Source organism: Salmo salar, chromosome ssa05 (assembly GCF_905237065.1).
Source record: "Salmo salar chromosome ssa05, Ssal_v3.1, whole genome shotgun sequence".
Lineage (NCBI taxonomy): Eukaryota > Metazoa > Chordata > Actinopteri > Salmoniformes > Salmonidae > Salmo > Salmo salar.
In genome coordinates, this window is record NC_059446.1 from 49703527 (window position 1) to 49775615 (window position 72089).

The window sequence follows — 72089 nt, forward strand, 5'->3', positions numbered from 1 at the left end:
AAAATAGAGCTCTTAGGCCATGCAGATGAAGGATATCAAGGATCTGGAAGGATTCTGTATGGAGGAATGAGCTAAGATCCCTCCCAATATGTTCTCCAACTCATAAAACATTTTAGAAAAAGGCTCAGTGCAGTTATCCTTGCAATGTGAGGTAATAGACTGCAAGGTGAGGTATTATCATAGACTGTTCTCTCTGCTATCGCACGGCAAGCGGTACTGGAGTGCTGTTAAGGACCAAAAGGCGCTTCTACCCCCAAGCCATAAGACTTCTGAACAACTAAACACATCAAATGGCCACCCGGACTATTTACATTTACCCCCTCTCCCCTTTGTTTTTACACTGCTGCTACTCGCTGTTTATTATCTAAGCATATACACTTTACAAATTACCTCGACTAACTTGTACCCCCGCACATTGACTCGGTACCGGTAGACCCCGTATATATCCTTGTTATTGTTAAGTACATTTATTGTGTTACTTTTTGATTGATTTGATTTTTTAAACTTTTATTTAGTAACTATTTTAAACTCTATTTCTTGAACTGAATTGTTGGTTAAGGGCTTGTAAGTAAGCATTTCACAGTAAGGTCTACACCTGTTTTATTCGACGCGTGTGACAAATACAATTTGATTGATTGGATTTTTATTAACAAGGGTGTGCAACGCGCCCCTGGGCGTACTTGGAGGAGCAGGTGTAATTACGTGGGAGATAATGTGAGGAGTTGAGTGGGGGGAGGGGGTGGAGAGAAGTGAGACTGATGAAGAGAGGGAGTGTTCTGACCACTGGATAGACAGTGCCCCTTTTGTGCTTGTTAAAACAAGTCTCCAAACAGCTCCAACAAGTCCCTCATCACACCTGCTTGATTTATGTTGTTGAGGCCAGGCCAGAAAGGCAGGAGTCTATCACACAGAGAGAGAACTGTCTCTGTTTTTTTATTACCACACACCAGCCTGTTGACAGAATCCAATTCACATTCAGAAAAAGCAGGACTGATGTTGTTTGTCACAGACTAGAAGCCTTGTTACAGATACACTGAATGTGAATGGGAGTGTGACAGTGAGACGTTCTCCTTCTTCTTTTGCTTCTCCTATTGTCATCCTCCTGCCCAATATGTACCCTCCTGATTTCCATCTCTCTTCGTCTCCACTTTCTACTAATACAATTGTTGAAATGACATGGAAAAAACATTGATTCCAACCTGTTTTTGCCAAGTGGGTATTGTAAGCTCAGAAAAATAGGTAAATTCTATTATTTTATACTAATGCAATTGCTCAGTGAAAGAGATTTTGTTTAACAAGTAATCATTTATTTTCTCAAAATGTAGGGGTCAAAACTATTGACACCCTTGTTTTCAATACCGTTTAATAAAAATATGTTGAGTGCTGTTGCTCGCAGAACGTCCTTGAGTTGCGTGAGTGAGGGCTGAGATGGTCACCGTGGAAACGTGAGATAGTGTGTAATTGGGCAGCATGCACCTGTATCTCCTCCCGGGACAGAAGGACAGAACATTCCCCTGTTGGGAGGAGAAGGTGTGGCTACTGTACGTCCACTGGGATGCATCCACTGTTGCCTGCGGTAGGCTACTCGCCAGTCTCCACATACACATATGCACGTGTGCCCGCGCACACGCACACACACACATGCACACAGAGCTCTCTGCTATTAAAAAGACCCCCAGGCCAGCTGCCTTTGGCAGGAGTTGGTTTAGCAGACTCAAAACCAACAATGGAACAAGTGAAATCCTCATCAATTGAGAGGTCAGACTACAATATTTTGGGTAACATATAACTGAAATATGTTGACGTAATATTATACTAATTCTGATTGTTAACACAGACCAGTCCATCTCCATTAATAAAATACAGCGCCTTCAGAACATATTCACACCCCCCTAGACTTTTTCCACATTTTGTTGTGTTACAAGGTGAGATTAAAATGAATTTAATTGTATTTTTTTGTCAGCAATCTACACAAAATATCCTGTAACGTCAAATTGGAAGAAAAATTCTAACATTTGTCAAAAACAATATGAAAAATAAAATACTAATATATCTTGATTACATAACTATTCAACTATTTTTATTACCATGGCCTCATGGTGAAATCCCTGAGCGGTTTCCTTCCTCTCTGGCAACTGAGTTATGAAGGACGCCTGTATCTTTGTAGTGACTGGGTGTATTGATTCTACCAATAGGTGCCCTTCTTTGTGAAGCTTCGGAAAACCTACCTTGGTCATTGTGGTTGAATCTGTGTTTGAAATTCACTACTCGGCTGAGGGACCTTACAAGTATCTGTATGGGATGAGAGTCATTCACTAATCATGTTAAACACTATTATTGCACACAGAGTGAATCCCCCTCCCCTACCTTTATAATACCCGTTACCGTAGTCCGAAACCCTAAGCCCATCACACCCTCCCCTACCTTTATAATACCCCTGTTACCAAAGCCGGGCGCCGAAGACGTGGATGTTGATTAAGGCAGCCCCCCGCACCTCTCTGATTCAGAGAGGGGTTAAATGCGGAAGATACATTTCAGTTGAATACATTCAGTTGGACAACTGACTAGGTATCCCCCCTTTCCCTTTCCATGCAACTTATTATATTTTTTACTTATTTACTTATTTAGGCTTGCCATGACAAAGGGGTTGAATACATATTGACTCAAGCTATTAAAGATACATTTTTTATTAATTTGTAAACATTTCAAAACACATAATTCCACTTTGACATTGTGCATAGGCCAATGACAGTAAATCTCATTGGAATAAAACAATAAAAAGTGTGTGGAGAGGTTGGTTTTGCCGGTTTACGCTCTCTAGATCAGGGCTCTCCAAACCTGTTCCTGGAGAGCTACCATCCTGTAGGTTGGACACCCCATCCTAGAGCAGGGTTGGACACCCCTACTCTAGATTTTCGTACTGCATGTGCTTCGTTGCTATCTTGCCATGGCTTTGTCAGGGTAGATTGTAAGTTAAACTTGTGTAAATCAGTCATGGTCAAAAGATAGACTAATAGAGGAAATAACAGTACAGGTAGATGGCAATAAAACTACTGTAGACAAAAAACAAAAAACATTGGAGGAACTTATTCAAGAACAATCAAGTGTAATTTATTACAAAAATAAAGTGAATTGGATGGAAAATGGTGAAAAATGCACAGAATGTTTCTTGAATCTTCAACATAGAAATGCTACCAAAAATAATTTACAAAAACTCATTACAAACGAAGGAGTCATCCATGATTCATAAAATTATATTTTGAAAGAGGAAGCAAAATATTTTAAGCATATGTTTACTTTTCAATCTCCTCCATCTCCACTGAAAAATGTTAACTGTAAGAACTTCTTTCCTAATAATAATAATAATCTAAAATTAACAATTGTACAGAAAGACTTGTGTGAAGGACATCTTAGAAAGGAGGAACTTCTTGAGGCAATTAAATCCTTTCAGTCTGGAAAAACACCAGGGCTTGTTGGTATACCAGTAGAGGTGTATCAGACCTTTTTTTAATGTACTCAAAGATCCATTATTAGCATGTTTTAACTACTGCTATAAAAATGGTAGACTATTGTGTACTCAGCAAGGTCTGATTTCATTACTACTGAAACAGGATCCAGGTGGTAAGTATAAAGATCCAGTCCATTTTAAAAAACTGGAGGCCTCTTACACTGCAATGTTGTGATGTGAAAATCCTGGCAAAGAAAATAATTAAAAAAGGTTTTACCAGATAATATAAAACAATTAATTGAAACAGTAGCACATTATGAAACATCAAAGATGCAGGACCAGGCCTGGTCTTCATAGCAGATTTTGATGAATCTCTATTTTAATTTTGGTGAATCTCTTATACAATGGGTTAAATTATGTATGGCAACCCCAGGTGTAAAATATTAAATAATTGTTACATCTCAGAAAGTATTGAGCTGTCAAGAGGAGTAAAACAAGGCTGTCCATTGTCTCCATATCTATTTATTATGGCCATTGAAATGCTAGCTATTAAAATTAGATCCAACAAGAACATCAAGGGGTTAAAAACAAAAGTGTCAGTGTATGCCGATGACTCAAGTTTCTTCTTAAGTCCGCAATCTGGATCCCTGCACAGTCTCAGTGATGATCTAGATCACTTTTCTAGTCACTCTGGACTAAAACCGAATTCCGATAAGTGTTGGATCGTTAAAAGACACAACGTTTACACTACAGTACCTTGTAGTTTACCAATAAAATGGTCTGATGGTGAAGTAGTCATAGCTGGTATTCATATCTAAAAAATATATAAATGCACTTAACACAACCAATTTCAATAGAAAGTTAGTTAAAATAGACAAGTTTCTGCAACCATGGAGAGGTAAATACCTGTCTATTTATGGAAAAAATACATTTATTAACTCTTTGGTCCTATCACAGTTTACTTACTTCCAATGAGAGCACCTCAGCTGTTCCGGACGACTGTGTGATCAAACTCTCCGTAGCCGATGTGAGTAAAACCTTTAAACAGGTGAACATTCACAAGGACGCAAGGCCAGACGGATTACCAGGATGTGCACTCCGAGCATGAGCTGACCAATTGGCATTTTCAACCTGTCCCTGACCAAGTTTGTAATACCTACATGTTTCATGCAGACCACCATAGTCCATGTGCCCAAGAACACCAAGGTAACCTGCCTAAATGACTACCAACCCATAGCACTCACGTCTGTAGCCATGAAGTGCTTTGAAAGGCTGGTCATGGCTCACATCAAGAACATCCTCCCAGATACCCTAGACTCACTCCAATTCGAATACCGCCCCAACAGATCCACAGATGACACAATCTCAATCGCACTCCACACTGCCCTTTCCCACCTGGACAAAAGGAACACATATGTGAGAATGCTGTTCATTGACTACAGCTCAACACCATAGTGCCCACGAAGCTCAACACTAAGACCCTGGGACTAAACAACTGGATCCTGGACTTCCTGATGGGCCACCCTCAGGTAGTAATGCTAGGCAACAGCACGTTGATCAGCCATGCTGATCCTCAACACTGGGGCCCCTCAGGGGTGTGTACTTAGTCCCCTCTTGTACTCCCTGTTCACCCCCGACTGTGTGGCCAAACACGACTCCAACACCATCATTAAGTTATACCAGGCGTCAGCGCAAGGCCCTAAAAATTGCCAGCCTCCAGCCACCCTAGTCATAGACTGTTCTACGCCCAAGCCATAATTTCTCCTGAACAGCTAATCAAATGGCTACCCGGACTATTTGCATTGACCCCCTGTATATAGCCTCATTACTGTTATATATATATATATATATAAAAACTCTTCAGTTTATTTAGTAAATACTTTCTTAACACTTGTTTTTTCTTAGCTGCATTGTTGGTTAAGGGCTTGTAAGTAAGCATTTCACTGTAAGGTCTACACCGGTTGTATTAGGTGAATTAATAATGGCGCCACCTACTCCAGATGACTCCTTTTTTTTATCATATGAGCAAAAAAGATTCACTTTATTTGGAACACTAAGCCAGACAAAATTAAAATACATAAAATATATTTAAACCCGAACTGGTTCTCTATTAAGAAGGCTTATAATTTGTTCAAAAATTGCCTTTTTGCCTTTATACAGACTGCAACTTCTCATTACTGATTCATTTAAAATGAAACTTTGTTCAAAGTATTGCCCTTTCTTAAACAAGCCATACAAAGCTGGTTACAATTTCAATTTTATCCCCCAGAAAAAATATATTACAACAAATATTAGAGTTATGTGAAACTCAAATATACTGATTTATAAAAACACATTGCTTATGGATTAAAAATGCTTTATTAACTATATTTTGAATAGGAATGGTGGACTTAATAGGCAGCTTTCGAAAATATATGGGAAGTTTGCTCAATCCAAAGTTAATCAACTGATTGCAGAATTACCGCAGAAATGGAGGATGCAAGTGGAAGGGGGAGAAGGTAGGAAACGTGTTTGTCTGCCATATATTAAAGATACAAATAGTCTGAAAAAGGTCGGCATAAATAGAAAAATATACCAGTTTCATTTGAGGGAAAAAATGTTGACAGCTGCGCCAAATAGCTGGGAATAGATTTTCAATGTACCGATTCCATGGCACATGGGATATGAACCAATACAAAAAACAATACTTGATTCCACGGTTCGAGTTTTTCCAATTTGAATTATTATACAAAATTCTTGCATTCTGTTTTTGGAAAGAATTTTGTATAATAATTCAAATTGGAAAAACTCGAACTGTTGAATCAAGTATTGTTTTTTGTATTGGTTCATATCCCATGTGCCATGGAATCGGTACATCGGGCACCCAAAAATCTCAGCTCTGCATATTTTGCTGTGACGAGACATGTAGCTTCTGGTCACAGGTTCAGAAATGACAAAAAAATCACAACATTAATTAACCCTACAAATAGCATTGTTGGGCGATTTGGAAAGTCATAGTCAATCAATCAATAATATACTAATACTTGTCGGAAAGGTTTTCATCTTTAGCTCAAAATCGGTGCATACCATGCGATTAGAAATATTCTAAATGAATGTAAAACATCACATTATAGCTGAAAAATATGACACGAGGGTGGTCTATGGTGATAGGTGGAATGCAGGGCCCGTCTTTTCCGTTCTGCCGCTCTAGGGGAAACTAAAAAAAGTGAGCAAAATGACATTGAAAATGTTTTTAAAAATATATATATTTTCCAGACGTTGAAGTTAGGTTCAATTTAAATACTGAATTAAATGTGAAAATATAATTTTCCATATGTTTAAAATGTTCTGGATGTTGAACAATACATATTTTCCAGACGATGAAATCAGGTTAATTTTCAGTTCTGAATGAAAGTTGAAAATAGGCTACTTATTTTCCGTATGTTGAAAATATGTATTTTCTAGATCTATTTTATGGATGTTAAAATCAGGCACATTTTGGGTTCTGAATGAAAGTTGAAAATAAGTAATTTATAGACGTCTATGTTTGGGCCAAATCAAGGCTGGTCCAGACCAGACCAAAGACCAATGCATGTCGATGTGGAAATTAAGTCCGGACTCACCAAAAAAATACGTCCAAATGTTTTTATGAATGCCCATCTATGTGGTAAGTCTACAGGATAAAAAAAAAAGATGTCCAAAAGACGTCTGCTCTTGCTTATTGGGGTATGTTGGCCAGCAATGGAATTGTATGAATGCCCATCCATGTTGTAGGCCCACCGTTCGTAAAATTGGCTGATGCATTGGCTTTATTAGTCCTGATTCATGTGACTAATCAATTTGGCTATTTAAGCTCTGAAAATCAGCTACCCAACTTTCAAGCAGTTATCGTGAGCCTATTTGCAATGTCTTTACACAGCGGGAAATGCAGAAGTATTTTCTTTTTCGCCATGATCAGCTTGTCAAAAAATGATGGATACAAACTTGAAATCACTGATCATTACAATGGATTGAAACTCCTGGACAACAGTTGTGATTGTCCATTCCATATTGTCCATTTTACTTTGACCTGTCCTGTTTTTAGGACATGTTTTGTTGATGTGATAGTACATTTTTTATTTGATTGAGCGCCATTTAGGTTAGGCTATTTGATCAGAGAAACCTGCATAATGTAGTGTCCGTTTCATTGCATTGTCATACAATTTATCTCCAGCCTGTAGACTACAGAAAAGGCCATATACTCTTTCTACCATATCCTATATCTGCTACATGATTTATGTTAGATCATTTTTTTTGACGCAACGTTGGTGGAGTGCGGCAGCATGCGTCTCTCCAACAGCACCCTGGTGAGGCGCGCTGGGAACGGACAAGCAAAATATTTTGCGCCTCTGCCTTTGACAAAGTGGGCACTGCTTGTCACAGAGGCATCAACGCTCACCTAAAAAGCCAAAATGGCACTGGTTAAGAGAAATTGTCATTGTTTATGGGCAGAATTATGTGTTGTTGGAGGTGAGTCTTGGTCAATTTACATCAAATTCCACCCTTGTCAATCCTGCCGAATGAGCGGGCTGGCCATGATGGGATGGGCTGAGAGTAGCTGAGGGGTGGGATTACGGAGATCGTAATGCTATTACTGAAAACACTACATATATTGCAGAGTTGCAAAGAAAATGCCATATCTCAGACTGGCCAATAAAAAGAAAAGATTAAGATGGGCAAAACAACACAGACACTGGACAGAGGAATTGTGCCTAGGCCAGCATCCCAGAGTCACCTCTTTACTGTTGAGACTGGTGTTAGCTAACACACCGTGCCATTGGAACACAGGAGTGATGGTTGCTGAGAATGGGCCTCTGTACGCCTATGTAGGTATTCCATTAAATATCAGCCGTTCCAGCTACAATAGTAATTTACAACATTAACAATGTCTACACTGTATTTCTGATCAATTTGATGTTATTTTAATGGACAAAAAAAAGTAATTTCCATTCAAAAACATGGACATTTCTAAGTGACCCCCAAACTTTTGAAAGGTAGTGTGTATATAAAATAAATAGCAATGGTGGTTGGCTGGAAAGGAACTAAGATGAATGATGACAAAAACAATGAATTCCTGAAATGGATAGCCTAGCCTCTACTTCTGATACCTTATTGGCTTATTTAAAAGCAAACAATGCCTTGGGAAGATTGATTGCAGACGTAATACGTAATAGGCCTATATATTTTAAACTCATCTCCATAGTCAATCCGGGGTTAAAATGCATCTACTGGGTAATGGTTTTAATGCGGGATGAAGAAACATGGTTAACCCCCACACACAGCATTAAATTTGGACACAAAATCTCTGTATGATCACAAACCTGGGAAATACAAAAACAGTTTACACAAGAGCCACATATTCAAACACATTGCCTGAAAAGCACACATAACTAGTAACTGGGGGAGGTCTGGCCATTGTTATGGTAAGAGGATATGTACAGTAGCTCAGGGCTATGTAAAGGTAGTTAGTTGTGCACAGAGACTTAGTGTGTTTCTGTTTTGTGCTTGTTAGCTCATACTACCTCTCGGGTGGTCTTCTATGTGCATGGTGAGGTAACGGCCAGGAATGTTTTACTCACACATTCACCAACTGTGCAGTTACTTTACCATCCAAATTGTATGTCTACTATACCTGACCACTTTTACTGTGAAATTGATATTTACTAATCCATACTGACACCAGAAAGAAACAGATCACAGTGTTTAGTTAGCAGGAAAGGAAACAATGCATGAAAATAAGATACTTTAATGCCACACCCCTAAAACACTGCAGCTTAAAGCAGAGTTTGAGCTCATTTCCATACCATACTGCCTGTAGAGTGCCCTCCTGGTAAGAACCTTGGGTACTGTGTAGCTTCCTTAGCATTTGTCAGGAAACACAGCACTTATCTTTCCCCTTTTGCAGCTGTTTGCACTCACAACGCTGGAATGCTTTGAATGAGTGCCATTCCTGTAACTGGTGTAGTTGAATCAAAGAGCTTGTTCACTGACCATACGTCAAAATATTATTTTGGATGGTTCGCAGCTATGCAATCATTTGACTATCGCGCCAGGGATTTCTACCCGAATCCCTGCAGGGATTAAATTGGACAGAAACATTCCTTCACATCTAGATTCCCAAATAGAGTGACAGATGAATTAATCATTGGAAAGTATTTCAAAATCAATTAATCTTCCAGGTCATTCTGCCACCGTCGAAAGTCCCAGTTAGCCTTTTCTCACCTCCTTAAGAGTAAAATTTGGCCACTCAATAATGCTTCTGCCTGTAATGTCTCATCTGCACGAGCTGACAGAGCTTGTTAATGTATAGAGGTGACATGTAAAGTCTTGCCTGTGTGGTATGGTTGGTGCTGACTGTAGCATGATGACCTCTGTCTGCATGTGTTTGAATCTGCAATGAGTGGGCACTTCTCCATTTCATGACCCTGAATCTCTGCTGCCCAAAATACCTCCACATTCCTGTCTCTGGAGTTTAAAGGACCTCAGTCGAGAAAGGAAAACAGCAACGCCATACAATTTATTCAGCTGTACATCATGAAAAATGTTGATAATGTCCACCTAACAAGTGCAATACTAATGAGAAATTAGCAAGTGCTTTAATAATCACATATTAAAAAGGAATAAAGACATCTAAACAAGCATAGCAACACTGTGCAGTGGGAGGAAAGTGGAAACAAAAACGTGATTAAAATATAACCAGCAGAAAGGATATAGATGTGTGTATATAGCCTAGTTAATACCAGTCAAAATAAGTCTGTTAGTTGGAGTTTTACGTACCATAATTTTTTGCTCAAGGAAGGGAACATTTTATAATACAGAGAGCCCGCTCACAAACCCCGTCTGAGTCATGATTCTCAATCCATGGAACGTTGAACTGCATGAAAAGGAGTAAAAACAAATAATCAGACACTGCGTTGCAGGGGCCAAGGGCATGCGTGATGGCAGATTGTGGGTCGTCATGACTGATGTAGAAGTCTGGACAGTACCATGGAGGGGGTTGCAGGCAGGCTGAAGCACCCCGGAACTAAAGAGTTGCTCATGTATATCTTGCTCTTGACAAGTCATAATGCCTCAGTCACTGTGGGGCCCTGGCTTACATAGCAGTCCACTTAAATGTCTAAGTTGAGGCTGGCCAACCTGGGGTCCGAGTTGATCTCATACCTGTAATGGTATCCCTCCATGTGGTCCCTGCATGCATCCCGAATATTGTATATCCACCGCTTGATCCCCTTCCTGTTGAGGTAGAGGACCAGCAGAAAGATCACTCCAATCAAGGCCAGCACCATGCCCAGAAAGACATACGAGGTCTCCAGCACACCTTTCATTTCACCTGAAAAGGTACACTCCAACTCTTTTATCTGGAGCAACGGTAACTGCCGCAGAACCTCCGGGTCAGAACAGGTCATATTCTGCTTGTCTGTGACCTGCTCAGAGCTCTTCAGCCAGGCCACAAGGTCCTCAATATTGCAGTCACAGAGCCAAGGGTTTCCTGCCAGATGCACCTGAAGCCCAGGCTTGAGGCTTAAGTCCATCAGTGTAGTGTTGGGTAGTTCCCTCAGGGCATTGTTCCTCAAGTCTAACTCACGGAGCCGAGGAACACTCAGCATCCCTTTCTGGATGAAAATTAGGGAGTTGTTTTGTAGGTTGAGGATGGTGAGGTTGGAGAGCCGGGAGAACATGTCCTCAGGGAGGACCACCAGGTCATTGTTGGACAGGTCTAAGCGGGTAAGTTGAAGGGCTCCGCCACTCCGTAGCAGACTGAAGAGCTCATCCATGGAAGTACGGTTGTAAAAAGCCCTGCTGAGGTTAAGGTCCAGCAGTTTGTTGTAATCAGGGAAGGCTTGAGCACTAAAATGCAGAATCCTGTTGTTACTCAAGTCTAGCAGCCTGAGATTTGGCAAGTTGTTGAATACATTGTGGTCCACCAGCTCCACCTGGTTTCCTGTGAGATACAAGTCTGTTAACTGCTCAAGAGGCACAGGGAAAGACACAGCTGTGAGATGGGAAATGTTGTTCCCAGTAATGAACAGGGTTTTAGTGTTTGCTGGCAATGGCTGTGGAACCGCGAATAAACCCTGGTTCAAACATTTGACCGTGGATGTGAAACAGACGCATTTGTCAGGACAGGCTGAATTTGAAACAAGGACAGCAAAGAAAAACCACAAACGAAGCAGAGTCGTATTCTCTCGGGTTTCTTCAAGTTTACAACATAACAATGAGCTCACAAAACGCATTTTCTCACCCGTGGTTCCAATGAATCTGATATATGAAACGAAGCACAACGCGTAGAACGTGTACAAATGTTTTTTTTCCCCCCGAATCAATCCAACTTCAAGTTCCTGTCCTCCACATGCAAAATGCTACTTTTCAACCTTTTTCCTGAAGGAAATATCTTCACTTCCGATTTAAACTGGGTGGCAACGATTACATTCATTAGCTAAACAGCATTCTCGCATACATTTACGAAGAGAAAAGTTTTTGTTGCCAACCAGTCTCTCATCATGCTCCTCGTGTTTGTGGGGCTTTCAAATCCGGTTGATGTTCGTTTTATCGCACAGTTCTCACTAAAATGTATTCGCACACGCTCGAGTCAGCCTTTGACGTGAAGTGCGTAAACAGCCATTAGATTTCGAGGAGTCCAATAAAACAAAGAAAACACCATATAATGTTCGAACAAAAGTATATGAGCACACTTGGTCCAACGATGCTTCCCTCGAATCAACAGAATAGACCCTTCTGCAAGTGGGGTATGCGAAAAATTAATCCGCGACGGCCAAACCACTGCAAGGCTTAGGCTATACCATGTTCCATTACAATGGGTGAGCAATGAAACTTTTGTAACTTAATGTTGGCATTCAGCAAATTCAATATTTGTTATATATCCTTATTATTGCTCACATTTCTTGTTTCCTTTATTTATTTAAATGTATATACAATCACAATATTTGCAGTCTCTATTGGGCATTTCCCTAATGGTCAAGAAAATGCTATGGGTGTGCACCAAAAAAAACACCGCTTCATAGCAGAAGTAGCCTAGTTTGATCTAATGAAAGGTTTTCGATCCAAAATCAAACACATCATCAACTATACTCAATTATTGGAAACTGTAAACAAGTATTGCATATGATTTAATATCATTAGTTACATCTCAGATACATTGTAGATATCTGGGCCACTCAGCCAATGTGCTGGAGAGCTAAGGGAATGCAATTTTAAACCTCAGAACACAAGAACCCATTAGTCTCAGACTTTATGATTCAATTGAATGATTATTGTCAAGTGAAAATCCATCACTTTGGTTGTGTAATGCACTTCCTCACTTAATGTAGGCTATTATGTGCTTTTAGAGGGGAATGACAATCAAAAGATAGTGCATAATGTGGGTGGTTTAATGTACTATAGCCTACTGGGCTGCACTTTTTTGAATAGCCAGCAGTAAAATGTGAGCATAGCCAGCAGTGGGAAGTAGGGGTTCTGAGGATGCTGCAGATAAATAAAAAATATATAATAATAAATAAAATATGACTATTTTTTTGGTTCCACAAAATTAGTGAACTAGATCCCCCTCACCCGACAGCACCCCCAACCCAGAACATCTTCTCGCGGCCATGTGTCATTTTAGACAGTTATCATTAATTTATATTAGTTAACAGCCAATATATAATCCTAATTGATTGATGAGGAGCACAAAGGGTCCAGGGCATAACACTGATGAAGTTCTGGGGTGGAGAGAAACCAAGCACTGCTGTGTGTGTGTGTGTGTGTGTGTGTGTGTGTGTGTGTGTGTGTGTGTGTGTGATTGAGAGCGAGATAGTACATAGGTTTACACAGTAAAATTCATGCTCTTATACATGTAGTTACATTTACGTCATTTAGCAGACACTCTTATCCAGAGCGACTTACTGGAGCAATATGGGTTAAGTGCCTTGCTCAAGGGCACATCAACACATTTTTCACCTTGTCGGCTCAGGGATTCAAACCAGTGACCTTTTGGTTACTGGCCCAACGCTCTTAACCGTTAGGCTACCTGCACTGTAATTACTCTAGTAACAACATTCTATTAAAATGTTAATTGATAAAAACCTATTAACATAACTTTTATTGATCAAATGTAATGTTTTTGTAATTACATAAGATAAACTTATCCCCTTGTAAAATAGTTGAACTGCTGCTCACCAGATCTTCCTGTACCAAAAGTTAAGAACTTAATCTGGTCTAAATAAAGGAGAGCAGCATAAAAATAGTTTATTTCCAAAATGGTATATCCACCAATTTTTCACGTTTTTTTTTTTCATCAGAAATATATGTTTATGGGTACCTTTGTGTGTGTGTAAAATATTACTGTTCTCAGATTTTTAATTCGTAGATTTTAGATGTGTATTAAAATGTTATTTTTCTTCTGCAAAACGCTATATATATATATATATATATATATATATATATCCCATTGTTTAGCTGGAATAGAAGTATCCTGTATATTTAACATATAAATTCTACCCATAATAAATCCAGCCTCATGCTATAGCGTTTAGTTGGTCTCGTCCCAAATAGCACCCTATTCCCTGTATTGTACACTACTTTTGACCAGAGCCCAGATCTCATATGACGGTTAAATATAGGCCTATTTTCTTAATATTTAAGTCACAAATACATTTGTACAGTTCTTTATTAAAATGTAATTATGTGTCACATTTAACTGTGTAAAACTTTGTAGTGCAACTTTGTTTCTCAGAGTGAGGCAAACATAACACTACATCAAATCATATCAAATCATATGTATTTATATAGCCCTTCTTACATCAGCTGATATCTCAAAGTGCTGTACAGAAACCCAGCCTAAAACCCCAAACAGCAAGCAATGCAGGTGTAGAAGCACGGTGGCTAGGAAAAACTCCCTAGAAAGGCCAAAACCTAGGAAGAAACCTTGAGAGGAACCAGGCTATGAGGGGTGGCCAGTCCTCTTCTGGCTGTGCCGGGTGGAGATTATAACAGAACATGGCCAAGATGTTCAAATGTTCATAAATGACCAGCATGGTCAAATAATAATAATCATAGTAGTTGTCGAGTGTGCAACAAGTCAGCAACTCATGAGTAAATGTCAGTTGGCTTTTTCATAGCCGATCTTTGAGAGTACCTCTACCGCTCCTGCTGTCTCTAGAGAGTTGAAAACAGCAGGTCTGGGACAGGTAGCACGTCCGGTGAACAGGTCAGGGTTCCATAGCCGCAGGCAGAACAGTTGAAACTGGAGCAGCAGCACGGCCAGGTGGACTGGGGACAGCAAGGAGTCATCATGCCAGGTAGTCCTGAGGCATGGTCCTAGGGCTCAGGTCCTCTGAGAGAGAGAAAGAAAGAGAGAAAGAGAGAATTTAGAGAGAGCATATTTAAATTCACACAGGACACCGGATAAGACGAGAAATACTCCAGATGTAACAGACTGACCCTAGCCCCCCCGACACATAAACTACTGCAGCATAAATACTGGAGGCTGAGACAGGAGGGGTCAGGAGACACTGTGGCCCCGTCCGATGATACCCCCGGATACCCAGATTCGTCCGTCAGACTGCCAGGTGGTGAAGCGTGATTCGGGTATGGCTGAAATAGCAACGGGTATGGCTGAAATAGCCAAATCCACTAATTTGAAGGGTTGTCCACATACTTTTGGGCATGTATTGTATCTCGTTTTGCAACAAAATGTTTGTCTCCATGAAATAAAATCTAGTGATAGGTTTCAAACAAATACATGCCTGTCATTAAAACAACCCCATGCCATGATTAGATGGTGAAAAAACACACCAATCTCCTTCCTTCGTTCTTTAAACTAAAAAAGCGTATTTACCAACATTTCTGAAAATGGATATATAGTGTTTTCAATTGAAACTCTTCATAACTACACAGGCATATGTTTTGAAGAATAACCTAATTTAAAGTTTTACCAAAGTATGTACCAAAGTCTTTCTGACTGCACTCTTTCCTCATTAGTGGTGGTTTCTAATGACTGGCCTCCTGATCTTAGTCAGCAGCAGAATTGTTCTCCTAGGATTAAGAAGAATAATGCTGCTATTGTAGCAAAAAAAGTAAATGTGTGACTAGAGAAGGAAAGACTCATCAATATGTAATTGTGTGTCAAGCCCTGGTGTGAACCCAATGTCTAACCCTAGCTCCAACCTTGACCCCTTATCTATTCTTAACTGGAGCCCACGTGACCATCATTTGAAACTAAGAGATGTGGAGGTGAAATCATTTTTCCTTTTCAGGAACCTTCATGCAGGAACCTTCATGCAAAAACATATTGTGTTGATTAAACAACCAATACATGATGTAATTAGTCTACTCCCAGCTCATAACTTAGAGGATGTGTCACTTTTCGTTTATTAAAAGACAGCCTATTTCTCCAAGCAGTGACGTCAATCATCGAGAGGAATTATTTTGACAGTGTGCCAATCATCTGTGACAGAGGGAGGGCGCTATCAGGGATTTACATATGTGGCTAGAAGATATACGTTCTCCTGTGACTGGTGCACATATCGGTGTTCATATTTTTAATGCAGTCATTTAGTACCTGTGCCAGGTTTTCAATATAAAGTGCTTAATCAACTCCACATTGACAAATGCAACCAGACCACGGAGGTTTGACCAGACTTTCGTATGGTAATCTAAAGCGATTATAGTGAAACCGTCCAATTGAAAACGGGATTGCAAGATCTCTCAACCAATCAGAAGTCTCCGTGTTGCCCAGCCTTCCTCCTTTTTTGGAACCTTACTTAACTGTGGAATAGCATCTGTTTTGCCCAAATATCCAGGTTTAATAGGAACATTTAGCGATGTATATTTTTGAAACGATGACACAGTGGATGTGTATCATTGGAGCAAGCTTCATAACCACTTTCGTCTTCATCTAGCGACAGGTGAGAAAGTGAAATGTGATCGTGGCAATCTATTTTCACTGCAACTCGCTAGCATAGCTAATCTAACTAAACATCACCACGTCAGTAACGTCATTCAGACCTCGATGGTCATATCAGAGTAACAACCAACTACATTGTCACCCGTGCCGTATATAACAAGTTTTATTTAGATTAAAGTATTTGAGAGATTGTCCAGTATGTTAATGGTTTGTAGCTAATTTTCAGCTTTCCAAGTTCAAATGCTAGCTAGCTATCAATGTACCAGGTAACTAGCCATGATTTAGAGAATGAACGATTCAGGAAACTGTTAAATCATGGTGAAAAATGTTGGTGTAGATGTATATATCTAGTTGCAATACCACTGGATTACATTGTAACTAGCAGCCCAGTGAATAAAAAATAATGGAGGCCTATTGTCTGCTGTTCTCCTTAAGAGACTTAACGTTAGGATAACTATGTTTGTTAGTTAGCCAACTAAGTAACTTAGCAAGTAGGGTAGATGGAAGCAGCATCGACTGTATCTGCTAGTAACTTAGCTAATCAAGATATGTTAGCTATGTTCACTACACTGTGGACATTTAATGCACACCATACATCTGACAGGTATTTTGTAGACCAATGCATCTTTATTTAAATACCTTTTTTATTATACTCATGTTTTTCACTTTCACAACTCCAAACTGTGCATGATGTGGAAACAGTCAGTGGAAAACTGTTGCAGTTGCATGTTCCTGTTTTGATCCCCTTGTTTATTGTCGTGTTACTAAAACGTTTGTGCAGTATTTTTGGCCTGGAGTCAATAGACAGCCTAGCTGGGCAACTATTATAGGCATAGTAGGGTCAAGTCAATTGATCCTTGCTGGTTGTCTCTGCATATCTGGGGTGCTGAACTGTACTTTGACCTCTGTTGACCTTTCAACATTGCTTGCTAGGTTTTAACCGTTTAATCTATGTAACATAGTACAGTTAAAGAGCAAGTTTGGTATGTTGGATTTTCCAGAGCATGTATTTGTTCTTGGCGCTTTGAATAAGCCTGTTCTGTGGCGTTGTGGACAAATTTAGTACATGCCAGGTTTATGTTGTGTAGCTATGAATCCAGTTGTTTTCTCTGCCTTGCATGTACTTCCAGTGTTTTACAACTAATGACTGTGTCCACACTTTCTTCCCCAGGTTCCTAATACAATTATGGAGTTTTGAGAAGGGTTTTGTGTGTGTTGGGGGGGAAAGGGGGCCTTTCCCCTCAATTTGGATGGACTATTTGAAGAGACTTTCTGGAGGGTTAATGAACTTGTTGCCCTTTGTAAAATATTGTATTTAAAAAAATTAAAAAAAATTTTAAAGGAGAAAGTATTTTTAAGAAATATTTCTAGTATATTTGTATTTTATGTAAGTATAGTAGTTATAGACGTTTATTTAATGAATTCCTGATGCCATTGTATGTTTCAAACACATTTGGTTGTGTTGAGCTTTGGGTTGACATGGTGGACTGAGATGACCTAAAACAAGGCCCTGGGGTTGCTAGGGTGCGGTGGAACCTCAACACAAGCACAATTCTAGCACCCCAAAACAATCTCCCACTTTTTTCTATTTTCTTCCGAGAGCAGTTACATTATAGTTTCAAAGTCAAACTGACTTGACCTAAAGCATTATCTTAGGGTTTGTTGTACTGAAGGGTTGCTGTTTCAGTGTTTGTTTTAGAGTTGGGAGTGTGGGGGGGAGCAGGGTCTCTGTGACTGCATTAGAGCGGGGAGTTCACAGCAAAGTTTAGAAGTCACTCAGGATGAGCGTGGTGATGGCAACCCCAGACTGCACGCCAAAGTGCCGCTCCATGCGGCATGCAGATGAGGTGGTGGCGGCGCTGACGCAGGGTTCAGAGGGGCGCTTGCAGGCCTTCCTCAACACCCACTGCCACAACGCGGCCACACTGAGGGACGCCTTCGGCCGCACGGCCCTGCACCTGGCCGCCTCGCTGGGCAAGAGGGCCCTGCTGGAGTGGCTGCTGGAGAGGAAGAGCGCTGACCTCATGGTGAAGGACAAGGAGTCTGGCTGGACCGCCCTGCACCGCAGCGTCTTCTACGGACACATCCACTGCCTCATGTCACTTGTTAAGGTGAGTCTCCCTCTGTGTTTCAGAACTAATGTTGAGATGACTGGGCCTCCTTTGGCCTTTACATACAGTGGCAAGAAAAAGTATGTGAACCCTTTTGTATTACCTAGATTTCTGCATAAATTGGTCATCAAATTTGATCTTCATCGAAGTCAAACAATAGACAAACACAGTGTGCTTAAACCAATAACACACAAAAATATGTTTTCATGTCTTTATTGAGCATACTGTGTTAACATTCACAATGCAGGGTGGGAAAAGTATGTGAACCCATGGATTTAATAAGTGGTTGACCCTCCTTTGGCAGCAATGACCTCAACCAAAAGTTTTCTGTAGTTGACCTGCACAACGGTCAGGAGTTTTGGACCATTCCTCTTTATAAAACTGTTTCAGTTCAGCAATGTTCTTGGGATGTCTAGTTGAACCGCTCTCTTGAGGTCATGCCACAGCATCTCCATTCGTTGAGGTCAGGACTCTGACTGGGCCACTCCAGAAGGTGTATTTGCTTCTGTTGAAGCCATTTTTTAAAATATTTTCTTTTGTGTGTTTTGGGTCATTGTCCTGTTGCATCACCCAACTTCTGAGTTTCAACTGGCAGACAGATAGCATTTTGTTCTCCTGCAAAATGTCTTGATAAACTTGGGAATTCATTTTTCAGTCTGATAGGGCATGGACAGCTTGCTGAGGCAGCAAAGTAGCCCCAAACCATGATGCTCCCTCCACCATACTTTACAGTTGGGATGAGGTTTTGATGTTGGTGTGGTGTCCTTTGCCATTTTTTTCTCCACACATAGTGTTGTGTGTTCCTTCCAAAGAACTCAACTTTAGTTTCATCTGTCCACAGAATATTTTGCCAGTAGCGCTGTGGAACATCCAGGTGCTCTTTCAGATGTGCAGCAATGTTTTTTTGGACACCAGTGGCTTCTTCCGTGGTGTCCTCCCATGAACACCATTTTTGTTTAGTGTTTTACGTATCGTAGACTTGTCAACAGAGATGTTATTATGTTCCAGAGATTTCTGTAAGTCTTTAGCTGACACTCTAGGATTCTTCTTAACCTCATTGAGCATTCTGCACTGCTCTTGTAGTCATCTTTGCAGGATGGCCACTCCTAGGGAGAGTAGCAACAGTACTGAACTTTCTCCATTGATAGACAATTTGTCTTACCGTGGACTGACGAACATCAAAGCTTTTAGAGATCATTTTGTAAACCTTTCCAGGTTTGTGCAAGTCAACAATTATTAATCTTAGGTCTTCTGAGATCTCTTTTGTTCGAGGAATGGTTCACATCAGGAAATGCTTCTTGTTAACAGCAAACCTGCATTTTGTGAGTTTTTTTATAGGGCAGGGCAGCTCTAACCAACATCTCCAATCTTGTCTCATTGATTGGACTCCAGGTTAGCTGACTCCAATTAGCTTTTGGAGAAGTCATTAGCCTAGGGGTTCACATACTTTTCCCAACCTACACTGTGAATATTTAAATTATGTATTCAATATAGACAAGACAAATACAATATTTTGTGTGTTATTAGTTGTAGCACACTGTTTCTAAATTGTTGTGACTTAGATGAAGATCAGATAAAAATGTTGGTCCAATTTATGCAGAAATCCAGGTAATTCCAAAGGGTTCACATACTTTTGCTTGCCACTGTAAATGATTGGTATGTGGAGGAAGACATGTATATGGCTTCCATTGGCAGTACTTTTGTTCTGTAGCTACTCTATTCTTGCTTGCTTCATCACTGGCCTACAGCTAGGTGTAGTTAAATGGAAATAATATTGTGGCTCTAGTCTAGAATGGTGCTTCTGTGTTGCAGCATGGCGGCATTCTCTCCACCCAGGATAAGGAGGGCCTCTCTGTCCTGGACTTAACCATAAAGGACAGACCAGCACACGTGGTATTTACAAAGACTGGTGAGGATAGCTTATCATTTCATATCCATCTCTCATTTAGACTATGCATGATAAAAAGTGAAAAGTGGATGTTTCTTTTAAGCACGTAGTTTAAGACAGTTGTCATTCGTTGTTGCCTACTTGTAGAAAATAGTGTTGGAAGTCTTGGCTGTGGCAGGCATTATTTTTGAACTTTATTTTTCTCTCTCTCAGACCCCACTGAGGTATATACTTGGGGGAATAACACCAATTTCAGTCTGGGGCATGGGAACCAGGAGAGCAGGCATCACCCGGAGATTGTGGATCTGTTTGCCCGGACCGGGGTTTACGTCAAACAGGTAAACAAACCGATCCAATAAATGTTCTCTTGAATTATTTTCAGTCTACGCTCTGTTCCGTTCCTCTTAAGGGGAGAAGATGTTCTGCCTCTGTTTGCCACCAGCCATTAGATAGTCACATGAGTCATTATAGGGCTTCCCCACCTTAAACACCCTAGTTCCCTGGGGCCTCCTCCCTCCACATAGACTTGGCCACAATATATGGCTCACCAGGGGGATCCATCACAACAATGCTTATGTAAAAACACGGTTGTACCATCTGCGTCTCCTGGATAACAGACACGTCACCTGCCCCCCCCCCCGCACCTCCTGCAAAACAGACCCCCTCCTGGGATATTCCCCTGACAACAGGCTGCTCTCCCGGGAACAACGGGCATGGGTAGAAACTAGGAAACAAAGTTCTTATTGGGTGGTTGTGTACGGTATAAGGGGTAAAATCACAGCGATGGTAACTGGCTATTATGAACCTCTCTATTAACAATGCTAAAACCACATCAGGAGACTACTTTTGAAGTCTGGGCAACATCTAAGACATTTTGTTTGTGTAGTTACCTTTTAATTCAAGCGCACATGCACCGAGCACTGTTTAGTTAGCTGTGTTTTTCTGTAGCACACGTGATAGAGTTAGCAAAACAAATGCCCACTCGATTGATGCAAATATTCATGAAATCATTCTACCAGGTAGGCAGAGGCTACTTTTTAGTTAACGTTTTAATTGATTAGGTTTTTGGGAAAGCCTTTCCATCTACCAGAAGACAATTATCATTAGCATTGCTGTATTTTTTTCCCCTGATCCTTATTTCATTTTTTTGTGGTTGCAACAATTTTGAGGCAGTGCGCCTAAATGAATACAGGGGAAACACTGACTGACATCATTGTCCTCCCATCACTATGGATTTGGGGTTTTAGAAATTGAAATATCAGTCGTAATCTCCTTTGAGTGAGCTGCTGAGTGAGAGGGTGAATGAATGAGAGGAGTAGGACAGGTGCACTGGGCTTGGGTTCTGTGTCTGGCTTTGTCTAGCCCAGCTCTGCATGGTTTAACCCACGTTGGCCTTATGTGCGGTCTGCTCTACAATGTCAGTGATGGCCATGTGGAGGCTCTTAGTGTGATTACAGCTATTGGCACCAGACAGCACCTGTGTCACTGCCCAGTCTGTCTCCTCTCTTTAGTATAGAGCAGGGTTTCCCAACTCGTGGCCCCTTGTTTTATTTGGCCCCCAAGTTTACGGAGAAAAAAAAAATGTAATTTTCATTGTTGGACATAAAAGACTGTAAAAACACCAGAAAATCAGCTCCAAGTGATTTTAATTTAAGAAATCTGTTTCAAGTATTCCCAAGCATAATAGAGAGATGTGTCGTATCCAAATTTAAGCAAGGTTTGAAATTATTGTTTTAGTCAAACGGGATATTTTTGGGCGTCTTGCGGTCAATTTTCAGTTTACAAATGATTTGTAATTACAGTTGAAGTCGGAAGTTTACATATACCTTAGCCAAATACGTTTAAACTCGGTTTTTCACAATTCCTGACATTTAATCCTTGTAAAAATTCCCTGTCTTAGGTCAGTTAGGATCACCACTTTATTTTAAGAATGTGAAATGTCAGAATAATAGTAGAAAATTATTTATTTCAGCTTTTATTTCATCAAATTCACAGTGGGTCAGAAGTTTACATACACTCAATTTGTATTTGGTAGCATTTTAAATTGTTTAACTTGGGTCAAATGTTTCGGGTAGCGTTCCACAAGCTTCCCACAATATGTTGGGTGAATTTTGGCCCATTCCTCCTGACAGAGCTGGTGTAACTGAGTCAGGTTTGTAGGCCTCCTTGCTCGCACAAGCTTTTTCAGTTTTTGCCCACAAATTTTCTATGGGATTGAGGTCAGGGCTTTGTGATGGCCACTCCAATACCTTGACTTTGTTGTCCTTAAGCCATTTTGCCACAACTTTGGAAGTATGCTTGGGGTCATTGTCCATTTGGAAGACCCATTTGTGACCAAGCTTTAACTTCCTGACTGATGTCTTAAGATGTTGCTTCAATATATCCACATCATTTTCCTTCCTCAAAATGCCATCTATTTTGTGAAGTGCACCAGTCCCTCCTGCAGCAAAGCACCCCCACAACATGATGCTGCCACCCCTGTGCTTCACGGTTGGGATGGTGTCTGTTGCTTGCAAGCCTCCCCCTTTTTCCTCCAAACATAACGATGGTCATTATGGGCAAACAGTTATATTTTTGTTTCATCAGACCAGAGGACATTTCTCCAAAAAGTACGATCTTCGTCCCCATGTGCAGTTACAAACCGTAGTCTGGCTTTTTTATGGCGGTTTTGGAGCAGTGGCTTCTTCCTTGCTGAGCGGCCTTTCAGGTAATGTCGATATAGGACTCGTTTTACTGTGGATATAGATACTTTTGTTCCTGTTTCCTCCAGCATCTTCACAAGGTCCTTTTGTCCTGTTCTGGGACAGATTTGCACTTTTCAAACCAAAGTACGTTTATCTCTAGGAGACAGAACGCGTCTCCTTCCTGAGCGGTATGACGGCTGCGTGGTCCCATGGTGTTATATACTTGTGTACTATTGTTTGTACAGATGATCGTGGTACTTTCAGGCGTTTAGAAATGCCTCCCAAGGATGAGCCAGACATGTGGAGGTCTACAATTTTTTTTTCTGAGGTCTTGGCTGTTTTCTTTTGATTTTCCTATGATGTCAAGCAAAGAGGCACTGAGTTTGAAGGTAGGCCTTGAAATACATCCACAGGTACACCTCCAATTGACTCAAATGATGTCAATTTGCCTATCAGAAGCTTCTAAAGCCATGACATAATTTTCTGGAATTTTCCAAGCTGTTTAAAGGCACAGTCAACTTAGTGTATGTAAACTTCTGACCCACTGGAATTGTGATACAGTGAAATGATCTGTCTGTAAACAATTGTTGGAAAATGACTTGTTATGCAGAAAGTAGATGTCCTAACCGCCTTGCCAAAACTATAGTTTCTTAACAAGAAATTTGTGGAGCGGTTGAAAAACAAGTTTTAATGACACCAACATAAGTGTATGTAAACTTCCGACTTCAACTGAATGTTCCTGCCGCCATCATCCGCTCAAAAACAAATCTGGCTGCGGCTTAATCTAGTTGATGGTCCCTGGTGTTATGTTTTAATTATCAGAGTAAGAACTCGATGGACACTATGAAAGCTTAAACCAAGTTTATTCTTCCTAAAGGATCAAACAGCGGAACAGACATGTTTACAATAGTGGTGGTATATGTACCCTAATTTGGGGTGGATTCTCCTCCTCCTCTCAACACTACATCTCTGTTAGGCAGGAAATTAAGTGACGCGGGCAAAAAAAACTCTTCCTTCTCCCTTAACGTGACCTGACCTCGACCCCCTTCATCACTAATCCATGCTCTCTCCCCTTATCAGTGCTGCCACATGATTGGTAACTTTTGGTGTAGACCTAAACCTAATCACTTAAAATTTCAATATGATACCTGATAATTTACCCTTATTCAAAGTTTAGGAGTTAGAACCCAGAATCCATCACTGGTATAGAGGGCGTTGAGACGTCTGAGGAAGAAACCTTGTAAGGTAACTTTGTGTTTTTTAGGTAACGTTCTAGAGATCTATGATATAATGTTGTAAAGATGTAGACCCTAACTCTGGTTAGAACCGTTTTCCAGCGGTTATTTAGACTCTGACAGGAAGGACCTTTTTACAGGGAGCTATGCTAGGGAATGCAATCCTATGACATCAGCTCTAGAGCTCTGCTACAGCTCATGATGCCATAGGATGGCACGCATTCCTAGTTTACTACAGATTTTGACAAAAGTCTTTGGGTTAGATACATTCTAGATATATCAGATGTCATATTGAAATGTAATGACCAAACTTTTGAGTTTCTCTAAGTTTCATTATTGTCCTATGGCAGGTTGCTGTTTAGCTTCTATATTTTATACACATTTTCACGACCTGTGCATTTTCATGACCTTTGCTCAGTGGGGAGCAGGTCCCATTTCAAGACCTCTCAGCGACCTACTGGTACCCCCCACATGGAGGCAGAGAGCCTTTGTCCTCAGTGCTTCCTGCTCACAGTTCAGCAGGTGCTGAGTGTTAAATATTTATCCCAGTATGACATGCTTTAATTAAATGAGCCACGGCTGTGTGTGTGGGGCTGTCTCGTTATCAATGTGATACTCGGGGAAACATCCCTTTCGCCCTATTGCGAGCTGGAGGGGAGTGATGCATTAGTAATGATGTTTACTTTTCCACTTGTTCCCCGGGCTATAGTACCACCACTATTTGACTATTACTATGAGAGGGCTTTGGCCACGGAAATGGAAAGACCCGCACAATCAAACATGCTGATGTCCTTTCTTTGAGTTCTTGTAAAGAGTATTTGACAACGGAGCAAAATTTGTCTCACCGAATAGACCTACGTTATTGATTACCACATTTTTTTTTTCTCCTTTCCTCTCAGGTGGTGCTGTGTAAGTTCCACTCAGTGTTCCTGTCTCAGAAGGGACGGGTGTATACCTGTGGACACGGGCAGGGAGGTCGGCTGGGACACGGGGACGAACAGACATATCTGGTGAGAATACTACACTGTTTTGCAGAGGTAGGACCAAGTCATTGTTTTACAAGTCACAAGTAAGTCTTAGCACTCAAGTCCCAAGTCAAGACAGTCAAGTCTCAAGTCAAGCCCATTAAGTGTCAAGTCTCAAGTCCTTAACTTTGAGTTTCGAGTCCTAAACAAGTCATAATGTACTCCTCACCAAATGTAATACCATTTAATATTTTTAACAAGAGTAATAGTTAGTATATTACATTTACGCAAATCATGAATGCTTTTAAAAATATCTATTTATTACCACCCCTCACCCAATAGTGTACGACTATTGAGGATCACAATGGGGCGCAATCGGGCGACGTAGGCTTGTACACAATCGCCCAACCTTATTTTAGGAACAGCAGTAACATCAGGCAGGATTTAGGTTACCAACTGCCTAGCCAGTTGTAGCTCAATCTTGGGTGCAATGTTCCCGCACTGACTGACTGACTGACTGTGTGGAGGCTCATTGATTTAACGTTACACAAGCCTACATGATACGCTAGTAAAGTTATAAAATATATAGCTGTCGGCTAAATTACCGTTCTTTGTGCTGCTTCAAATGTCAAACAAAGTTGGAAATTGTAGCGCCTCCGTCTGTAATCCATTTTTTGTTGATACAGCGTCGTCTTTATATCCGAAAATAATATTTTGGGGTATCATCTTTCCAAGGGCTCCATCTGAATTCATCCGCTGACATTCCTCTGCACTGCCACGCACAACCTTTTCTCAGCTGGCACAATTTGATTGGCTGCTGTCTGATTCAAACTGTAATTCGTTAAATGAGGAGTTGATGCGCTGCACACTTTTTTTAATAGCATCATATTTAATATTTAGGCTTGGGGAGGGTGTCAGGTCGAGTCATAAGTCAAGTCACGAGTCATTGGTGTCAAAGTCGAGTTGCAAGTCATCATATTTGTGACTTGAGTCCAAGTCATGTGACTCGAGTCCACACCTCTGATGTATTATATCTGACCTATCATAATTTATTGGTCACATACACGTGTTTAGCAGATGTTATTGCGGGTGTAGTGAAATGCTTGACCTATGACCTACTCCGACTGTTTGGCCTGTGTTATAATAATTAGGTTGGTGCTTACATTTGTCCTTTTTCACATGTATATTCTACACGTGTGAATTGGAAATGTGTATTTTGCATATCCTACTCCCCCCTGAGACACCCTTCGAGAGGGAGTCATGACCAGGGATCAGCCATTATTGACGGCGACCCTGGAGCAATTAGGGTTAAGTGCCTTTCTCAAGGGCACATAGTGCAAAATCTGTCATAGTTGGCTCGGTGATTCGAACCAGCAACCTTTCGGTTACTGGACCAGCGCTCTTAACTGCTAGGCTACCTGCTGTATGGCTGTCTAACTGTGTTCACATGCTTCTAGCTTGGTTAGCTGTAACCACTCCACCCTGAGTGTACCTGGGGTTTAGTTGCCGCCGCCTCTCTCTATAACATCATTTTGTTAACCTGGGGTCAAATAGTTTTTGAAATGTTTGAGCTTATCTGGCACAATGGAATAGTTCCAAAAGTGTAAACTTCAATATTGCTCCATTTTGAAGGTACTCCAGAGCAGGCTCAAGCAAACGCTCAAAGTATTTGATATATTTAAAAAGTCAAATAGGGCTGTGGATTTTGGGCTCATGTGCATTTCATCTGTCAGGTTCCTCGGATGGTGGAGGGGCTCCTGTCCCATCACTGCTCCCAGGTGGCTGCAGCCAAGGATCACACAGTGGTGCTGACCGAGGAGGGCTATGTCTACACCTTCGGCCTCAACACCTTCCACCAGCTGGGCCTGGCTCCCCCGCCCGCCTCTAGCCACCTGCCCAAACAGGTAAGAGAGCACCTGGCCATCATAGCTAGGCAGCTAGATGGGGAGTTTCCCCTTACCATGTGACCGGAGTAGGACAAGCTAAGGAAAAACTCCTGGGGTCTCATTTTATTATGACAATTGCATAAACATAATCAATGCAAGAATACTTACTGCATAAATTGTTTGTTCTCCTTTTCAATCAACTTAAACTTATGTAAATGCTGAAATCACATTGACAAAGTGTTTTATATTAATGATTTATGAACGTGCCACTCACTGCCCCTGGCCCCCATCATAAGACTAACATGTACATAGAGCAGACACTTGAATGTGTGGTATGCTGAATTACAGTTTGGATTGGTTGTTGACTGACATTGGTCTTGACCAATGGGATGCAGGTATTCTCCAAGAACCTTAAAGGCAGGACTGTGATTGGTGTAGCAGCAGGGAGATTCCACACAGTGCTGTGGACCAGGGAGGCTGTCTACACAGTGGGACTGAATGGAGGGCAGCTGGGTAAGTCATTATGACTGGCACACCATAGCAAAACATTGGTGTCCAATGCCCTTGAAGCTAAGCCAAGGCAACTATAATGATATGCTCTATTATTCCCCTATCATTATACATGGTGATGATTGACTTTTGACATCTAGGCTACCTGATGGACCCCAACGGGGAGAGGTGTGTGACCGCGCCTCGCCAGGTGTCCGCCCTCTACCACAAGGACGTCACCATCGCCATGGCAGTGGCCAGTAATGGGGCAACGTTGGTGGTGACAGAGAAAGGAGATGTCTACTTGCTGGCTAACTATCAGTGCAAGAAGTTGGCATCCAGGTGACTACATCGATAGTGGAGAAGTGACTACCAGGGTTGATGTCAATTCCATTTCGGTCATCTCAGGAAGTAAACCGCAATTCCAATTTCTCATTGAGGAGAATTGGGATACAAATTTAAATTTACCTCCTGAATTGACTGAATTCCAAATTACATTTTTCTTTATGATGGAGAGAGATGACGTTAACCTAAGGTCCATCTAATTAGCATAATACAAAAATCCCCATAATGTCAGTTTAAGCTAGAGATATCTGTTTTGCATTGGATGCGTCTCAATCCACTGCATCTGCCTATTTAACACTTCCGCATTTGCGGTGAAAGGTTACAGACCTTGAGCAGTGTTTGTCAGACCATGCGACATCCCGAAAATCAGTCTAATCACAAAATCGTCTGGATCATCTGACCAGTTTGGCCTACAAAATATTATGTCCACTCTATGGAAAGATTACTCTCACGAACACGATAGTGTTTCCTCTACGACCCCCACAAGTGTCTTGGGACTCGTCTGAAGTCGGTATAGCCAGTCTCCAAAACGTCTGTCTGTAGTGGCAGAACAGTTTGGGCTACATACTAATATGACCCCTCTGTGTAAAGGTGAGACTCATGAACACATATACTACTGCTAAAAAGTTTGGGGTCGCTTAGAAATGTCCTTGTTTTTTAAAGAAAATCAAATGTTTGTCCATTAAAATAACATCACATTGATCAGAAATGCAGTGTGGACATTAATGTTGTAAATGACTATTGTAACTAGAAACGGCGTTAAAAGAAATTAATGGAATGTCTACATAGGTGTACAGAGGCCCATTATCAGCAACCATCACTCCTGTGTTCCAATGGCACGTTGTGTTAGCTAATCTAAGTTGATCATTTTAAAAGGCTAATTGAGCATTAGAAAACTCTTTTGCAATTATGTTAGCACAGCAGAAAAAGAAGCAATAAAACTGGCCTTCTTACACTTGTTGAGTATCTGGAGCATCAGCATTTGTGGGTTCGATTACAGGCTCAAAAAGGCCAGAAACAAAGCACTTTATTCTGAAACTCATCAGTCTATTCTTGTTCTGAGAAATGAAGGCTATTCCATGTGAGAATTGCCAAGAAACTGAAGATCTCGTACAATGCATGTGTACTACTCCTTTCACAGAACAGCGCAAACTGGCTCTAACCAGATTAGAAAGAGGAGTGGGAGGCCCTGATGCCCAACTGAGCAAGAGGACAAGTACATTAGAGTGTCTAGTTTGAGAAACGAATGCCTCACAAGTCCTCAACTGGCAGCTTCATTAAATAGTACCCGCAAAACACCAGTCTCAACGTCAACAGTGAAGAGGCGACTCCGGGATGTTGGCCTTCTATGTAGAGTTCCTCTGTCCAGTGTCTGTGTTCTTTTGCTCATCTTAATCTTTTATTTTTATTGGCCAGTCTGATATATAGCTTTTTCTTTGCAACTCTGCCTAGAAGGCCAGCATCCCGGAGTTGCATCTTCACTGTTGACGTTGAGAATGGTGTTTTGCGGGTACAATTTAATTCAGCTGCCAGTTGAGGACTTGTGAGGCATCTGTTTCTCAAACTAGATACTCTAATGTACTCATCCTCTTGCTCAGTTGTGCACCAGGGTCTTCCACTCTTTCTATTCTGGTTAGAGCCAGTTCGCGCTGTTCTGTGAAGGGAGTAGTACACAGCGTTGTACGAGATCTTCAGTTTAGACTCTTATGGGTTAACAGGAGAGGGAGAGCGTGAGATATGTAATCATTTTACTCAGTCACTCGCTCTCTGTCAACTCATAGTTGATGCCTCTCTTTCAGACAACTGAACATCCGGAAGGTCCTTGTGAGCGGAGGCAGCCTGGACCATCGTGTGGACCCCCAGGTCCTGAACGAGGGAGGTGGAGAGAAGGTGGCCATCCTGGCCCTGGATGAAGCTGGGCGGGTAAGGACCAGCTGGGTCCGATACATTGGAAAAATACCAAATACTTAGTAGTGCCTAGCTACAGTCATTTGTTGGTGGTTTCTTAATGTTCACTCCATATGATTGCTTCTCTAGCTGATGTATTTGAGTCATTGATCATCTTATCCCAGTCTTTCTCACTTATTTTTTTCTGTGTGTGGATGTTATGAAGTTTGGATGATGACATGTGTTGACCTGTATGGTCTTTTATGGTTATTCAATGTATTTGTTGTCGCCACTCACTGACAATGCCTTTCTAATTGTCCCTCTGGATTATTAATGTTGTATTCAATTGATTTCTCTCTCTCCATCAGGTGTTCTGCTGGCGTTCAGTGGGTGGTTCGGTGAGACAATGCAGGTGGGTGTACGGGCGCCAGGTGTTCATGTCGGACATTGCCCTGAGCAGGAACAACATGATGTTTGTCACACAGGAAGGGGAGGGCTTCAGCGGACAGTGGCACGGAGAGTACAGGAAGAGCGTGGAGAAGAAAGGTGAGATGAGAAAATTGTTTACTCTCATAGCTCAGCGATGACATAATGATACTTCTGAGTACTACCAGTATTATTTCACACTTTCCTCTTTTACATGTATGGTGGATGATAAACTTCATGGAGAAATGGTAAACAAGACTTAGATTCAAAAGTAATCTTGTTTACTATTTCTCTGTACTTCATGATGTGTATCATCCAAGATAAATCTGAAATGTTTTGTATTTTAATCATTGGGAATTAAGTTAGTCAAATTGCAATGCAGTGATTCTAAAGTATTTCTCCCTTGTGTGCTTTAGATGGGAGTGTGGAGGTGTGTGGTTACCCTGAGGGTGGAACTGTGTACGAGCGAATCCGCTTGGAGAAGCTCCCCTACGTCCACCGTGCGGTCAGCATCACCATGGACTCCAAGGGACGCAACTTTGGAGTGCTGCAGTCGGACCCCAAAACCAGGTACTGTTCCTCTCTGTGTGTTGTCGCTCCTTTAAAACGTTTGAACTATATCGTCTTCATTAGGCCACACTGTAACAAAAGGTTTTGAAATGGACAAGAAGTGTTTGTTGGGTAAATTCACATAAACAGGGATGTACTAACTCAATTTTGGAGCATTTCGTGCCTAGTGAACAAAATGGCTGATTTCTCTCCTTCCCCCGCCCAGCCTGTATGAGATTCCCAGCGTGTCTCCCTCCTCCTTCTCCCAACACTTCCAGAGCCTGCTGGAGGAAGCGGACGAGACGGATAGTATTCACGACGTGACCCTGCAAAGCGGAGACCGCACCTTCCCCGCCCACAAGTACCTCCTGTCCATGAGATCTGAGTTCTTCAGGAAGCAGCTGGTGCTGGACGGGGAGGAGGGAGACTGGGAGGTGAGGAGGAGCGAGGATGCGGTGTGCTGTGATCTGCTGGTGGTGGAGACGGTGAGCCCTGAGATGCTGGAGCACGTCCTGAAGTTCATCTATACGGATTCCTGTGATCTGCTGGTGCAGGGCCACTGCCCTCGAGTCTTCGGCCAGAACCAGAATCAACAGGGCCCAGACCCGGAGCAGGAGCAGCTGATCAGCAGCCTGCAGGACCTGGGCTTCCATGAGGGCAACTTGAGGGACCGCTCCGCCCTGGAAGTGTACCGCTCGCTGACCCCCTCGGCTCGAGGGGACGGAGACAAGCCCAAAAGCAAGGGTACCAAGCCTGGGAAAAAAGGCAAGGGAGGCAAGGCTGGAGCTGGAGAGGGAGGAAGAGTCAACCCGGTCAAGACCTTACAGGGCGTGGCCAAGAAGCTCGGCATGGGCAGTCTGTCGGCACGGTGAGGACTGAGTTGATTATGATTGTTGTCCCCCACGATGAAATCGGGTAGTGGACTGTGGGTCTGTCTCTGTCCGTAAGTACGTTCGTCACACGCGATATCTCAGACCTCACTGGCCCGATTTTGACAACTTGGGTGAATGATGTGTCTTGCCATAGAGATCCGGCATTTGCAAAATTATACTGATTGACCAGATGGTGGTGCTATAAAATGAGATTTGAAAGGTCATGCTCCTCACCCCGTTTTGATCTGAAGTCATGAAATTCGAAACAGGTCCTTCTCCCCACAAGGAACAAATTTGCCTCAGGGACACAAGGTCCGCCATGATGGATTCTCCGCCATTTAGAATTTTGTGAAAAACACTTAAAACGCAGCTCTTCTGGCACCGAATGACTGAAATGATGAAACTTGATATGTGGCATCAATGGAAAAATGTCTCTCGACGCAATAATTTTAAAACTAGTACCAGAAACAACATGACCAGTAAACATTCACGTGGGTGTGGTTTGGCACATAAATGCATATAAATCAGTCAAGGATATTTGTATTTAAAAAAAATGTTGTACACATTTTCGTAATCACTGTCAAGACTCGTGTGCAAGAACACAAACACTGTCAAGACTCATATCGACCACACGGTGGCGCCATTACAGGCACATGTTATATCTCTTGATCTGTTTGACTCGGAGTGAGGAAATTTGGCACATTTGCTCAGGACATAAGTCTAGCTAACCCATGAGATATCTCAGTCAACACTGGCCGATTTTTGTCAGCTCGTGTGACTGATAGCCTTGCCATAGAGATCCAGCATTTGCAAAATTACACTGATTTACCCAAGGGGGCGCTATAGTAATCAACTGTATGTACGTTAGTCACATGCGATATCTCAAACACCACTTGCCCGATTTTGACATTTGTGGGGGACGATACCTGTAGGTATTATATATATATATATATTTGAAACATTGAATTTGGACTTCTGCTATTAGCCTTAAATGCATTGAATAACAGAGTCTGGTTCCTCTCTACGTTTCTTCCTAGGGAGTTTTTCCTAGCCACCGTGCTTCTGCATTGCTTGCTGTTTGGGGTTTTAGGCAGGGTTACTGTATAGCACTTTGACATCGGCTGATGTAATAAATAAATTTGTTAACACATTCATACATGACAAAACAGTCAAAAAATATATCAAAATGAAGTATGGTTTGAGGTGTCTGATATGCATCTGAGATACAGTGTGTATCTATCTATAAAAGCATAAAAAAAGGTTACATGTGTAACCTTGTCCCAAAAAATCCTATTAATTTTCATTAATTTTTTTACCAGGTTACCTTGAGACGAGTCGTGAAACTTGTGGGCGTTTGAGAACACGTTTGTGAGTCTTAGCTTTTGATGGTGGGGTCATATTAGTTTGTAGCTCAAACCGTTCAGACTTGACAAAAGTGTTCGGAGTTGAGACGGCGGTGTTAGCGACATAAGACTAGTCCTGTGAAGCGTGTGGGTGTCTTAGAGCAAAACCGAGAACACGTTTGTGTTCAAATAGTTTCTAGCCACCACCGTTTTGACACTGCGTACATTTTGTGAAAACCAATTTTTCGGGATGTCTCCTGGTCTGACAAACACAGCTGTAGCTCTGCCATCTTCTATTGCACATGCGGAAGGAGGACATCACCAGATGCGTTGGATTGAGACACAGCCCATGAAACAACAACAAAAAGTCTCTAACTGTCGGATTTTGATGGCAATTTTATATTATGTTAATTGATTTCCGCATGGGCATCGACCTTAGGGGAGGTTATTAACATGTAGTGTATTTTGTTAAATACATTTATTACAGTTTGGACGGGGTGAAATATGAAAACGGGAAGATCAATGTAGTGCATAAGATGACGGCCAACAAGCCACGATATAACCAGAAAAAGTGGTGAGTAATTGCCATGTGGCAGATTACCTGAGACAATATTGTGTTCATAGAAAGATAATTACTAGAATGGACATTCCTATTCAAGTCAATGTTTTGTGATTCTATTCAATTGTTGTCAGATAATCACGGTGGTAAAATATCAGAGGAGATATTGCTCCATGTAAGCTGTATCTGTGTCTCCCCCAAGCTCCTACCTCTGTGACGTCACTCTGAGGTCTGTGGATGGAAAGGAGTTCCCCTGTCACAAGTGTGTGCTGTGTGCCAGACTTGGTGAGCTACAGTGTGTCAACATATTGTTGCGTTTCTTGGAGTGTGAGGGGTGAACTGTGGGTTTGGGTTATTCAATGTTGTTGACATTTGACACTAGATTTGCCAGTCATTTGTTGAAGCTATGGGGCCGGTTATCCGTACACCGATTAAGCCTAGCCCTGGACTAAAAGCATGCTCAATGGAGAATCTCAATTGAAAATGATTTTTAATTAAGCACTAAGATTAATCAGTGTCTGGGAGATGATTTGAAGTGGGTTTTTTTTTTTTTTTTTTACATTTCTTAGAGGCGGTTGTATTGTAAACATATGTCATGTATGTGTTTCAGAGTACTTCCACAGTATGCTGGCGAACCCCTGGATAGAGGTATGTCGTATTTTTTTTGTTTCTTTGACGTTTCATTTTTATTAATCTATATTAGTTTATACAAATGATAAAATGTCTGTTAGTTGTTGGCAATTGGAGGTCTTGCTCATTGTACGCTAAAAGCTTAATTTTAATATTGCCAGAAGTAACCATTGACTCATTGGCTCTGAAAAACATTGTCTCACATTGTGCTTGAGTAAGTGTGCTGCTACTTGTGATCAGTGTTGGTAATGTTGTTGTTGTGCGCTCCCCACAGGCCACTTCATGTAGTGCACTGGGGATGCCCACCAGCTCAGATATACTTCAGGTCATCCTAGATTATGTCTACACTGACGAGTCTCCCACTATCAAAGGTACACAGAACACACCAGATCATGCATATACAACCTGTACACACACAAATACTCAGTGAAAAATGCTTCGGGACTATGGATGGAAAATAGCTCTTTTGCCAACTTGGGTACAAATACATTGACTCTGAAATACATGTGCGCTGTCCCTGTCAAATAAGTGCATTACATAAATATTGATTTAAAAATAAGTTACATGTGGCTACCCATAATGCTATTTATGAACCTCATCATGTTGACTTTGATCTTGATGCACAAGGTAGTTGAAAGCTACATGGTGGAAACAAAGTCTCTATCCTCTTCCAGAGTCTCTGAATGTGGAGTTTGTCTGCAACGTGTTGGTGGTGGCCGATCAGCTTCTCATCACCCGACTGAAGGAGATGTGTGAAGTGACCATTACTGAGAACCGTACGTCCTCTCATCTTCCCTCTGTCCTCTTAGCCTCCTCTGCTCTCCTGTCACATTCTTCTGCCCTCTCTCTCTCATGCCTCTCAACATGATATCAAACAGCTTTGTTGTCTTAAAAAGCACTCCTGTGAGAGCACTGTCCTGCTTGTTTTTAAAAATGGCTTCCTCTTCTGTCTACTCAGTGACACTGAAGAACGCTGCAGAGCTGCTGCAGTTTTCTGCCATGTACAACGCTGAGCAGCTCAAACTATCCTGCATCCAGTTCATTGTGCTCAACATGGCTGCCCTGCTCGAGTCCAAGTGAGTGTGTGTGTATACAGTGCGTTCGGAGTATTCAGTATTTAGACCCCTTGACTTTTTCCACATTTTGTCATGTTACAGCCTTATTTTAAAATAGATTTAAAAAAAAAAATTCCCCTCATCAATCTTCACACAATACCCCATAATGCAAATGTATTACAAATAAAATAACTGAAATATCACATTTACATAATTATTCAGACTCTTTACTCAGTAATTTGTTGAAGCATCTTTGGCAACAATTACAGCCTTGAGTCTTCTTGGGTATGGCGCTACAAGCTTGGCACACCTGTATTTGGGGAGTTTCTCCCATTTTTTTTCTCTGCAGAGCCTCTCAAGCTCTGTCAAGTTGGATGGGGAGTGTCGCTGCAGCTATTTTCAGGTCTCTCCAGAGATGTTTGATCAGGTTCAAGTCCGGGCTCTGGCTGGGCCACTCAAGGACATTCAGAGACTTTTTCTGAAGACACTCCTGCGTTGTCTTGGCTCACCCCAGTCTGAGGACCTGAGCCATTCCTCTTTCCCCTGATCCTAACTAGTCTCCCAGTCCCCGCTGCTGAAAAACATCCCCACAGCATGACGCTGCCACCACCATGCTTCACCATATGGTTGGTGCCAGGTTTCCTCCAGACGTGATACTTGGTATTCAGGCCAAAGAGTTCACTCTTTGTTTCATCAGACCAGAGGATCTTGTTTCTCATGGTCTGAGTCCTTTTGGTGCCTTTTGGCAAACTCCAAGCAAGCTGTCATGTGCCTTTTTATTGAGGAGTGGCTTCCATCTGACCACTCCTACCAAAAAGGTCTGATTGGTGGAGTGCTGCAGGGATGGATGTCCTTCTGGAAGGTTCTCCCATCTCCACAGAGGAACTCTACAGCTCCGTCAGTGACCATTGGGTTATTGGTCACCTGCCTGACCAAGGCCCTTCTCCCCTGATTGCTCAGTTTGGCTGGGTCGGCCAGCTCAAGGAAGAGCCTTGGTGGTAACAAAAATTATTCCGTTTAAAAATGATGAATGCCACTGTGTTCTTAGGGACCTTCAATGCTGCAGAAGTGTTTTGGTACCCTTCCCCAGATCTGTGCCTCAATACAATCCTGTCTGGAGCTCTACGGACAATTCCTTCGACCTCAATGCTTGGTTTATGCTCTGACATGCACTGTCAACTGTGGGACCTTAAATAGACTGTGTGCCTTTTCAAAATCATGTCCCACCAATTGATTTTACCACAGGTGGACTCCAATCAAGTTGTAGAAACATCTCAAGGATTATCAGTGTAAACAGGATGTACCTGAACTCAATTTTGAGTTTCAGCAGAGGGTCTGAATACTTATGTAAATGAGATATTGATGTTGGATGTATGGCTTATGATATGTGAACCTCGGCAAGACGGAGCTGCTCTTCCTCCCGGGGAAGGACTGCCCGTTCCATGATCTCGCCATCGCGGTTGACAACTCCCTTGTGTCCTCCTCCCAGAGTGCTAAGAACCTTGGCGTGATCCTGGACAACACCCTGTCGTTCTCCACTAACATCAAGGCGGTGACCCGATCCTGTAGGTTCATGCTCTACAACATTCGCAGAGTACGACCCTGCCTCACACAGGAAGCGGCGCAGGTCCTAATCCAGGCACTTGTCATCTCCCGTCTGGATTACTGCAACTCGCTGTTGGCTGGGCTCCCTGCCTGTGCCATTAAACCCCTACAACTCATCCAGAACGCCGCAGCCCGTCTGGTGTTCAACCTTCCCAAGTTCTCTCAAGTCACCCCGCTCCTCCGCTCTCTCCACTGGCTTCCAGTTGAAGCTCGCATCCGCTACAAGACCATGGTGCTTGCCTACGGAGCTGTGAAGGGAACGGCACCTCCATACCTTCAGGCTCTGATCAGGCCCTACACCCAAACAAGGGCACTGCGTTCATCCACCTCTGGCCTGCTGGCCCCCCTACCTCTGAGGAAGCACAGTTCCCGCTCAGCCCAGTCAAAACTGTTCGCTGCTCTGGCACCCCAATGGTGGAACATGCTCCCTCACGACGCCAGGACAGCGGAGTCAATCACCACCTTCCGGAGACACCTGAAACCCCACCTCTTTAAGGAATACCTAGGATAGGATAAAGTAATCCTTCTAACCCCCCCCCCCTTAAAAGATTTAGATGCACTATTGTAAAGTGGTTGTTCCACTGGATATCATAAGGTGAATGCACCAATTTGTAAGTCGCTCTGGATAAGAGCGTCTGCTAAATGACTTAAATGTAATGTAAATGTAATGTGAACATGCTGTATACTACTTAGGAAACCGATGATGATTCTCTTGCTCGTTCTCGCTCGCGCTCTCTGTGTATTTACAATGGTCTTGTTCTTCACTGGTTTCCCTTGTGGCAACAGGTCACACATCTTGCTGCTGTGATGGCACACTGTGGTATTTCACCAAGTAGATATGGGAGGTTATCAAAATTGGATTTGTTTTTGAATTCTTTGTGGATCTGTGTAATCTGAGGGAAATATGTGCCTCTAATATGGTCATACATTTGGCAGGAGGTTAGGAAGTTCAGCTCAGTTTCCACCTCAGGCTATGTGCACACTGCCCACAAAATGTCTTCTCTTTAGAGCCAGGTCTGTCTTTGGCGGCCTTTCTCAATAGCAAGGCTATGCTCACTGAGTCTGTACATAGTCAAAGCTTTCCTTAAGTTTAGGTCTGGTATTCTGCCACTGTGTACTCTCTGTTTAGGGCCAAATTACATGCTAGTTTGCTCTGTTTTTTTGTTAATTCTTTCCAATGTGTCAAGTAATTATCTTTTTGATTTCTCTAGATTTGGTTGGGTCTAATTGTGTTGCTGTGCTGGGCTCTGTGGGGTCTGTTTGTGAACAGAGCTACAGGACCAGCTTGCTTAGGGGACTCTTCTCCAGGTTCATCTCTTTGTATGTGCTGGCCTTTGTTATGGAAGGTTTGGGAATCGCTTCCTTTTAGGTGGGTGTAGAATTGAATGGCTCTTTTCAGGATTTTGATCATTAGCAGGTATCGGCCTAATTCTGCTCTGCATGCATTATTTGATGTTTTATGTTGCACACAGTGGATGTTTTTGCAGAATTCTGCATGCAGTCTCAATTTGGTGTTTGTCCCATTTTGTGATTTCTTGGTTGGTGAGCGGACCCCAGACCTCACAACCATAAAGGGCAATGGGTTCTATAACTGATTCAAGTATTTTTTGCTAGATCCTAATTGGTATGTCAAATTGTATGTTCCTTTTGATGGCATAGAAGGCCCTTCTTGCCTTTTCTCTCAGATCGTTCACAGCTTACCTGTGGCACCGATGTTTAGGCTGAGGTATGTATTGTTTTTGTGTGCTCTAGGGCAACCTTGTCTAGATGGAATTTGTATTTGTGGTCCTGGCAACTGAACCTTTTTTGGAACCCCATTATTTTTCTCATACTGAGATTTACTGTCAGGGCCCAGGTCTGACATAATCTGTCAAAGATCTAGGTGCTGCTGTGTAGGCCCTCCTTGGTTGGGTACAGAAGCACCAGATCATTAGCAAACGGTAGACATTTGACTTCAGATTTTAGTAGGGTGATGCCGGGTGCTGCAGACTGTTCTAGTGCCCTCGGCAATTAATTTATGTGTGTGTGTGTTGAGGGTAGGGCTTAAGCTGCATCCATGTCTCACCCCATGGCCCTGTGAAAATAAATGTTTTTTTGCAATTTTAACCGCACACTTGTTTGTGTACATGGATTTTATAATGTTGTATATTTTTCCCCCAACACCACTTTCCATCAATTTGTATACCAGGCCCTCGTGTCAAATTGAGTCAAAAGCTTTTTTGAAATCAACAAAGCATGAGAATACTTTACCTTTGTTTTGATTTGTTTGTCAATTAGGGTGTGCAGGGTGACTACGTGGTCTGTCGTATGGTAATTAGGTAAAAATCCTATTTGACATTTGCTCAGTACATTATTTTCGCTGAGGAAATGTTGGAGTCTGCTCTTAATGAAATGCAGAGGATTTTCCCAAGGTTTCTGTTGACTCATATTGGGGTTAAATTTGTCTCCACTTTTGTGCCAGAGCTGAGGATGATGTTAAATAGTTTAAGAATAGCCAATTGGAATTTGTCTGTATATTTTATCATTTAATTGAGGATACCGTCAACACCACAGGCCTTTTTGGGGTGGAGGGTTTGTATTTTGTCCTGTAGTTCATTCAATGTAATTGGAGAATCCAGTAGGTTCAGGTAGTCTTTTAATAGTTGATTCTAAGATTTGTATTTGATCATGTACATGTTTTTGCTGTTTTTCTTTGTTATAGGGCCAAAAATATTGGAGAAGTGGTTTACCCATACATCTCCATTTTGGATCGATAACTCTTTGTGTGGTTTGTTTTGTGTTTAGCCACTTCTGGTAAAATTGGAAATCTATGGATTCTTCAATAGACTCTCTCTCCCTCTCTCCGCCCCTCCCTCTCTTGTTCTGTCTCCCTCTCTGTTTATATATCCGTAACACTCTCTCTTCAGAGCGCTGGATATCTTGAGTGATGACGTGCTGGTGGAGCTCTCTACCTCTTATAGGAGTATGGTGAGTCATTTCTCCTCAGTGCCGTGGCCATAACTGCATAGTGAGATACCTGGCATATGTACATTAGGGGAACTCAACAGAAACTGTTCCAAACAGAAAACGACAATAGGGGTTTCTTATTGAATGGTTCCTTAGATAGTCCCTCCCTGTTAAACTTGTTTTCTTCCATTCGATTCCTACTGAACACAACCATGGGTTCTGAACTGAACACAACCGTTGGTTCTGACTAACTGACCTGTTACCGTCCTGTTCCTGTCAGATTCCGGCCATGCAGATGCGACTCATCACGCCTTACCCAGACGCCCCGGACCTAAGTGTGTACGAGGACAGGGACTCTTCATTCAGCTCTAATGCTGACACTGAACTGAACTACTCCTGCAGGTACTATACCGTCTATCAAACTATGTACAACACTGTGGCTGCATCTCATTCCACAAAGTTGCTCCTTTGTTCACTCCCTGTCATGAATGAGATGGGACTGAATTGGTGCTGAAACTAGGTTCCAATGTTTTGGAATGAAATGCATCCAGCCAGTAACCTCCCTAACATTTGAACTATGGCCGAATTTGTTCCTCTTCATCATCTGTCTCATCTCCCTCCTCTCAGGGAGACTCTGTTGAAGAAGGCTAAGTTAAAGGCCAAGAGAAAACCAAGGCGACGCTCCGACAGCTCAGGGGGTTACACTCTTTCTGACATCATCCAGAGTCCACCTGCTGCAGGTATAACACACACACACACACACACACACACACACACACACACACACACACCACACTCTGTCACGGCACGTAATAATTATTTCCTTTAATTGGAGTTGGGCTGATATGGATTATGATATCTCTTCTAGTCTCAGTCCTCTCTCCCAGCCTGGTAAAGTCAGGAAAGACCAACTCCATGGAGTCTCTGCAGGAGCTGATGACATCTGACTCTGAGGGCAGCTACATGGGTGTGGGCAGCCCCCGAGAACTCCAGAGTCCCGTGTTCCACGACAGGCCCGAGGAGGAGAGGGCTGGAGGAGGTCCCAGGCTGAAGACTCCCCCCAGCACCCCCACCACCACCATGAGGAACGGCCTCCCCGCCGAACCCCCAAAGAGTTCTGCCCTAGAGCACATCCCCAAGGTCACAGCCAGGTGAGCCAGGTCACTGTGGACCAGGTCAGGGGTGGAACTGTATGTGACATTGTGTCGTTTCTCTCTTTCTCCAGTCCTGCTCTGCCACTTCCTGTCTTGGATCTCAGGGCAATCATGGATATGGAAGCCAGCTCAAAGACACAAAGTCTCGGAGCCACTCCCAAAAGTCCTGGCAGTGTTGGCAGCAGCAGCAAGCAGTCCCCTCTCCCAGCCAAGCTCTCCCAGAAGCAGAGGAAGATGATCGCCATGGCAACCAAGGAGGGCAGTGTTGAGGGCGTGCTATCCAAATCGACACCAGTGATTACTCCCTCAAAGAGTGTGAAAGCATGGTAAGCCCGTCTCCATAAGGAATGCTCCTGATATCATAGCCAGCACAGAAGGTGGTGGGTTGGTGTGACAATCCCTATGTAATAAAATAGGTCCTGTCCCGGTCTCTCATTTGTGTTGAAAATGTACAAGTACAAACTCTGCCTATTCCCTCAGCTGTAAAAGTAGTACTTTTTAATGCTTTGAAGTAGAACTTTTGATTATCAAATGTGGTTCCACCTCCCTCCTCTCTCCAGGGCCACTCCGTTCCAGACACCCCCTTCGTCTCGAGCGTTCCGGGACCTCCTGGTGGAGGAGGAGAGCCGGGTCAGGAACGGGGGTCTAGGGGCCCCGGGAAGACCAGTAGCTCAGGGGCCTCTGGTCTCTGCTGCCAGGAGGGTTAACTTCAAATGTACTGCTGAGCCCCCCAGTGAGCCAGAGAGACCCGCCGGGTAAGACTATGCACACGCACACATACAGTCTGTCATATATTATGTTCATCGTCACCAACACACATAGAGGTGACCATTATATAAACACACAATATAGACTAGCATTTGTGTATGGCCAAGGGATAAATGCCCTTATTGCTGATGAATTTTGGGGCGGCAGGTAGTGGTTAGAGCATTGGGCCAGTAACCTAAAAGTTACTGGATCGAATCCCCGAGCTGACAATGTTAAAATTTGTCGTTCTGCCCCTGAACAAGGCAGTTAACCCACTGTTCCCCGGTAGGCCATCATTGTAAATAATAATTTGTTCTTAACTGACTTGCCTAGTTAAATAAAATAGAAATCTATGAACTAGTCTTCTACCCCAAAGTACCAGGGTTGTCCACTAGATGTCTCTAGTGTGTTGCCTTGCTCATGCATTTTCTTGTTTCTATCAGACAGGAATCTGACACTAACAAATCTACTAGCGTCAATGTCATTTGGTTACCTTGGTGAGAAACAAATTCGTTGGAGTAAGGAGATAGTATCTATGGTGATTGTGTCTTTAATTAGGCCTATGTTGTAGCTGATGGTTAACTATACAGGAATTAGTTCAAACTCTGTGAGGTATCTCTTTAGAATTAACACAGTCACTAAGAAAGCGGCAAGTGACTGGCAGAGTTTCTCTATGATGATTCTCAGTTATTCCAAAGGGAAGCAGACGAAAGAAGGAATAATGATTTGGACTACTTGTTTTTATACAGAGAATTTAGAGTTGACTATGTTGAGCTTTACTGTCCAAATGAAACGCTCTGGAGTGCGGTTTCCCAGACACAGATTAAGCCACATCCTGGACTCTCTATTGACCATGATCTTTAGTCCAGGACTAGGCTAGCCTGGGAAACCAGCCCTGAGAGTCTATGGTTTGCTTGAGCAGATGCATTGGAAATGTTCAAATGTCATCGGAAGGTAAGAAGCCTTCTCCTCTACACTCACTCTCATGAAACTCCTGCCTACATGGGTGCAAAGTGATCTATACAGATGGCAAAAAAATGGCAAACTCGTCATTGTTTTAGCGAGAGGAAAATATCGCCCTAACTCCCTTCGCTAAGCCCGCCCTGGAATGTTGGGCAACCAATCGCAGCACTCCAATGAATAGCAACTGTCGTCGAGTCCAACACCTTGTGAACACATGAAAGCCAGTGAGGGCAGTGGGGAAAAACTGAGTTTTATTCAAAACATATATGTTTTAAATGGCTAAGTAATTGAACAATGCACTAGGGGTACTTGCCACTGTGATTCCTGAAATGCAGAGACTCTTGGAGTATTTTTGCTAACACGAAATTGTACTTCGCTAGCTCAACTGGTTAGTTACTGGCATCTTTCTCATTGAGCACCAAACATGGCTAAAGCTAGCTAACTACTTAATATAACGTTTTTCTCTAAGTTAGCTTGCTAAATTGGCTATATTAGGACTATAACTTATCTGCTGTCGACATCAGCAAAATATTTGAGAGCACTTATTAGCCGCAAACGTGGTTAGTACCTTGACAGCATGCACAGTACATTCAGAGCCAATCAGTGGCTAGCCACACTACAAACGTAAACATAATTTTACCAGGTTCCCGTGGCCAAAATATCATGTTACGGTATTTGAAAAAAATTGGGATGGTATGACGTTTTAAATGTTTTCTTTTAAAGTTTTTGAATAATACAAGTTCTACATTTGCTATATCAGTGCGTGACTGTCAAATCTGATTTCAATGGGTCTTTGTTTATACTGATTACATTTACATTACATTTAAGTCATTTAGCAGACGCTCTTATCCAGAGCGACTTACAAATTGGTGCATTCACCTTATGATATCCAGTGGATATCTGATCAATTCAACCCATTTTTATTTTCATACGTTTCTGCATTTTCTGCACTCATTTGAGATCATTTCCATGCTTTTATAGGCATTATTTTTAACCAAATGTTGCAACTGCGATTTGACATGTGATTTAGAGCAAAACACTTCGTTGAACTGTTGGCGTCATTGAAATATAATGATTATTAAAATTCTATAGTTGGACTATAATAGTGGGAGCTTTGAATACAGTGTTTGACGTGACAACAATTAAAAATGCCAAGGAGGAGTTATTGTGACAGGGTAGGAACCAAAATTGTTAAGTGTTACCAAGGGGACCCAATAATCTTTGGCTACATTATGCTTCGCGTATTCCTCTCTGATTTAGAAGATACTGTTGCACAAACTTGTTGATTAGGTCTACACCGTCACCAGTGTGTGTGTTATAGCTAATTACGTTTGCTCTGACTACGTTTATTTGCTAGCTAGTGATTAGCATTAGCGGCTAACAAGATTTAGACACAACTTGCAAAGAAAATACAAACTAGCTGTTTGCAGATGTAAAAAACACAAACTAATAGTGTAGTTGTGGAACGCTAGTTCGAATTATATTAAGAATCAAAGTGAAAACAGTATCCTTGTCATCAACATTGTTGTATGTGCTGGATGCAGACTGAACGCAAGTGTCTCGTGGTTGAGGAATAACACATGCACTCCTTGAGTGACGGACGGGGCTAGGTCTGTGTGGAAAGCGGCATGGAGTGAGAGCGGAGACAGATGACTCAAGTAGCGAAGTAAACTTTATAAATGTATGTTACACATGGCGTATCACATTTTAAAAACCAAACTTTCAAATACCGTTATAGGATGTAAAGTACATTTACATTTAAGTCATTTAGCAGACGCTCTTATCCAGAGCGACTTACAAAATGGTGCATTCACCTTATGATATCCAGTGGAACAACCACTTTACAATAGTGCATCTAAATCTTTTAAGGGGGGGGGGGTTAGAAGGATTACTTTATCCTATCCTAGGTATTCCTTAAAGAGGTGGGGTTTCAGGTGTCTACGGAAGGTGGTGATTGCATTATATATTTTGGGGTGTTTTGACATAACAAAAACGTTTGGAAGAGAAGATTGTTCGTGTACTGGTGCTGTATCCTATAACGTTGACATCTAGATGAACACAATATGGGCAGAGGTGTTTGAGGAATGCTTGTGAAACCAATGTGTGGATGTTTTTACTTTGGTAGCAATGTTTTGAATTGTGACATCTCTCAAGTCATATCAGGCAAAATAATTACAGGAAGTGTGTGCACTTGTGTGACCCAATGGTGTCGATTTCTCTGTTTTTGCAGAAGCTCTTGACTTTCGCTTACTTCCTCTTCTATCAGGGTCATTCGGGGCATCTGTCTTCCAGACGTAGATCTTTTATCTATGCCAAGAGCCAAGATGGATTAAAGCCCAAAGACTGGAAACGCTCTCGTTCTGGTCTGTGATGTCCGCTCACACTCTGTGCAGTCTCTAATGGCACCCTATTCCCTATGTAGTGCCCTACATTTGGGCTCCCGAGTTGCGCAGCGGTCTAAGGCACTGCAAGAGGCGTCACTACAGTCCCTGGTTCGAATCCAGGCTGTATCACATCCAGCCGTGATTGGGAGTCCCATAGGGCAGCGCACAATTGGCCCAGCGTCGTCCAGGTTTGGCCGGGGTAGGCCGTCATTGTAAATAAGAATTTGTTCTTAACTGACATGCCTAGTTAAATAAAGGTTAAATAAAAATTGACCGTGGCCCACAGGGCTCTGGTCAAAAGTAGTTCACCGTGTAGGACATATGGGGTGATTTGGGACATAACCTAGTAGTGGGCCCTGACTATGAATCAGCCAGTGAGTCTGTGATGTAGTGTTGGCTTCTGATCCTAATCAGAATTGATAAGAGAAGACTTCCATGTCACAAGTGATCACTCAGAACAGGAAGTAGGATTCAGGTTCTAGTCTACTCATGCTTATGGATGAGCACAGAGGGAGGGAAAGTTCAGGGCTGGGTAAAGTGTAATATCCATATGTGTAGTTTTTATAAGTAGAATGTTTTTTCTATTGCCTTACAGGGACCATCAGTGTTTCATTAGCGTTTTCTTTCACACACACATTCTCTCTCGCTCTCTCTCTGCGTGTCAGTTGTAATTCACCCAACCCTTGTCCTCTTGGGTAGCCTGTGGTCATCCTTGGTTACCACTGTCACAGGATATATCTAGTTCAGACCTGTCTTTCTCTGTTTGTGTCTTACTCTCTGTGTCAGATCAGCGTCAGAATTATTACAGGATGTACCTAACACATGTCAGCTTGTCCCAACCTTGAAAAAAAAACCTGAACAACCACAGGGGGGGGGAAAAAACAACTATTGTTTGAGGGGGAGAATGTTCAACCTGTCACAAACTCAAGGTAATTTTCTTTACTGACCAGCCCCTGGGTGCTGGGAGCGGCGGGCAGCCCCCCTACAGCCTCCATGGTAACCTTTGCTTCCATCGTGGAGGAGGAGAAACAGCAGGAGGCTGCACTGATCCGTAGCCGAGAGAAACTGCTTGCACTCATTCAGGTAACGTGTGTGCAGAAATTTGTAGCAGATGTTTACTATGCACACTGTGCTTTTCCTTTCACTGTGAGCTTGTCTGTCCAACTCACGTACTCAACTCAGTACCTTGATAAGTTTCTCTGAGAGGAAATCAGAAATACTTAGTTCCATCACCTCTGTCTGTCAGTAGAAATTACTTGTTTCCAGCTGTGCCTTTTGACAGCTGCCTTGACTTGGCTGTGGCTTTAAAACACTTCAACTGTGTTTGTATGTCCCCCTCTCTCTCCTCCTTGCAGATTGAGGAGGCAGCGATCCAAGAGCTTTTGCATCACTATGGCGCCCGCAACAACCCCAACGAGATGATTGTGGTGGAGAGGTCTGTCCAGGGGCCCATCGCCACCCCCTTCTGGAACAAACACTGAGACGTCACACCCACATATACTTGTGAGACGTCACACCCACATATACTTGTGAGACGTCACACCCACATATCCTTATGCGTCTCCTGTCAGTCAGTGTTAAGATATACCCCAGGCCCAGTTGTGCCAGTGGGCTGGGTCTGACGCAGTTCTTTTATGCTTAACTCCAGTGTTCTTTTCTCGTGTTAACCTTTTGAGAGTGTCCCTGAGGAAGGAACGGTGGGGGAGAAAAGATTGAGGTTTATAAGTTACGACTCCCATGTTATGCACGTTTTTTGCACTTTGCCATCAAAACATGAGTAAAGATATTCTTCCAAAAAGTTTCAGCCATTTTAAAATATGTTCACAGTAGTTAAGTAGTTGCCAAAGACAAAGTATATAAGGAAATGGAGCAGTCCAAACTACAAATTGGGTCCAAAACTATATTACCCAGCAGGATTGGTCAGCACGTGCATAAGCTGTGTGCCAATTAGGGAAAGTACTACAGCACGAGTTCCTCTGAGAAGAACTAGGCTGAAAGAAAGTCAGAGCCTGGAGTTCAGAGGCTAGCCTGATCTGGTTGCTACCTAGTTCTACTTTATGAGTTGGGAAATTAGTTGTGTTCTGGATATATTGTGTGATGCAGTGTAGTTGAATCATGAAAGGAGTGTAGTGAGTGACGGTGTCATGCATCCTGCCATTTTCTAATGTGAGCTAATTGCATATGAGAGTTCGCTGGTGTTTCCCTTTTATCAGAGTTATAGGACAAGCTGACGAGTGTTTGTGCCTTGCTTCCACCCTGACGATCCTCTGATGTATACTCACTAATAATTTCACTACTTTCTGCCTGGCTGTATTTGAGTTGTTTTGCTTTATTTTGTGTTCTGGAGCCGATGTGTTGGCTTGGTACCCCAGACTCGGACCATGTAAACCCAGTCTTATTCCATGCAGCACCCTTCGTTTGAGACTTTGGATGTGAGAAAATGGCATGCAATAAACTCACCTGTGCAATGACCATGTTTCCTGGTTCTATCACTCTTATTGTGGAATTGGTCTTAATTATTTGTGCTATATTACAATAGGCCTGTCTTGTGTTATGCAGAACAGAAGAGTGGGTGAATGTCCAATGCTAATGATATAGTTCTGTGTGATGTCTGTAGTGTCCCCACAAGAATGGAGGCAATCACCCTCAAGCTCCCTGACAAATGTAGCTCTCGCTGAATCTATCTCAATGGAAACAACAGTGCCTCTCTCCACTCTAACATCTGTGCTCTGCATAAATAAACAACCATTAAACGCCTACCCGTGATGACCCTGCCATGGAAAGAGAGGAAGGGTGGTGATTAAGGGGTCCTAATAGTCCTAAGTCGATACAGTATGACATCAGGAGTCAGCCAGAGACTGAGACCTGAGTTCCTAGTGATTACTCCATTAAGCTCAATTAGTCAAAACGGAGATGATGCGTTACACAGAAAGGCTCTCAGAAAGACTTGGCTCCATGTCAGGTCGGAATGGTCCAGCTAGGTCACTGACAGGCACACGACGTATGCCTCCTGCTAAAAACGTTTAACTCGGATGTGTAGTAAGTGTTTACCTCAATAGACGTTTACCTCCTGCTAATGAGCGTGACAACCTCCAGAGATGCTCTCCTGCGCAGAATTGGATGTGTATATATGGATGTGTATATCTCCTGAAATTCTCCTTGTTCATAGAATGTAACAGAGCTGAATTTCCATCTAATGGGAAATATACATTTTTAGAAGTTATATAAAAAAATATATATATCTATTTACTTGAGTTCCTACTTTGAGCATGTAGTGTCAACCATGAGTGTTTCATATGTGACCATTGAGTAAAATTACTCTCAAGCACTAAGCTAATCTCTCCTTCTCTTGCTCCATCCCTCTCTCATCACTGGCCAGAGCCAAGATAGTGACGTCCGTCCCAACTGTGTTTAGTCTTTAAGCATGCGTCCCAGATGGCACCCTCTTCTCTATGTAGTGTACTACTTTTGACCAGGGCCCATAGGGCTCTGGTCAAAAGTAGAGGTCGACCGATTATGATTTTTCAACACCAATACCGATTTATTGGAGGACCAAAAAACCCCGATTTAATCGGACAATTTTTTTTAAATGTAAATTTGTATTTTTATTTTATTTGTAATAATGACAATTACAACAATACTGAATGAACACTTATTTTAACTTAATACATAAATAAAATCAATTTAGCCTCAAATAAATAGTGAAACATGTTCAATTTGGTTTAAATAATGCAAAAACAAAGTGTTGGAGAAGAAAGTAAAAGTGCAATATGTGCCATGTAAGAAAGATAACGTTTAAGTGCCTTGCTCAGAACATGGGAACATATGAAAGCTGGTGGTTCCTTTTAACATTTCCACTGCATTTCAGCCCTGCCACAAAAGGACCAGCCTACATCCATGTCAGTGATTCTCTCATTAACACAGGTGTGAGTGTTGACGAGGACAAGGCAGGAGATCACTCTGTCATGCTGATTGAGTTCGAATAACAGACTGGAAGCTTCAAAAGGAGGGTGGTGCTTGGACTCATTGTTCTTCCTCTGTCAACCATGGTTATCTGCAAGGAAACACATGCCGTCATCATTTCTTTGCACAAAAAGGGCTTCACAGGCAAGGATATTGCTGCCAGTCAGATTGCACCTAACTCAACCATTTATCGGATCATCAAGAACTTCAAGGAGAGCGGTTCAATTGTTGTGAAGAAGGCTTCAGGTCGCCCAAGAAAGTCCAACAAGCGCCAGGACCATCTCCTAAAGTTGATTCAGCTGCGGGATCAGGGCACCACCAGTACAGAGCTTGCTCAGGAATGGCAGCAGGCAGGTGTGAGTGCATCTGCACACACAGTGAGGTGAAGACTTTTGGAGGATGGCCGGGTGTCAAGAAGGGCAGCAAAGAAGCCACTTCTCTCCAGGAAAAACATCAGGGACCGACTGATATTCTGCAAAAGTTACAGGGATTGGACTGCTGAGGCCTGGGGTAAAGTCATTTTCTCTGATGAATCCCCTTTCTGATTTGTTTGGGGCATCCAGAAGAAAGCTTGTCCGGAGAAGACAAGGTGAGCGCTACCATCAGTCCTGTGTCATGCCAACAGTAAAGCATCCTGAGACCATTCATGTGTGGGGTTGCTTCTCAGCCAAGGGAGTGGGATCACTCACAATTTTGCCTAAGAACACAGCCATGAATAAAGAATGGTACCAACATATCCTCCGAGAGCAACTTCTCCCAACCATCCAGGAACAGTTTGGTGACGAACAATGCCTTTTCCAGCATGATGGAGCACCTTGCCATAAGGCAAAAGTGATAACTAAGTGGCTCGCGGAACAAAACGTCGATATTTTGGGTCCATGGCCAGGAAACTCCCCAGACCTTAATCCCATTGAGAACTTGTGGTTAATCCTCAAGAGGCGGGTGTACAAACAAAAACGCACAAATTCTGACAAACTCCAAGCATTGATTATGCAAGAAAGGGCTGCCATCAGTCAGGATGTGGCCCAGAATTTAATTGACAGCATGCCAGGGCAGATTGCAGAGGTCTTGAAAAAGAAGGGTCAACACTGCAAATATTGACTCTTTTGCATCAACTTCATGTAATTGTCAATAAAAGCCTTTGACACTTATGAAATGCTTGTAATTATACTTCACTATTTCATAGTAACATCTGACAAAAATATCTAAAGACACCGAAGCAGCAAACTTTGTGGATATGAATATTTGTCATTCTCAACTTTTGGTAATGACTGTGCTTCCATCTACAGCATATTTTAATAGTATTCAGTTTGTTTGGCTTTGAGGCCTCATGACTGAATAATGCTCTGTTCAAGTAGACTGCTTTTGCTGTGATCTGATAGGGGTGTCAGTGGACTGACTGAATGCTCTGAGAGACTGGGTTGAGGTCGGTGATAAAATTGTCTATAGTACTGCTGCCAAGTACTTACTCCCGAGTGGCGCAGCGGTCTAAGGCACTGCATCTCAGTGCAAGAGGCATCACTACAGTCCCTGGTTCGAATCCAGGCTGTATCACATCTGGCCGTGATTGGAAGTCCCATAGGGCGGCGCACAATTGGATCAGCGCCGTCCGGGTTTGGCCAGGGTAGGCTGTCATTGTAAAAATATTTATTTTCCTAACTGACTTCCCTAGTTAAAGGTTAAATAAAATAAATAAACAAGGGATGAGCTGTTGGTGTACCTATCGTAGGAGTCCCCTCAAAGCCTACTATCGACCTAGTGAAAGACAGAACTGCAGGATTTGTGACCCGTTTTTGTTGGTTGTTTTGTAGTAAACGTCCTCTCACTGTCAACTGCGTTTATTTTCAGCAAACTTAACATGTGTAAATATTTGTATGAACATAACAAGATTCAACAACTGAGACATGAACTGAACAAGTTCCACAGACATGTGACTAACAAATGTAATAATGTGTCCCTGAACAAAAGTAACAGTCAGTATCTGGTGTGGCTGCCAGCTGCATTAAGTACTGCAGTGCATCTCCTCCTCATGGACTGCACCAGATTTGCCAGTTCTTGCTGTGAGATGTTACCCCACTCTACCACCAAGGCACCTGCAAGTTCCCGGACATTTCTGGGGGGAATGGCCCTAGCCCTCACCCTCCGATCCAACAGGTCCCAGACGTGCTCAATGGGATTGAGATTCGGGCTCTTCGCTGGCCATGGCAGAACACCAACATTCCTGTCTTGCAGGAAATCACGCACAGAACAAGCAGTATGGCTGGTGATATTGTCATGCTGGAGGGTCATGTCAGGATGAGCCTGCAGGAAGGGTACCACATGAGGGAGGATGTCTTCCCTGTAACGCACAGCGTTGAGATTGCCTGCAATGACAACAAGCTCAGTCCGATGATGCTGTGACACACCGCCCCAGACCATGATGGACCCTCCACCTCCAAATCGATCCCGCTCCCGGAGTACAGACCTCGGTGTAACGCTCATTCCTTTGACGATAAACGCGAATCCGACCATCACCCCTGGTGAGACAAAACCGCGACTCGTCAGTGAAGAGCACTTTTTGCCAGTCCTGTCTGGTCCAGCGACGGTGGGTTTGTGCCCATTGGCGACGTTGTTGCCGATGCTGTCTGGTGAGGACCTGCCTTACAACAGGCCTACAAGCCCTCAGTTCAGCCTCTCTAAGCCTATTGCGGACAGTCTGAGCACTGATGGAGGGATTGTGCGTTCCTGGTGTAACTCGGGCAGTTGTTGTTGCCATCCTGTACCTGTCCCGCAGGTGCGATGTTCGGATGTACCGATCCTGTTCAGGAGTTGTTACACGTGGTCTGCCACTGTGATGATGATCAGCTGTCTGTCCTGTCTCCCTGTAGCGCTGTCTTAGGCGTCTCACAGTACAGACATTGCAATTTATTGCCCTGGCCACATCTGCAGTCCTCATGCCTCCTTGCAGCATGCCTAAGGCACGTTCACACAGATGAGCAGGGACCCTGGGTATCTTTTCTTTAGTTTTTTTCAGAGTCAGTAGAAAGGCCTCTTTTGGTGTCCTAAGTTTTCATAACTACGACCTTAATTGCCTACCGTCTGTAAGCTGTTAGTGTCTTAACGACTGTTCCACAGGTGCATTTTCATTAATTGTTTATGGTTCATTGAACAAGCATGGGAAAGTGTTTAACCCTTTACAATGAAGATCTGTGAAGTTATTTGGATTTTCACAAATTATCTTTGAAAGACAGGGTCCTGAAAAAGGGACGTTTCTTTTTTTGCTGAGTTTACTTGTGTACAGGTGTGGGGGGCTGCCTCCCCCTATCTGATTCAGAGGGGTTGGATTAAATGAGGAAGACACATTTCGGTTGAATGCATTCAGTTGTGTGACTGACTAGGTATCCCCTTTCCCATATGGGGAAGGGAATGCTGTAGGTGTTTGTTCCCCTGTGTGCTGCGTGTGTCAGGTTCTTGTCCAGTTCTGGTGTTTAGGTCACCACGGACTAGTATATGTCCCTGGGTCTGGAAATGGTTGATCTCCCTCTCTAGGATGAAGAAGCTGTCATCATTAAAGTATGGGGAGTCTTTTGGGGGGATATTGGTAGCATACAGGTGGACATTTTTCTCTGAGATTGACTTATTTATTTCTAACCAGATGTAAAATGTTCCTGTTTTGATTAACTTAATGGAGTGGGTTAGGTCTGATCTATAACAAATTGGCATACCCCCTGACTCTTCCCTGTTTCACTCTTGGTAGTTTGGTGGATTGGACTACCAGGTCTCTGTAACCTAGAGGGCAACCAGTGTGTCCATCACCTCTATACCATGTTTCTCGATCTTCCATCTAGTCATTTCCTAACAACCAGTGGATAGGTGGTCAACCGTTTGAGTAAAATGTCTCTCTCTCCCTGTGTTGTATTCACGAGGCACAAAAAAATAAGAAACAGGCCGAAACGGGGATATACAATCTACACTTGTTCAGTAAGAAACACTACTTTTGTTTTCTGTTGCACAACGTTCTGCTACGTTGTGCTCTCATAAATACGACCCTGATGAGCGTAACAGAGCAGCAAGCCAGACATTCTGGGAGCACAGTCCTCCTGTGGAGGGACAGACAGAGACAGCATTTCTGTCAGTTTCTTCTTCATCCTGCAGATGGGAAGCTCATAGTAGCGTCAGTTGCCCTCCAGGCCAGCCAGAGAGGAGATACTGTACCTCAGGATTAATATGTTTATTGAGAAAAGGGAACATGCTATACGCTCCGCGGAATACCATTTCCTTCCATCCCACATTCCCAGTCAGTGATTATGGCGCTCCGGTCCAACCCGGGGCATGGAACATTCCAGGCAAAGGCCTAGCTACACCTGGCTCGTATTCATTAGTGCCCACCGTAGCAAAAAACCCAAATTCAACAGAAAACGAAAACAATTGTTTCTTGTTGGACAATTTCAGGTAGTCCCTACCCGTTTCTGTCAGTTTTTTCTTTTGTTTGGTGCCTACTGAATGTGACCTTTGTCTTCCACTGGAATGGACATTTTCACACACCCCACCTTCCACTTACTCAGTTGAATGAGACCTTAATCATTGTCCGTCTGTTTTAGAGCAGAATTTGAGGCTTGGTAATAACGGTGAGTCAGTCTTTGGCTTCATCTTATTATTCATTTCAGCCCCACCTCATTGTGTGAGACTGGGATCCTCATTTTGGAAATGAAAGGGTGATGAGAATGGACATGAGAGTAAGGTGATGAGTAGAATTTAAGATGGCGTCGACGAGGATGACTGACATTTTACATGCCCGTAACCAATTGTGCTATTTTGTTCGTTGTTTAACTTATTTTTTTAAATGTTGCTGCTACCGTCTCTTATGACTGAAAATAACTTCTGGACATCAGAACTGGGATTACTCACCACAAACCTTTTCCTTCAACGAGTCCGTCAAACGATACACTGCTCTCCCGCTAACAGGCCCAGATCCCTGTCATTTGCGTAAAGAAAAGACAGGGGAGAAGAGGACGCAGATCGGGCTGCCTTTGGAGAATCCGTAGGCAAGCAAGTAAATTCCCACTGCCATCAATTCTACTTGCTAACATGCAATCATTGGAAAATAAAATTGATGACCTACGATTACAATTATCCTACCAACAGGACATTAGGAACTGTAATATGTTTCACCGAGTCGTGGCTAAACGATGACATGGATAATATAGAGCTGGAGGGATTTTCAATGCACCGAGAACAGAGAAGCTATGTCTGATAAGAAGAGGGGTGGGAGTGTCTTTTTGTCATTAATAGCTGGTGCGCGATGTCTAATATTAAACAAGTCTCGAGATATTGCCTGAGGTAGAGTACCTTATGATAAGCTGTAGACCACACTATCTACTGAGAGAGTTCTCATCTATATTATTCATAGCCATCTATTTACCACCACAGACCGATGCTGGCACTAAGAACGTACTCAACCAACTCTGTAAGGCCATAAGCAAAGAAGAAAATACTCACTCAGAAGCGGCGTTCCTAGTGACCGGGGACTTTAATGCAGGCAAATTTAAATCCGTTTTACAACCTTTTTACCAGCATGTCACATCTGCAACCAGAGGAGAAAAAAAACTCTTGACCACCTTTTACTCTACACACAGACATGCATACAAAGCTCTCCCCCGCCCTCCATTTGTCAAATCTTAACATAATTCTATCCTCCCTATTCCTGCTTACAAGCAAAAACGAAAGAAGGAAGTACCAGTGACTCGCTCAATACGGAAATGGTCAGATGACACAGATGCTATACTACAGGACTGTTTTTCTAGCACAGACTGGAATATGTTCCGGGATTCATCCAATGGCATTGGAGTATACCACCTCAGTCATCGGCTGCATCAATAAGTGCATCGACTACGTCGTCCCCACAGTGACCGTACGTACATATCACAACCAGAAGCCATGGATTACAGGCAACATCCGCATCGAACTGAATGCTCGAGCTGCCGCTCTCAAGGAGCGGGACACTAATCCGGACACTTATAAGAAATCCCGCTATGCCTTCAGACGAACCATCAAACAAGCAAAGCATCAATACAGGATTAAGATTGAATCCTACTACACCGGCTCTGATGCTCGTCGGATGTGGCAGGGCTTGAAAACTATTACGGACTACAAAGGGAAACCCAGATGCGAGCTGCCCAGTGATGCGAGCCTACCAGTCATGCTAAATGCCTTTTATGCTCACTTCGAGGAAAACAGCACTGAAGCATGCACGACAGCACCAGTTGTTCTGGATGACTGTCTGATAATGCTCTCGGTAGCCGATGCGAGGAAGACCTTTAAACAGTTCAACATTCACAAAGCAGCGGGATTACCAGGACGTGTACTCAAAGCATGTGCGGATCAACTGGCAAGTGTCTTCACTGATATTTTCAACCTCTCCCTGACTAAGTCTGTAATACCTACATGTTTCAAGCAGACCACCATAGTCCCTGTGCCCAATGAAACGAAATGTAACCTGCCTAAATGATTACCGATTCACTGTCTTCCCTGTGGCTCAGTTGGTAGAGCATGGTGTGTGTAACACCAAGGTTGTGTGTTCGATTCCCACGGGGGGCCAGTACAAAAATAAAATTAGAAAAATGCATGAAATGTGTGCGTTCACTACTGTAAGTCGCTCTGGATAAGAGCGTCTGCTAAATGACTAAAATGTAAATGTCCCGTAGCACTCACGTCGGTAGCCATGAAGTGCTTTGAAAGGCTGGTCATGGCTCACATCAACAGCATCCTCCCGGATACCCTAGACCCACTCCAATTCGCATATCGCCTCAGCAGATCCACAGATGACGCCATCTCAATTGCACTCCACACTGCCCTTTCCCACTTGGAAATAAGGAAAACCTAGATGAGAATGCTGTTCATTGACTACAGCCCAGCGTTCAACACCATAGTGCTTATCACTAAGCTAAGGACCCTGTGACTAAACACTTCCCTCTGCAACTGGATCCTGGACTTCCTGACGGGCCACCCCCAGGTGGTAAGGCAACAACGTCTGCCACGCTGATCCTCAAGCACTTGGGGCCCCTCAGGGGTGTGTCCCCTCCTTGTCTCCCTGTTCGCCCATGACTGTGTGGCCAAACACTACTCCAACACCATCAAGTTTGCTGACGACACAACAGTGGCCCCCCGTAGGCCTGATCACCGACGATGAGACAGTCTAGGGAGGAGGTCAGAGAACTGGCAGTGTGGTGCCATGGCAACAACCTCTCCCTCAATGTGAGCAAGACAAAGGAGCTGATCATAGACTACAGGAAAAGGTGGGCCGAACTGGCCCCCATTAATGTCAATGGGGCTGTAGTAGAGCGGGTCGAGAGTTTCGAGTTCCTTGGTGTCCATATCACCAATGATCTCTCATGGTTCAAACACAACTAGACAGTTGTGAAGAGGGCACGACAAAACATATTCCCCCTCAGGAGACTGAAAAGATTTTGCATGGGTCCCCAGATCCTCAAAGTTCTACAGCTGCACCATCGAGAGCATCCTGACTGGTTGCATCACCGCCTGATTTGGCAAGTGCTCGGCATCTGAGTGCGTACAGGCCAGTAGATCACTGGGGCCAAGCTTCCTGCAATCCAGGACCTATATAATAGGCGGTCACAGAGGAAGCGCATAAAATTGTCAGACTCCAGTCACCCAAGTCATAGACTGTGTTTTCTCTGCTACCGCACGGCAAGCGGTACCGGAGCACCAAGTCTAGGACCAAAAAGCTCCTTAATAGCTTCTACCCCCAAACCATAAGACTGCTGAACAATTAATACAATTTCCACCGGACTTTTACATTGACCCCCCCCCCCACCCATTTGTTTTGTACACTGCTGCTACTCGCTGTTTATTATCTAGGCATAGTCACTTTACCCCTACCTACATGTACAAATTACCTCAATCCTGTACACCCGAACACTGACTCGGTACCGGTACCCCCTGTATATAGCCTTGTTATTGTATTATTTTTTACTTTAGTTTATTTGGTAAATATTGCCTTAACTCTTCTTGAACTGCACTGTTGGTTAAGGGCTTGTAAGTAAGCATTTCACGGTAGGGTCTATACTTGCTGTATTCAGGCGCATGTGACATAAAGTTTGATTTGAATACAACCTTGTCTCACATCACAATTTATCAACTATATTTCACAAGTGTTCACACTTACAGCTACAGCAAGACAAGCTTCTGGGTTCAGGGTGAGAGAATATAATTTCTGGCCACACCAGGCTCAAAACGAGCAGTTCAATAAAGATGTTCTAATAGAACTCAACACAGAACATCCTATAATGCACTCATGATACTAGTATGTTACTTAAGTGGGCTGTGCGACTGTGGACTGATTTATGGTCTGTGCTTTCGGCTCTGTCCCTAATTAAGGTGGCCTTTGACTCTGGCCCTCTATAGGTTGTACTCTTACATCACTTTTGAGACTGACGCAGTGTCTAACAAGAATACAATTCTGTTCTACCTCTTTGACTCTGTGAAATGTCACTTTAACTCTCTAGAGAGTGTCTGACAGTCCGAGACTGTCCAAGAACATCATAAATTTAGTGTTAAAGAGTTATTCATACACTGCAGTCCTCACCCGTCCGTTGGCTAAAGTCCCTTCCAGCAGCTTATAGTCTCTCTTCATAGCCACAGAGAGTAGTTAGAGTCCCGGCCAGCATTCCCCATCCCACTTAGCGGTCATGGAGCCAGTTAAGCATGGATTACTTGACTGCTCCACAATCGTCAGCTCAGCTGGCTGCTTTAGACCATTAAGGTCCGTTCCCAAGACAAGCTTGCACTGAGCGTGCCCACAACGTGCCGTCCTGCCATCTTGGCTGCTGTCTGGGGACGTCTTTGAAGTCTTTGAAGTTAAATGAGGTTGGTGATTATGACGGGCTAAAACCACTTGCTACCTGGACCGCACCAAACATCCCGTCCTACTGGCCACTTGGCTGGACAACCAGGCTGCAGAAAATAGACCATTTTTTTTCTCTGCCTAGCACCAAGTGGCCAGTAGGACGGGATGTTTGGTGCGGTCCAGGTAGCAAGTGGTTTTAGCCCGTCATAATCACCAACCTCATTTAACTTCAAAGACGTCCCCAGACAGTAGCCAAGATGGCAGGACGGCACGTTGTGGGCACGCTCAGTGCAAGCTTGTCTTGGGAACGAACCTTAATGGTCTAAAGCAGCCAGCTGAGCTGACGATTGTGGAGCAATCCATGCTTAACTGGCTCCATGACCGCTAAGTGGGATTGGGAGTGCTGGCCGGGACTCTAACTACTCTCTGTGGTTGACATGACGTTGTAGGTTTGTTGTATCCAGTCTTCGCCCACTACCTTTGTGAGGAGCAAAACTCCTACCACTTCCTATCCACGACATTATTGAATTAACAGCTCAATTAAAATTAGTTAAGAGATTAGAAAACCCCTGAAATACACCGTGGTAGGTGTACATGAGTGCCAAAGTTTGAAGGCTTTGCTATATTGGCCTAGCTGAGCCAGAGGTCCAGGTGTTAGGGCAGAGGTCTAGTGATGGTTGATGGCGTACGGTTGGACTGGAGAATGTAAGCCAGCCAAGCCAACACAACACGTGGAGGGTGAACCCACACAGCACAGCACACAGGTCAGATCAAATAGGGTCTGCTATACCCATCACTCCCTAAAATGCTTTAGCAGCTAGCGGTGTGCTTCCCTTCTCCGGTGTCACTGGACTCCCTAGTTGTCAGATCATATACAGCCCATAATCCGGCCTATGAGACCTCCACTAGGACAGAGATGGGCCTCTCTGTGTCTCCCTGAAACACGACCCATACTGTTATCCTCAGTATGGCCCTGACAAAAGAAACCTAGATCAGTCTCACCATGCACCTACACACACGTGTGAACGTGCACACACATACATAATATGCACGCACACATACATACATACATACATGCATGCATGCATGCACACTCACACACAGTCACACACACGCCGGTGAGGTAGGAAACATCCATATTAAAGCAGCTGCTGCTTTTTTAGTTGCCACGACCCTATCTCACCAGGAGTCAAAACACATTGACTGAGAAAAGCTGGAAATCCCATTCCGTCCGGGAGCTTCTGATCCACACCCAAAACTAACTGCCGTCAGTGCCAGGAATGTCACTTCGACAGGACTAACTAATGCGACCCACCTGGAAATCCAGTCATTTTAGGAAGGGGGAGATTGAGAGTGAAAGAGGTAGAGGAATAAGAGGGGAGGACACAGATTACTTAAACCCTGCAGAAGTGCAGGTATAATGCTTTATGAATTGTTATAAGCGTATGAGCTTTCATAATGGCTCAAGACGTATAATACAGTTATCTGGGAAATGTTTATTTGACTCAAAATGCTTGGTATTTTGTCAGGATCATAATGAGTTTAGACGTTATTAAGAAGTCATGCATGCGTATGACATGTCTTACACTGCATTATAGCCGCCTCATAATGCTGCCACCTCATTATACCTGCAGACTTTAAGTAAAGTGCTAAAAATCAAACCTTAAGCTCTTTATCCACACAAAATGCACTGCCCATACAACTTCTAAGGTAATGGACTTTGCAAAATGCATCTTGCATCACCATCAGTGGTATATGCAGATAACATGCAAGAGTTCCGGTCCTGGTCTCTACTATTGCTCTACACACAAATATATAATCTAAGGTAGTTCATGTTACTCACTTCAACTGCCAAGAGGAAACAGATTAGCCTAGATGTTTGTCAGTTGTTTCCACACAACTTCACAGCTAAAGAGAGGAGATAAAAACACATGTAAAACACATGCTGCTGAAAGGAGTGGTCTACATTATGAAAAAACTTTTTGGGCTCATTTGCACACACTAATCAATTGCTTAGAAATGTAGAATTATTGAATAACTTGAAATTATGGAAAGGGAGTAAAGACCACAGATATAGTGACGGAAAGGGTAAAAGGTTTGAAAAAATACAGAGCACTTCAAATCCTCCGCATAAATCCTATGAAAGTCATACACCACAATGAAATAAAACTTTTCCATCTATATGACCTATTCCAGCTATCTTAGTTTGGCATCTGTAGAACGTTTCAGAGCGATTGTGGCAATGTATGTGTACGAACAGATATTTTTGCATTTGCTATAGGCCTAAGTCCCCACTCCCATCTAATCAGTGCCTCGGTACTCATTCACTCGTGTTAGAGCATAATAACCAGTGCTTCCGTCCCCTCCTGTTAAAATGAGGTCAGATGAGAGAGGTCAGACCAGCTTGATTGCACTTAATGAGATAGAAATTCTCATCATGCCGCTAGAGGACCCTGGACCTCCATGGCCCTCTGGGCAATCCACATACTGACACCACAACCCATGCATCTCATCCAGCACATTAAAATAGGTCTAACTAGAAAACACACGAGTGCACTCTCCCCGGAACTGCATCGCCAAAATGTATTTGAGAGCCCTGCTCTCTATCCAACTCATTAGTGTTATGTGTTAATGTGGCGTTCCTCTCCATATGATCTGAGGAATTAGCTAGCTAGCCGCCCTGCTCGACTAAAGCGACTCTCGCTCACAAAACATGTTTAGTTAGCTATTGTATTTTGTTTTCAAAACATTTATGTTTTAGACGTCAATGACCTTCATTAGTTGTTGTTAGATGTGGAAGATGCAGACGAGTGAAGAATAGTGACTAAGACATTAGATTCTAACTCCTCGACCGTCTCTAACTCTAAAGAGGAGCTCAAGGGGAGATGATGTGGCTGTCCTAGAGGATGCGACTCTTCACGGTGCATCAATCCAATGGTTCCTGTCAGCTTGTTGGCACAGTGAAAACCCTGGCTTCTCTTCGTTTATTGGGCCGAGCTGTCCTGATAATTTTTTATGGACCCTGGGGGCAGGCTCTCTGTTAATGTAAAAGATCGGTTTTACGAGGGAGAGGGCCAACAATCACAGATGAGAAATAAGATAATTTCAGATGTTGGGTCCTTCCGTGGTGCATTGAAATGAAGAGTCTTTTCAACAGTGGTGTGTATTCATGGATGCCAAGGGAAGCCAGGCTTCCCCAGAAAATGTACCAACAAAAAAAGAAACAAATCATTTCTTTAATCTCTCTGTGTTTCATAATTTTCCTTCAAGTTGCAAGAGGCTGAATTTTTGTATCTTACCAGAGAAAGCCTCCGAGCGAGCGAAACAAACCCCACTTTCCTTTGTATGTGTAGCCCATCTATCTGATGCTGTCTGGTCAAAAAGAGTATGACAAGAGTATGATACTGCACAGTACCGTGCAGTATTGAAGAGCCCTCACTGCTGTTCGATCATCCAATTTTTCCAACATAATTGAGGAAAATAAGAACAATCCATAATTTATTTTTGATACTGTCACAAAGCTAACTAAAAAGCAGCATTCCCCAAGAGAGGATGGCTTTCACTTCAGCAGTGATACATTTCTGAACTTCTTTGAGGAAAAGATCAATTTCATTAGAAGGCAAATTACAGACTCCTCTTTAAATTTGTGTATTCCTCCAAAGCTCAGTTGTCCTGAGTCTGCACAACTCTGCCAGGACCTAGGATCAAGGGAGACACTCAAGTGTTTTAGTACTATATATCTTGACACAATGATGAAAATAATCATGGCCTCTAAACCTTCAAGCTGCACACTGGACCCTATTCCAATTAAACTACTGAAAGAGCTGCTTCCTGTGCTTGGCCATTCCTCTCAAAACATTTTGAAAAAGCTGTTGCACAGCAACTCACTGCCTTCCTGAAGACAATGTATATGAAATGCTTCAGTCTGGTTTTAGACCCCATCATAGCACTGAGACTGCACTTGTGAAGGTGGTAAATGACATTATAATGGCGTCAGACCGAGGCTCTGCATCTGTCCTCGTGCTCCTAGACCTTAGTGCTGCTTTTGATACCATAGATAACCACATTCTTTTGGAGAGATTGGAAACCCAAATTGGTCTACACGGACAAGTTCTGGCCTGGTTTAGATCTTATCTGTCGGAAAGATATCAGTTTCTCTGTGGATGGTTTGTCCTCTGACAAATCAATTGTACATTTCGGTGTTCCTCAAGGTTCCGTTTTAGGACCCCTATTGTTTTCACTATATATTTTACCTCTAGGTGATGTCATTCGGAAGCATAATGTTAACTTTCACTGCTGTGCAGATGACACACAGCTGTACATTTCGATGAAACACGGTGAAGCCCCAAAATTGCCCTCGCTGGAAGCCTGTGTTTCAGACATAAGGAAGTGGATGGCTGCAAATGTTCTACTTTTAAACTCGGACAAAACAGAGATGCTTGTTCTAGGTCCCAAGAAACAAAGAGATCTTCTGTTGAATCTGACAATTAATCTTGATGGTTGTACACTCATCTCAAATAAAACTGTGAAGAACCTCGGCGTTACTCTGGACCCTGATCTTTTGAAGAACATATCAAGACTGTTTCAAGGACAGCTTTTTTCCATCTATGTAACATTGCAAAAATCAGAAACTTTCTGTCCAAAAAGGATGCAATAAAATGAATCCATTATTTTGTCACTTCTAGGTTAGACTACTGCAATGCTCTACTTTCCGGCTACCCGGATAAAGTACTAAATAAACTTCAGTTAGTGCTAAACACGGCTGCTATAATCTTGACTAGAACCAAAAAATGTGATCATATTACTCCAGTGCTAGCCTCTTTACACTGGCTTCCTGTTAAGGCAAGGGCTGATTTCAAGGTTTTACTGCTAACCTACAAAGCATTACATGGGCTTGCTCCTACCTATCTTTCTGATTTGGTCCTACTGTACATACCTACACGTACGCTACGGTCACAAGACGCAGGCCTCCTAACTGTCCCTAGAATTTCTAAGCAAACAGCTGGAGGCAGGGCTTTCTCCTATAGAGCTACATTTTTATGGAATGGTCTGCCTACCCATGTGAGCGACGCAGACTCGGTCTCAACTTTTAAGTCTTTATTGAAGACTCATCTCTTCAGTAGGTCCTATGATTGCGTTTAGTCTGGCCCAGGAGTGTGAAGGTGAACACAAAGGCACTGGAGCAACGAACCACCCTTGCTGTCTATGCCTGGCCGGTTCCCCTCTCTCCACTGGGATTCTCTGCCTCTAACCCTATTACAGGGGCTGAGTCACTGGCTTACTGGTGCTCTTCCATGCCGTCCCTAGGAGGGGTGCGTCACTGAGTGGGTAGAGTCACTGATGTGATCTTCCTGTCTGGGTTGGCGCCCACCCTTGGGTTGTGCCGTGGCGGAGATCTTGGTGGGCTATACTCGGCCTTGTCTCAGGATGGTAAGTTGGTGGTTGAAGATATCCCTCTAGTGATGTGGGGGCTGTGCTTTGGCAAAGTGGGTGGGGTTATATCCTGCCTGTTTGGCCCTGTCCGGGGGTATCATCGGACGGGGCCACAGTGTCTCCCGACCCCTCCTGTCTCAGCCTCCAGTATTTATGCTGCAGTAGTTTATTTGTCGGGGGGGTAGGGTCAGTCTGTTATATCTGGAGTATTTATCCTGTCTTATCCGGTGTCTTGTGTGAATTTAAATATGCTCTCTCTAAATTCTCTCTTTCTCTCTTTCTTTCTTTCTCTCTCTCAGAGGACCTGAGCCCTAGGACCATGCCTCAGGACTACTTGGCCTGATGACTCCTTGCTGTCCCCAGTCCACCTGGACGTGCTGCTGCTCCAGTTTCAACTGTTCTGCCTGCGGCTATCGAACCCTGACCTGTTCACCGGACGTGCTACCTGTCCCAGACCTGCTGTTTTCAACTCTCTACAGACAGCAGGAGTGGTAAAGATACTCTGAATGATCGGCTATGAAAAGCCAACTGACATTTACTCCTGAGGTGCTGACCTGTTGCACCCTCGACAACCACTGTGATTATTATTATTTGACCCTGCTGGTCATCTATGAACATTTGAACATCTTGGCCATGTTTTGTTATAATCTCCACCCGGCACAGCCAAAAGAGGACTGGCCACCCCTAATAGCCTGGTCCTCTCTAGGTTTCTTTCTAGGGAGTTTTTCCTAGCCACCGTGCTTCTCCACCTGCATTGCTTGCTGTTTGGGGTTTTAGGCTGGGTTTCTGTACAGCTCTTTGAGATATCAAATAAGATATCTCTCCAAAACTCTTGAACGTGCCGTCCTTGGCCAGCTCTCCTGCTATCTCTCTCAGAATGACCTTCTTGATCCTAATCAGTCAGGTTTCAAGACTGGGCATTCAACTGAGACTGCTCTTCTCTGTGTCACGGAGGCTCTCCGCACTGCTAAAGCTAACTCTCTCTCCTCTGCTCTCATCCTTCTAGACCTATCTGCTGCCTTTGATACTGTGAACCATCAGATCCTCCTCTCCACCCTCTCCGAGTTGGGCATCTCCGGCGCGGCCCACGCTTGGATTGCGTCCTACCTGACAGGTCGCTCCTACCAGGTGGCGTGGCGAGAATCTGTCTCCGCACCATGCGCTCTCACCACTGGTGTCCCCCAGGGCTCTGTTCTAGGCCCTCTCCTATTCTCGCTATACACCAAGTCACTTGGCTCTGTCATATCCTCACATGGTCTCTCCTATCATTGCTATGCAGACGACACACAATTAATCTTCTCCTTTCCCCCTTCTGATAACCAGGCGGCGAATCGCATCTCTGCATGTCTGTCAGACATATCAGTGTGGATGACGGATCACCAGCTCAAGCTGAACCTCGGCAAGACGGAGCTGCTCTTCCTCCCGGGGAAGGACTGCCCGTTCCATGATCTCGCCATCACGGTTGACAACTCCCTTGTGTCCTCCTCCCAGAGTGCTAAGAACCTTGGCGTGATCCTGGACAACACCCTGTCGTTCTCCACTATCATCAAGGCGGTGACCCGATCCTGTAGGTTCATGCTCTACAACATTCATAGAGTACGACCCTGCCTCACACAGGAAGCGGCGCAGGTCCTAATCCAGGCACTTGTCATCTCCCGTCTGGATTACTGCAACTCGCTGTTGGCTGGGCTCCCTGCCTGTGCCATTAAACCCCTACAACTCATCCAGAACGCCGCAGCCCGTCTGGTGTTCAACCTTCCCAAGTTCTCTCACGTCACCCCGCTCCTCCGCTCTCTCCACTGGCTTCCAGTTGAAGCTCGCATCCGCTACAAGACCATGGTGATTGCCTACGGAGCTGTGAAGGGAACGGCACCTCCATACCTTCAGGCTCTGATCAGGCCCTACACCCAAACAAGGGCACTGCGTTCATCCACCACTGACCTGCTGGCCCCCCTACCTCTGAGGAAGCACAGTTCCCGCTCAGCCCAGTCAAAACTGTTCGCTGCTCTGGCACCCCAATGGTGGAACAAGCTCCCTCACGACGCCAGGACAGCGGAGTCAATCACCACCTTCCGGAGACACCTGAAACCCCACCTCTTTAAGGAATACCTAGGATAGGATAAAGTAATCCTTCTAACCCCCCCCCTTAAAAGATTTAGATGCACTATTGTAAAGTGGTTGTTCCACTGGATATCATAAGGTGAATGCACCATTTTGTAAGTCGCTCTGGATAAGAGCGTCTGCTAAATGACTTAAATGTAAATGTAATATCAGCTGATGTAAGAAGGGCTTTATAAATACATTTGATTTGCTTCCCGTAGCATTGAATGCAAGGGAAGCCAGCCTGCATTTGGCCTCCCTTGATAAAAACAATATAAAATAATAGTCAATCAGCATTGAGCTCAACTGTGAATGGTCCCGATTCACCCCAAATAAAGTGTCAATGGAAGCCAGTTTGGATTTGGCTTCACACCAATCACATCACGAACACAGCCAAATGACATTGACAGAAAAAAATGTAATTGTTGCATCTCGTTGTGTTGTTTTCCTCCGGTGTCTAGGTGGCTAGCTAAAATTGTCCTGTTCCTAAATTAACCATGGATGGAGATAGTGATTTGGACTTGTTGTTTTTACTAAATTCTCCATACTGTCCAATGATAATAAAGGCGATTCTGATCCAACCATAAATTCATACATTGTGCGTGCCCCTGGCCTGAAAGGATGGAAGTTCAATATGTAGATAGATATAGTAGGCTAATGTTAACTAGCTGGTTCATCATTGCCCATGAAAGGAAGTTAGGCTAGCGAGCAAGCATTTTAGCCAGGACAACAAAAACTAAACGTGTGTAGCCTACCGTATGATAGTCATAGACTGTTTCGGCGACATGAAAGAGAGGAGGATGGCATTGACGTTTCTCTACAAGTAGGGTGAGTCAACATGTTTTTTTGTACTTGTACGTACACACACACACAGAAATTGGTACCATGGACAGCCACATCATATTTAGTTTACGTTGATTGGACTAAATTGTTTTTGGTATCTTTTAATTGTCACTGTATTAGACTAAGCATAGGTGATTTTGATGATGTGGAAGTTGAAATTGTGCTGGAATAGTGGAGGCATCTCCTGTTTTCTTTGTGACTTGCAGTAACTTTCTGTGATTCTAAATAAATAGTTGTCTGAAAATGTCGGAAACATTAACTTGATTGTCCATGCTGTATGTCATGTAACTGTTTGTTACATGCAATAGGATTTGTGGACAGATGTTGCTGTCCGGTTTTGTGATGAAACAAAGGTGGTTGAATTTATTCTGCCCCTTTCTTCTTATTGTCTCTGCCTTTAGGCTTATATATCACAGTGGCAAGGCATATGAACTAACATGTTATAGAGCAAACAACACAATTATCACAACACACAATATGCAATTTTTTTCCCCCTGGCTTGGCATCGCCAGTGATTTTACCCATCTACTGCTTTTCAAAGCACTCACTGATTATGGCATCTCTGAAGATAAAGTTGTCTGTAATGATATAAAATTCAGGATTGTCCATGCAATGAGGATGTTTCCAGTCACCAAAGTATAATGTGACAATTTTTGCATGTCCTTTTTTTTCTATGCAGCCCCTGTCAACCATTGTAGAAGAATATACACCTACTGTCTCTATGGCAACCACTCTGATTTGGCTGGAGTGGAGATGGCTGGTGCACAGAACTCTTGAATGAAGGCCAACCCATACCTCCACACCTGGGTAATACATTGACTCCTCACATACATTTCCAGATGTGAGTTACTATTTGAGGGACTTGTGATCTCTCATTGGACTGTCCACCAATAAAAAGCTTGCTATCCCAGAAAAAGCGTGAGTGAGATGCATGATTCGAATAATGTGCATATTGTTGCATATGGAAGTATGGCTGTGAATGTATCTGATCTGAAGTCTATAATTCTTAAAATCTAAATCAAATCAAATTGTATTAGTCACATACACATGTTTAGCAGATGTTATTGCAGGTGTAGCGAAATGCTTGTGTTTCTAGCTCCAATAGTGCAGTAATATCTAACAATTTACAACAATACACAGATCTAAAAGTAAAAGGATGGAATTAAGACATGTATAACTATTAGGACGAGCAATGTCGGAGTCCGGAGTATAAATATATAGTATGTGGATAGAATATTTAGTATATCTGAAGAATATGTAGGATAGAATAGTATATATACAGCAATATAGGATAGCATTGACTAGAACAATACACACATCTAAAGGAATGGAATTAAGAATATATATAAATATAATATAAGTATTTGGACTAGCCATGTCGGAGCGATTGTGAATGATCAGTGATCTATGTGAATGCGATTGCCTCTGACCCCCTGTTGTGATGAGTGTGACTGTGCAGGTAGGCTCTGGGATCTCTGCTCTGCTGTGGGCTAAGAGTAAATGGGATAATCTGGGTTTACAGGGCTGGGTGGCAGCAGTGACGCAGGGCTTTGCACTGCTTGATAGATGCCCTGATGGCTGCCCCGACCGGCCATGATATGGCACAGCATGTTAGTCCTAATATGAAATGTTTGGCTTTGGCAGGTTTCTCTCATGTTTTGATGGAGATGAGCGTCTGTTTCTCTGATGCTAGCTGTCATGCTGTGCTGCACTGTGCCATGGAAGTTCAGTCTGACACTGACATTAGAGTCTGACTAACGCTGTGCTGTTGTGTCAGCTGTCTCACTCACACTTCAGTAGAGAGCATTAAGCCCAGGGGGGTATGAGGATGGGGAAAACAAGGGATTCAAGACAACAGAGACCGCTAGTTTCCACAACACACATTCACAACACTAGTTAGCCCAGGCCAGGGGGTATATTGACCAAGAAGAGAGAAATACATGGTTGCATACAGGGGCTAAACTCATATTGTCAGAACTTCTATGGCTGGACACGTCCCCATCACATTCATAAGACCACTGAGCTAGTCAGGCCTTCCCGAGCCGCTAGGCTAAAGTCCCCTCAACATTGGTAAGACCCCTCCCACATTAAAAAAGACTACAGTTTACTATTGAATATTAAAGTACTTACTATAGAGTTCTATAGTAAACTGAAGTATACTGTAGAATAATATACTACACACTGTAGTATCCCTCAATCATGTGTAGTAATTATAATAGAATGTATCTTTAGAATACTATAGTAAATACTACAGTATTATCCGCCAAAAAGCACTGTAGTAAATACTACAGTAATGTCTGCAAAAACACTACGCTTTTTAACTATAGTAAATACTACAGTATTTAAATTGTGTATACCCTGCCCATTCCCCACCCCCACATTGCAATTTGTGCCACACATTAGTGAGAAACCTACATGCCAATTATAGACCACATATTGTGTTTCCTACAGGTTATAGAAAAGACTATTCGTTCAGACTCCAGACCTACCTACAGGTTATGGAAAATGAACTCTCTCTGTGTTTCTCCAGTTGGTTTCCTGAAGGAAAAAGTAAATACTGCAGTGACATCTGCAAAAACACTACAGTAAATCCTACAGTATGTTATAGTCCACAAAAACACTTCATTAATTACTATAGTCTATACTACAGTTTTATTTTACTACAGTATTGATACTATACTTAACTGTAAATACTCAGTAAATACTACAGTATTCACAGTAGTGTTTTTGCGGACGCAAAACACTACAGTGAATACTAAAGTAAAGTCCACGAAACACTACAGTGAATACTATAGTATTTATACCAGAGTATACTATAGTATTTTTTCATGTGGGCTAGGATCAGATACAGCTTAACCAGGCACTAAATCAGGTCACAACTTATACGGTTTTATAGAAACAACCATAGGGTTGGAGGTTAGGAAAGAGTGTTCTTTAGAGAGTTTGGGGGCCTGGTTTAGGAAATGGCATTAGGAAAACCATAATTAGGTATGTGTTGGTCCTGTGTGGTTCTAGGAACGCCAAGGTCATGGGTTCAAATCATGCAGGGATCACACACTAAAAATGTATGCACTCACTGTATTAAAAGTTGCCTTGGAGAAAACATTTGCTGTAAGTGGCATATTTATATGACGTTTCCTCAACACAGCAAGTAAATATCAATATAGGAAAACTGGAACTCTCTAAAATAGACAAACTGTAGGAAGTGTCATATTCTACATTATGACTCACAATCAGTGGTGGAAAAAGTACTCAATTGTCATACTTGAGTAAAAGTAAAGATACCTTAATAGAAAATGACTCAAGTAAGAGTGAGTCACCCAGTAACATACTACTACTTAAGTATCAAAAGTAAAAATATAAACCATTTAAATTGTTTTTTTAGTTTTTTTTTAAGGATAGCCAGGCGCACACTCCAACACTTAGACATAATTTACAAACAAAGCATTTGTGTTTAGTGAGTCCGCCTGATCAGAGGCAGTAGGGATGACCAGGGATGTTCGCTTGATAAGTGTGTGAACTGGACCATTGTCCTGTCAAAATGTAACCAGTACTTTTGGGTGTCAGGGAAAATGTATGGAGGAAAAAGTACATTTATTTTCTTTTGGAATGTAGTGAAGTAAAAGTTGTAAAGTACAGATACCCCAAAAAACTACTTAAGTACTTAGTACTTTACACCACTGCTTACAATATGATGTTGCTGGATATTTTTGAAATTACTCATAGATTTGGTTAGGATTGTGATCTAACTTTTTCCTCTTTCCCATAGAGGGCGGTATGGCAATGTCAACTCAAAGGTGGGTTTTTGCTCCACAATTTTTGTATGGTCAATGAAATCCTGCAAGTCAAAATAACATCTCTTTATAGTGAAAGCCTTACATCTCCTATAAATTACGACTTAACATAATGCGATTTCAACTCAAGGGAGGGCACATTAGGTTGTATTTTCAATGAACTGTGCCTGCATTTCATAAGAGAATATACAAAACTGTAATTTCATTAGCAGGCGTAAATAACGCCTGTGCGGTGTCCCTCTTTCCGTTTTTTAAGGGAAACGGAAGTTAGGTTATATTCTGTATACCTGATAACTGGCTACATCTATAAAAAAATATATATATATATTTTTTTTTTTTTTTAATGGCTACGTCTGCTTTTTTGCCAACGCCGCTATAGTGTCGCTGTAGTTAGAAGTCCGATTTGCTATTGGTGAGCGCACTGTATGAATTGGTGAACACACTGCTCGCTTAAACTGGATGTCAGCCGCACCAATGTGTCGGAGGAGCCAAGGAAAGCCCAAAACCCTCTCCTACCCCGGATGGCGCTGGGTCAATTGTTCGCCGTCCTATAATGGGGGTCACGTCCAGTTGCGACAAAGCCTGAGATCAAACCCCAGGCGCTCTAACTTAACTTCGTTCAAATGATAAGTGGGGTTGTACATAGCATGTGACATTCCTAAAACCTTACCTGCCTTTCAGCGAAAAGCGACGCCCACAAGCCAAGCACAATGGACAGGTAACGGTTAACTTTGATGGAAAACAAAAGTAGCCAAACTAAACCACATACTTTTCACGTGACAAGTTACATGGAAGGCTTTAAGAATTTATTGGAGACGAAAAGGGAATCAAATATTTAGAAGTTGCGCGTCACAATCCACGGGATTCCACAGAGGGCTGATCACTGCAGAACTTGCCAAGTGCGTATTCATGCAAATTAAAAAAATCATAGGCGTGCCTTAGGCGATGGAGTCACAGCCCGAACTCAGAACTCCTAGCATACCAACAAGCTCCAAAGACGGTGATGCGCACAGCTCGGATGCACTGAGTGACAACCCATGAGGAAACGTTTCACGCTCTATAAAGAAAGGAAAAAGGCAGAAGTGACGACTATCTTTGAGAGAAGATCTTATTTACTGTCCTCCCTCATCTCACGACAAAAGACCCGCAAGTCAACGGGAGTTAGCAACTGTCATTTCTTTACTGCGCACCGAGTAGCCTATTTCGCCTTGATTTTATTTATGTTACAGTATAATATAGAGGTACTGCACTCTGACTGAAGATACCGATGTGGATGAAGTTGACATTGCCCCTCTATAGCCTACTGTCACTGCGCGTAAAATCCACATTAGGATACGGGCCTGTCTCTAAATAAACTTCATAGTCAATTGCCGTTTAATTTTCTCCACAATGTCTGAAGAACATAGTTGCACTGGTGCTAGTCCTATAACTGAGGTTGAAAGCAGCAATATCAGCGTTCTCGGCTGGGAACAAGTGCAGCGCCTTGATGCTATCCTGACGGAGACCATTCCCATCCACGGCCGTGGAAACTTCCCAACTTTGGAGATGAAACCCCGACAAATAGTGAAGGTGGTGCGTAGTCGCATGGAGGAGAGGAATATCCACGTCCGGGACGTGCGGTTAAACGGGTCTGCTGCAAGCCACGTTCTTCATGAGGATAGCGGACTGGGCTACAAGGACCTTGACCTAATCTTTTGCGCGGATATGAAAGGGGAAAGTGATTTTCAGATTGTGAAGGATATCGTTTTGGACTGTCTCCTGGACTTCTTACCTGACGGGGTGAATAAGCAGAAAATATCACCACTGACTTTAAAGGTAGGCTACATTTTCCAATCAACAGTTATTGAAATAAATCAAATGGCTATTTAGAAATCAATTTCATTGATGAATATGGCCAATTGGGCTTTTACTCACCTTTGCCCTATTGAACGTCATTGTGCATGTTATTTCAAAGTGCAATAAGACACGTTTACTGATAGTATAATGTTGATTTTATCCAGCTAAGAGGATTGCAGTAA

The 72089-nt window shown here is 42.9% G+C and overlaps 3 protein-coding genes across 6 annotated transcripts in view; 2 read left to right on the top strand and 1 right to left on the bottom strand.

Annotated features, from left to right (window-relative positions):
- Nucleotides 1-2671: 2671 nt before the first annotated feature.
- LOC106605050 (trophoblast glycoprotein) lies at nt 2672-12240 on the bottom strand. Of its 4 annotated transcripts, none has more exons than XM_045718323.1 (3): nt 10628-12240; nt 10244-10340; nt 2672-3693 (listed from the first exon to the last, which is right to left on the bottom strand). In XM_045718323.1, exons 1-2 carry the CDS (start codon nt 11698-11700, stop codon nt 10274-10276), a joined length of 1140 nt encoding a protein of 379 aa, XP_045574279.1. In that variant the 5' UTR covers nt 11701-12240; the 3' UTR covers nt 2672-3693; nt 10244-10273. The 4 variants fall into 4 exon arrangements, 3 of the variants coding, with proteins under 3 accessions (XP_045574279.1, XP_045574278.1, XP_014055773.2); XM_045718322.1 differs by lacking the exon at nt 2672-3693 and adding an exon at nt 9965-10115; XR_001328783.2 differs by lacking the exon at nt 2672-3693 and having other exon boundaries at nt 9965-10340; nt 10453-12238.
- A 3767-nt stretch (nt 12241-16007) lies between these two features.
- Nucleotides 16008-47564, top strand: LOC106605044 (inhibitor of Bruton tyrosine kinase). Its single transcript, XM_014200284.2, has 26 exons — nt 16008-16371; nt 17542-18481; nt 20294-20390; nt 20583-20707; nt 25188-25298; nt 26987-27157; nt 27535-27652; nt 27790-27970; nt 29773-29896; nt 30229-30406; nt 30703-30856; nt 31062-31703; nt 33538-33624; nt 33812-33894; nt 34220-34257; nt 34514-34610; nt 34914-35015; nt 35198-35315; nt 39806-39866; nt 40126-40247; nt 40473-40585; nt 40714-40996; nt 41071-41325; nt 41560-41754; nt 46044-46176; nt 46449-47564. The coding sequence occupies exons 2-26, from the start codon at nt 18152-18154 to the stop codon at nt 46572-46574; spliced, it is 4044 nt and encodes a 1347-aa protein (XP_014055759.2). The 5' UTR covers nt 16008-16371; nt 17542-18151; the 3' UTR covers nt 46575-47564.
- Nucleotides 47565-71034: 23470 nt separating this feature from the next.
- Nucleotides 71035-72089, top strand: part of LOC106605049 (terminal nucleotidyltransferase 5A) — a 5517-nt gene continuing 4462 nt past the window's right edge. The window contains exon 1 of the mRNA XM_014200297.2: nt 71035-71886. Coding sequence (XP_014055772.1) covers nt 71461-71886 — 426 coding nt within the window. The 5' untranslated portion in view covers nt 71035-71460. The remainder of the gene's footprint in view (nt 71887-72089) is intronic.

What these genes read in the sequence shown, in the direction of transcription:
- LOC106605044 (XM_014200284.2), top strand. Translation starts at nt 18,152, where the DNA reads ATGAGCGTGGTGATGGCAACCCCAGACTGCACGCCAAAGTGCCGCTCC. An exon ending in ATGGGCAGTCTGTCGGCACG is followed by an intron (nt 31,704 to 33,537) that starts GTGAGGACTGAG and finishes CATTTATTACAG; the next exon opens with TTTGGACGGGGTGAAATATG. An exon ending in AGTGACCATTACTGAGAACC is followed by an intron (nt 35,016 to 35,197) that starts GTACGTCCTCTC and finishes CTGTCTACTCAG; the next exon opens with TGACACTGAAGAACGCTGCA.
- LOC106605050 (XM_045718323.1), bottom strand. Translation starts at nt 11,700, where the DNA reads ATGCGTTTTGTGAGCTCATTGTTATGTTGTAAACTTGAAGAAACCCGA. An exon ending in ATGGAGGGATACCATTACAG is followed by an intron (nt 10,341 to 10,627) that starts GTATGAGATCAA and finishes CTTTTCATGCAG; the next exon opens with TTCAACGTTCCATGGATTGA.